Source organism: Primulina tabacum, chromosome 16 (assembly GCF_025594145.1).
Source record: "Primulina tabacum isolate GXHZ01 chromosome 16, ASM2559414v2, whole genome shotgun sequence".
NCBI classification, from domain to species: Eukaryota; Viridiplantae; Streptophyta; class Magnoliopsida; order Lamiales; family Gesneriaceae; genus Primulina; species Primulina tabacum.
Window position 1 is genome coordinate 10,033,045 of NC_134565.1, and position 72,089 is coordinate 10,105,133.

Genomic DNA, 72,089 nt, shown 5'->3' on the forward strand with positions numbered 1-72,089 from the left:
AGTTTTAATTTTATTCTTTCAGTTATTTCAGTGAGGCCGGACTGGAGTTGGAGTTTAGAGATAAAATTTAAGATTTAGAAAACATTTCCGGAATTTATTTTAGCTAGCAAGTAAGTTCATTTAAGTTAAAAAGAAAGTTTGAGGATTTAATTTAATTACTTGAGGTGAGTAGGAAAATAAGCTCATTTGAGTTACTTAATTAAGGGATTAATTCAATAAATTAATTAAGGGATAGATAAGGCTCTTAAGGTATTAATATTTAGTAACTAAACAATTTCTCCCCTTCATTTTATTGTATTTTCGGCCCCTTAATAGATTAAGCATTACCATGCCAACTCATCACCCTTTTGACCCATTCTTTTTTGTGTTAACATGCTAATCCTTCTTTTATGATTAGTCCACCTTAATTAATTAATTATTGAGCATTATCCTAGTCTAGAAAGCTTAAGATTTTGGCCCCCACCTTCTAGAGCCATCCATCAACTCATTTGATACAAACAACAATTCAAAATTCAAAATGAGGGAGACTTGGTCTTTAGTTGCCCCTTATATTTTGCACCCACTTCCCTCACTCCCCTAACCATCTTCCCCTCTCCCTAAGCTCGAAATTCAGAGTCATTTTAGAGGCAAAAAACGTGAGGTGCTAAGGGAAAACAAGAGAGAAAAATTCAGAATCAAGCTAAGTAGCAAAGCGCTCCACCTCCTCCGCGCCGGATCGTCTCTTCTTTTCGTTTTTCTTTCAAACGAAACCAGGCATGCATATATTCTTCCTTGACTCTTCAATCAAGTCCTATTATCATTATTTTTACATTTCATGATCATCACTTTCATGCTAAAACCGAAATATACCAACAATTTTCAGAAAAATTAAACATGCAGATTTTCGGTCCCTCTTGTGCCTTCACGGTTTTGCTTGTTTTTGTATATTCAGGTGGTTGGCTCGACTCCAGGCTCCCAAGGCGACATCTAGACATGTATTAGGAGGCATTAGGACCACGTTGGTCCATTCAAACAAACCCCATGCATGATGAAATCCGAAAATGACAGCAGCTTTCCATCGGTGCCATTTTGTGCTTCAAAAATTCGGTTTTGCTGTCAAGGGGAAAGGATCTGATCTTGGCTGCCCTAAGGGCCTATAGCCATGGTCAGATCACTTCCCTAGCATGTATAAGACGTGACTAAGTCTCCCTTTTGGTGGCTTGGTCCATGGTTAATCGGTTTTTAAATCAAACGCAAGAACAGCCCCTCCCCTTCTCGGCCCCTTTGATTTTGACAGCATGTGTTGGTTCGAGTATGGTGGAATGGTGTGGATCTTGGTTGGCCTAAAGCCCTTAGCCACGGTTCACACCATGCCCCAAGATGTATAGGTCGTGCCATGGTCAATCAAATGACCACTGGAACGAGACGAGACAGCAAGCGAAGCACAACACCACACACGCACGCATGAGTGTCCTCGGTAGGAGTTTTTGGTTGGTTGCTGGAATGGTGAGGATTGTGGCTGGCCTAGGGCCCCTAGCCATGGTTAAAATCATTCCTTGGGACGTTGGTAAGAGGTGTTGGTCGGAGGTTCAAGCCCCAATGGCCATTAGCCTCACAAACGACGCAAGCAAACCAAGCACAGCTGCTGTATTTTCGGACAGCAACTTGCTGTGACGGTTCAGTGGCTCGTTCGAGTTCTCGGTCGGCTTTTAGCCTATGGCCTTGGACTGGACAGTTCCTCATTGAGTTAGGAAGGTCATGTTTTTGACCGTTTGAAATTCGGTTCATTTTTGAGGTCATACGAGAATTTACGATGCGATGTGCCAAATTGACTCTCGAAAGAGCGTTTATTGTTTTGGCCTCCATTCACCTAGATTTCGGCCCTCACCATTTTAGGAGCATTATTTTATCATTTTAGGCGTATTTTAATCATGACTACATGACGGTTCAGTGTTGGTTCGGGTTGGTTCGGAGTCATGATTAAATACGAAGTCGGTAGGCGTAATTGTCACATTTTAGAATGTTATAGCATAGTTTGGTCCCATAAATCTATTGCATATTTTTCATGACATATTTAGGTTGCACCGAGCCTGGGAGCGATCCAATCCAAGCAGTAAATTATTACAGGATATTTAATTGTGCCATTTAATTATATTACGTGCATAAATATATAAAATGTTCATTTTTGAAATTATGCGATATTGCTTGTGGCCATTTCACTATCATGGGATTATTGCTAAATCCGGTTGCCAGTTACCGATCAGTGAGTTTGTTTCACCCAGTATACTGTGGTTACAGTCTGATCAGACGTTTACTATTTTATCCGGTCGCCAGTTACCGGTCATGGGAGCATTTTATTATCCGGTCGCCAGTTACCGATCAGTTTCACTGCAGGGGCCACTTGCGTATACCATAATCTCACCAGGAAAATTATTACAGGCTATTTCAGTACAGGGCTCCAAGAAGCAAACATTTTTACCATGATATTTTCAGTTCAGTTATGCACGTATTATAATTAATCATGACACGACCCTTTTACGATATGCCTCATGACACGACATTTTTATTCCATGAAATTTTACTATAATACTTACTCGTTATTTACGATATATGCATGTTGAGTCTTTAGACTCACTAGACTTGATTGTTGTAGGTTCTGATGATACCGGGGCCGAGAGCGGGGACCAGTGAGCAGGCTCGAGTTGGCAGTAGTAGGACCCGAGGACCTCAGTTCAGCATTTATTTTTAATTGATGGCTCAAACGTTTTAATTATTGTTGGAAAAAATTTTTACTGTTATTTCAAAAATGTTAATTCTTCCGCTGCCACATTGAACATCAAACTTTATTTATAAGTTCATTTATGAAGATGACAATTTTAATTATTTAAAAAGAAAAATTTTAAATTTTCCGCAAATTACCAAGTAAGGAGTTTAGGCCTTTACACGACCCTAGCCCAACCGAAGCCTCCTACACCAGCAGCAAGCCGCGGCCGAGAACACCCTTTGTACTAGGACTCTTCAAAACCTACTAGGACTCTAACCACCGAGCCAAACCTTGACCCAGCCCCTCGTGCACCCTCTCAGGACTCTAGGGACCTAGCATAGCGCAGCCCTCACCACCCTGGCTGAGCCTACAAGTCCCTGCGCACGCTGCAACACCAACACGAGTACCCTCGGGTAGAGTCCTAGCCTGCTAGGACTCCTTCCCATCCAATGATCTCGAGTCCTAGCGTGGCTAGGACTCCTCTCCTGACCCAACCATGATCCAGCCCAGCCTTGGTCGCACCCAGCCGAGCCATGCATGGTTCCCCTTAAAACCGATCACCTTGCACATAAAACACAATAGTTCGGTTCATGCTTGTTCTAGCTTCGTGTGCAGCCTCTCTTGTGCATCTTAGGACCCTTAGACTTGTGTAAAAACAACCCATATACATTCCCTCATCATGGCAGCCCCTTCATGTAAACATATCTCAAGTTTTGGTGCAAAAATCAACCCTTAAACTCATGTATATGCATAAAATGAAATAAATAATAAAGGGTACTTTTTTTTCATGCAAATCATGATCAAATACATATTAGGGTGTGATAGATGAGAAAAGGAAGAATTATGGCGTGCCTTTGCTTAATTTACGCACGAAATCCGTTGACAATGCGAAGAACGGCGACGAGAAAGCTTTGGCCGAAATCCCTTGAAAATACCGAAGACTTGCTTTGAATTTGTGTGTGCCGTGAGCTATTTTGAGGGGAAAATGAGTCTTGTGAAAATTGGGGTGAGAGAGGCGTGTAGTTTATGAAATATGGTATCGGGTTTGGGCTTAAATAATATGTGTGCAAGCTTTGCCCATTAGTATGAGTTAATAGGTCCAACAAGCTCAATTGTGCATTTAAAATTTATTTCATTTAAGAAATTTTATGAAATTATTAGTCGAGTTGTCAAAATGTTAGTATTTTTGTTGAAACTCGAATACCGATATAAAATACGTCTCGGCGTATAAAATCACCTCAAAACTCCTTATTTTAAATAACTAAAAACAATTATTTAATAAAAACATTTTCCATTTTCAGCCATCGGTTTCCGTTCCTCGATCGTATCTCGAATAACTTTTAAAAATACAGTTTAATGCATTCAAATAGAAAACTAATTAAAAATCATATAAACATATCAATATAATAAATTTAGCAATTAAAATAAAGTATTAGCTATTTTTCATTTTCCCTAGATTTGCATGCAGTTGGATTACGTCGTCTTATTTTTAGACCTTACAAACAAAACTCATCATACTACCTGGTTTCAAAATCTTTGAATCCAACATTTATTCTCATTAATCAAGACTGACTCAAATTGATCCGAAAGACAATGGAAAAGGCATTCTCGTGGAACCAGCTAAGCCACTATCAGTAGTTCAAACTTGCATCAACCTGACAATGCAAGATGTAGAAAACCGGGTTCAAATTCAAATGAAAAGATTTGACAAGTGGGTGAAGAATAGAACTTTTTGTGCGTTACTCAAAGATAAAACACTCGAGAAGTTAGAGCAAATGGCCAAGTAAGAGAATCAAATTCTCGATTGGACCGAAACTAATGTGATTCCAGAATCAATGAAAAGGAAAAAAATTGGCAATGATGCTGAGAGAAAGCGGTATGAGACTGCTATTAACCAAGAAGAGGAAGAACTACAATCCACAAGATCCAACAACTTATGATGATTCTGCAGTAATAAGCTAATTGGATATGGATTCATATGGGTTGTCCATGAGAGTGAAACTCATGATAATAGAAATTAAGTTGCCCCTTCATGTAGAAGAATCTCAAGAAGAAATCCCATCAGAGAAGATGGATTTGGAGGATCGTATCAAATAATTAGAACAATTAGAAGAAGAAACTCATTTTTTCAAGAACCGGTGACTGGTCTTGTTCCACCTCAAGTTTCAAAGTCCAATAGCAATCTGGTGAACAACTCAAAGAAGTTCAAGAACAACCACACTTCTCGGAAAGTCACCCATAAGTTTCTCTAACAACAACAGTAGATATGCTGCAATCTATGGACAACACAGAAGCTACAGAACTGTCTCAAGTTTATGCTCTGAATCAATTAATGTCACTGCTATTCCTCTTCAACAAGTTGTGATAGTAGAGTCTGCATGAGATCCTTCCTCACCAGTCATACCGTAGCACGAAGCAATAGAACAACAAACTGTCGGGGAAAACCCATAAACCGTAGAATCCATCACGCTAAATCATTAAGAATTTGACTGAAATCTTAAGCGGAAGCGTCCATGAAGCCATAATCCTGAATTCTTTATAACGTGTCTTGATTCCAGTTCTATGCGCTCTTTCCTTGAGAGAATCTTTAGTTTCTCTTAAGAACTATTTTTTTAATGGGGGGAGAATAGTGAAAGTGATAACGCGAGATCTGGGGACCATGACCTATATTTATAGATAATGTTTACCAATATCTTTTGATATTTCTGTTTTAGCCCATCATAAAAACAGAAATTACAATTATGTCTCTACACATTAAAGGCCCACAACCCATTAGATACATTAAAGCCCAATAACCCGAAACATTCATTCATCACTTTATTTTGGACTTAACTTAATAGACAACCCACAACACATAATTATTTACATATAAGCCAATATAAATAAATTGATCCAACACAAACTATTCCTTCTCCTCCTCAAATTCAATCCTTTGATTATATCGTTTACAATTTGTTACAAGCTCCACCGCTTCCAACTCCACAAAAATTGCCAGTTGGAGAAGAAGAACAATTCAAACAGAAACATTAAGAACAACCAGAATTGCAAATTGAACAAGTCCGTCAGTTTAAAGAATTTCATGTTGATCAAGGTGATTGTCTTTGAGCTCCAGACAACATATGATACAATTTGAACATCCTACTTTTTCACCAATTCAATTGCCTCCCAAATTTCAAGAATTAGAAAAGTGACAAGAAAAGGGTTATTCAAATATGAACGACTTCAACATAATTCATCAGTCCCTATCAATCAGTAGAATGAAATTTCTGGTCTTAGAGCATTACAGATGGCTTAATCCCTAGAATTAGTGTTGTTCGAGACGAATTTTAATGCGCAAAAATTTCTGAAGTCCTCCGGGTGGTAAGCATGAATTCAAGCCAAATCTTAGCTCAATAATTCTAATATGAAATCAAACGCTGATGTTATTTGCATAATTGAAAAGCAAGAAATTATGCTAACAAGACATATTGAGACACTTGGCAAACTGATTTATGAAGTTTTTGACTACTTCAGGGTGGGAATGGTGATGTCAAAAAAAGGAAAAAGCCCAAAGAATCCGAAAAATCAAAGCCCCTGCTAAACCCTCCATTTCCTCTTTGTCTCAACAATAACACAAGAAACCAACGAGTGGTGGTGTTGGCCATGGAAGCTCTGGCGGTGGTTAGTAGTAGCTCACGAAGATATAGACCAAGCCATTATTCTCATAATCTTTCAACAGGATGGAGAACACCACAAAGAACTTTATTTAATTTCATGAATTTCATGTATTAATTCTATCATTTTCGCACAATGTCGGTTTAATATATGAAAAGTTCATATTTTTTTAAATTTTTAGTTTTTATTATTCTTTCATGACAACTTAGTGGGTGTATTCAATTCAGAGTTTTGATGAATTTTAATAACTTTTTCAAATGATAGACTTTTATGGATTTGATAGATTTTTATTGACTTTTACAGAATCTCACAGATTTATAAACAGATTTATGTATATTTATGTAGATTTTTTTGCAAGATTTTTATAGACTTTTGTGGACTTTTTTTTTATAGAATTTTATAAATTTTGTACTTAATTATAACATATTATTTTTTTATTAATTTCTTTGAACAAATAATTAATTGACATTTATAAGGTGTAAACACCTTAGCTCTTCAAGGATTGATGTTATGGCTCCAACTAAGGTGTAAACACCTTAGCTCTTCAAGGATGACAATCTACAAGCCTCCCTTTGAACACTCCTTGTTCAAAAATTAGGCCCACCACCAACTAGCTAATTCCCCTCTTATTTTGCACTAGAAAAATAAAAGGATTTTTCAAAGAGAAGTGTATGGTTTCCTCTACAATTGAAGAAAGAAAAATTAGGAGAATGTTGCCCCAAAATTTCGGGCAACTCTAGTTGAGAGGAGAGAGGAGTTCCTTTTTTGGTGTCTGAAAAAGTAAAAATAGTATTTGCATGCCATGCAATTTTTTAATGAAAAGTATTCCCCAACTCTTCACCTCTCAAGCATGCTTTTGACTTGGGCTTGTAACAATTACAAGGCCCATGAACTTTTATTTAAATGTCCCAAACATATTTGAGTCCATTTAAAGTTTACTTGATTTTACTCAAGCCCACTAGTTTAATAATTATTTCTAATTGGGCTATACAAGGCCCAATGTTATTTAATTAATTCAACACTTGAATTAATTTAATTATTTGAACTCTACTAGGTCTACTAGTATTAAATTAATTCAACACTTGAATTAATTTAATTTAATCCATAATAATGTTTATGAAAATCACAATTTTCAAATACATTACTCGTTTGGCCAACTTTTAATTTAGGAACATTTTCTCAAATTAAAAGTTACATTCTCCTTATAGAAGTCATACTTCTATTTTATTTACGCATATAAACTCCTTTATAAACCGTTCAACACATTGAACTATTTTACTTCTCAACGGGAACACTTGAATTAATTTAATTTAGTCCATAATAATGTTTGTGAAAATCACAATTTTCAAATACATTACTCGTTTGACCAACTTTTAATTTAGGAACATTTGCTCAAATTAAAAATTAAATTCTCCTTATAGAAGTCATAATTCTATTTTATTTACGCTTATAAACTCCTTTATAAACCGTTCAACACATTGAACTATTTTACTTCTCAACGGGATCTAGAAAGCTAGCACTTGTGTGGCCCTCAATGATTCATTGATACAACTAGCCGTGGGTTCATATCTCCATGTGATTCGGACTAAACATGTCCTTATATGAGCATACCCCAATTGCTTCATTCTTACTTATCAACTCCTTGATAACAAGAACGTCAGAACTCAAGTCTGATAGTACCCAACCAATCATGTTAAACGCCTAGCAGAATCGCTTACATGATTCCCTAGGTATCAAATGATAGTGTCTGCAAGAACTATTCAATTATGGTTAGCGTACAGTACGGTCCCTTCAACTCATATATCCCGACCGATTCGACAACCATTGGTATATCGAGAGTTGTCAATGAATCGATACTATGTGTCATGTTGTAGTTGCATCAATGGTGTAATCTATGAAACCCCTTTCATAATTACCACTATACTCTGATTAGAGATTTCATACTACATACACATGATTTCACATAGGATATCCATACCCGAAGGTAAGCGGTGAATCCCCTACTACATTGCATCGACTCCTATATGTTTCGACAAAACACCCAACCTTGCCACCTGATGACACCATGAGAGTCGGTAAACAAGTCAAAGTGTAATGCTAGCACATAGAGTCTCAATGTTGTCCCGGGTCATAAGGACTAATGGTGTACAACCATAAACTAGGACATTTCCACTCGATAAGTGAGAACCACTTGGAAAGTCCTTTATGGAAGGTTGTTCAGTACACTCTACAAGGAGCACCTTTCTGAATGTTCGAACATCACAATGTCCCCTACCAATGAAACATGGTACTCACATCGCAGATACTAGTCTCGAACTCGAGCGGCCTATATCCTTCTTAGCGGCGGCTGAATCGACTAGGAACTGTTTAGAATATACAGTATTCCAAATATAAGTTTCATGATATTCATCATATGAGCATCTCATATTCTTTCTACTATTTGTATATTCAAGGACTTTATCTATGCAACTAGCATGTGTATACAGATAAAGAAGTGCCAAAACAATAATTTCAAATATTATTAAAATAAAAACTGTTTATACATAGAGTTTCATTGTAAACACTCGGCCAACACTTGGCTCGACGTGCACCTACTCTAAAAATCTCTCACTTGCATTAGAGCCAACTACCCATATGCTTCAAACCCATCGATTCGCGATGCTTCTCGAATAATGGTCCAGGTAAAGGCTTAGTTAGTGGATCAACAACATTATCTGCGGAGCCGACTTTGTCAATCGAGACTTCTCCTCTTTCCACAATCTCTCGGAGGATGTGGTACTTTCTCAATACATGTTTGGACTTTCGATGAGACCTTGGCTCCTTTGCTTGAGCAATGGCTCCCGTGTTGTCACAAAACACCCGGACAGGAGCAACTCCATTAGGAATGACGCCCAACTCTTGGACGAAATTCCTTATCCAAACAGCCTCATTTGCTGCAGCTGATGCAGCAATGTATTCTGCCTCAGTGGTGGAATCCGCTGTACTGTCTTGCTTGGAACTCTTCCAAGAGACAGCAGCACCATTGAGCATGAATATGAATCCAGAGGTTGACTTCGAGTCATCGATATCGCTTTGGAAGCTAGAGTCGGTATAGCCTTCCAATTTCAGTTCTCCACCCCCATAGACCAAGAACAATTTATTGGTCCTTCTCAAATACTTGAGGATGTCTTTCACAGCTTTCCAATGTGGAAGACCAGGGATGGATTGATATCTACTCACTACACTTAGTGCGAAAGCCACGTCAGGACGTGTAGATATCATCCCATACATGATGCTACCAATTGCAGATGCATACGGAATGCGTGTCATCGCCTCTATCTCTGCATCAGTCTTGGGAGACATAGACTTGGATAGGGACATGCCATGACACATTGGTAGATGTCCTCTCTTGGACTCATCCATCGAGAACCTCTTCACGATGGTATCAATGTATGTACACTGGGTGAGACCAAGCAATTTTCTAGATCTATCTCTATTGATCTGTATTCCCAATACAAAAAATGCTTCACCCAAGTCCTGCATCGAGAACTTACTCACTAACCATATCTTAGTTGATTGCAACATTCCTACATCATTCCCAATGAGTAGAATGTTATCAACATAAAGCACCAGGAATGTCACAGCACTCCCACTGACCTTTTTATACACACAGGGTTCCTCAGGATTCTTAGTAAAATCAAACTCTTTGATTGTACTATCGAATCTAAGGTTCCAACTCCTAGATGCCTGCTTTAGACCATAAATAGATCTCTGAAGTTTGCATACCATATGCTCACTTCCGACAGATGTAAACCCTTCATGTTGAGACATGTAAATCTCTTCCTTAATATCCCCATTAAGAAAAGCTGTCTTGACATCCATCTGCCATATCTCATAGTTATACCATCCAGCTATGGCTAGCAATATCCTAATGGACTTGAACATTGCAACTGGAGAAAAGGTTTCCTCAAAGTAAACTCCATGTCTTTGAGTATACCCTTTTGCTACCAATCGCGCCTTGAAGGTCAATACCTTCCCATCCGCCCCAAGTTTCCTTTTGTAAATCCATTTACACCCTATGGGAACAATTCCCTCAGGTGGATCCACGAGATTCCACACTTGGTTCGAATGCATGGAATTCATCTCAGATTCCATTGCTTCAAGCCACTTGGATGGATCGGCATCAGATAACGCTTCCTTGAAGGTCCTTGGATCACATCCATGGTTAGGCTCATCATGGCCCTCTTCAAGAAGCATACCATACCTCATAGGTGGTCTCGAGACTCTCTCGGATCTTCTAGGAGCTTGTATCTCCTCTCTTGGCTCTTCGGATGTGGGTTCTATAATTGTGGGTGTCTCTCGAACCTCTTCGAGTTCTATCATCTCCCCTTTTCTATCCAATAGAAATTTTTTTTCCAAAAAGGTTGCATTCCTAGAAACAAACGCATTTTTTTCTTGGGGATGATAGAAATAATATCCAACAGAGTTCCTTGGATATCCCACAAAGTAACATAAAATGGATCGACTATCCAATTTATCTCCCACTACCTACTTCACATAAGCAAGGCACCCCCATATACTAAGATAAGAATACTTGGGAGGCTTACCCATCCATATCTCATATGGTGTTTTATCAACTGCCTTTGAATGCACATTGTTCAAAAACAGTGCCGCTGTCTCAAGCGCATATCCACAAAAGAATGGCGGCAACTCCGTGAACCCAATCATAGACCAAACCATGTCCATCAAATTCCGGTTACGACGCTCCGAAACACCATTCAACTGTGATGTAGCAAGCGAAGTCCACTGCGAGAGAATCCCATTCTCCCTAGGATACTCTTGGAAGTCGGCACTCAAGTACTTGCCAGCTCGATCCGATCAAAGTGTCTTGATGCTTTGTCCCAACTGTTTCTCTACTTCACTTCTGAATTCTTTGAACCTTTCAAAGGTTTCAGACTTGTATTTCATCAAATACACATACCCATACCTCGAAAAGTCATCGGTAAAGGTGATGAAGTAGGCATGTCCATGCTTAGTGGTGATGCTAAGCGGACCGCACACATCGGTATGGATCAAATCCAATAACCCTTTGGCTCGCTCCACGTGGCCCTTAAAGGGAATTTTGATCATCTTTCCTTTTAGACAGGATTCACAAGTCTTGAGAGCATTAATATCAGACATATCAAACATGCCCACTCCCACTAGCTTGTTCATCCTTCTTAGGGAAATATGTCCTAATCGAGCATGCCACAATTGTGCCGAATTAAGAATATCTTGTTTTCGCTTGTTTGTTGTTGTTATTGCTTGGACATTGTTTAGTGGAATATCTTTCAATTTTAAGGTGTAGAGATCGTTTTCAATTTCTCCAGTACAAATTAAACATTCATTCTTGTAAATGTTGCAAACACCTTTGCTAAACAAACAAGAAAATCCATCTTTATCAAGCATAGAAATGGAAATAATGTTTTTCACCAAATCTGGTACAAACAGAACATCTCTTAAAATCAACTTAAAGTCATTGTTCAAAAGTAAATAAACATCTCCTATGGCCTTGGCAGCAACTCTTGCTCCATTGCCCATCCTCAAGAAGGTCTCACCTTCTCTAAGCCTCCTACTTCTTCCCATCACCTGCAAATCATTACAGAGATGTGATCCACATCCGGTATCCAATACCCGAGAAGTAGAGTTAATTGAAATGTTTACTTCAATATAGAACACACAATTTCCAGAACTGTTCTGGGTAAGATATTCCCTAAAATTTCGCCTCCAATGTCCAGGCTTCTTGCAGTGATGACTAATATCAACAGTCTTGTCAGCCTTGACTGGTGTGGCTGCCACAGCGGGAATCGGATTTTGCCTCTTCAAGGGCACGTTCTTCTTGGGACGTTGGAAAGAACGCTTCTTTCCCTTCCCACGTGGATTGGTCTTCGTACTAGATGAAGAACTCACATAAAAAACCGGCTTCTCTTTCTTGATGGTGGACTCAAATGTCACAAGCATGTTCACCAACTCCTCAAAGGTCGGCTCCATCTTGTTCATATTGAAATTCACCACAAAAAGATCAAATGAGCTAGGCAGTGACAAAAGCAACACGTCGGTGGTCAACTCCGAAGGCAACACCAGATCCATGCCAACGAGCTTGTCCACGAGCCCAATCATCTTCAGGCCATGCTCATGGACCGAGGCCCCATCTCGCATGCGTAAAGTGATCAGCTCCTTGACACTAGCATGCCTAAGAGGTCGAGTCTGCTCACCAAAGAGCTACTTGAGATGCAAATGAATGTCAGCAGCATTCTTTGCATCCTCAAAATGCCTCTGCAGCTCATCATTCAAAGAAGCCTGCATATAACACCTGGCTTTCAAGTCATGGTCACACCATTCCTTGTAAGTCTGCAATTCCTCAGGAGTGCAGTCAGTCGGAGCCTCAACAGGGGGCGACTCAGTCAGTTTATATGCTATCCTTTCCGAATTCAAGACAATCTTTAGGTTTCTTATCCAAGTAAGGTAATTAGGTCCGGTTAAAACGTGTTTTTCGAGTATAGCAGATAACGGATTGCGAATCGAAGACATTGTCAAAAATTGTACTGAAAAGTAAAATAGATAAATGTTAATGACTATTTTAAAATATTTAGTAAGATATAAAGTATGGACTTTTACTTTATAAATTTTCGCTCCCAATGTTTTGACATATTTCACTACCCTCTAGTGAAAACGGGAAACTCCTTTCCTCAGTAGGTACGCAAGGTTCAATTAGCGAATTATGATCCCGAATAATATCAGCCAGTCACAATTCCTAAAAGGTAGCTTCCAATTGCATCATTATGCAACCCTCTACGTAAACTTTTGTCTCACGTTTGATTAGGACCCAATAATATGACGTCGTTCATCTTTACGTGTCATGCCATACCCATCGATGTTGAACCTTAATGGACGGTCGCCATGAGTTCCCTCAATAATATGAGCCGAAATCATGGGAGTTCCACGTAGTTCACATCACAATGTCAATGGATGTCACAGCTTTCCGGCACCCGGGGCCCCCCAAATAATATGAGCCGAGCCCCGAGCACGGGTAGCGTTCATCATGCACCCATTGTCGATGGAAGACATGAAAATTATAAACAACTTTATAATTCCCCTTTTCGGGCTTGATATTGATTTTGAATCTTATTCAAAATGAGGGTTTTTAATTTTAAAAGGTCTCATCATTAATTTTATTTAAAAAACTCGCCATATTTGATCGTATGCTTGCCGGATTCATGCAACTTTGTTATTATCATAATAATAACGCACATACTCATTATTTATAACATATCATGCATATATTATAAACAGTAAACAAAATAAGGATGATCAATCGCCCCAAAACTAATGGCCCGTGTGAGCTAAGCACGGGCCTAGGTCCAATCCTAGGGAAATGCATGGGATGCAAATGCAACTATTACATAAGCTTCCAATATTTACATGTCTTCGATCTTCATAATCATCAAGGCCACCATCTTCCAATCTTGATCTTCCACTATTCTAATATTTACAAATAAATATCCATGGAAAATAGGGATACATCTCATGGGATGGGAACGTGCCATAAACCAAGCCCACTTTATAAATTGATAATTATTACAATCATTCAACACAAAATATCCTAGCATACACCTAGCAAATTGGGCTTGGGCTTTTGATCATCCTTCATGCATAATATCACATATCATACACCATCAATTAATTATCACAATAATTAATTGATCCAATATTATATATCTTGATCAAATCACTAACCGCCACGATTATAAACTAAATTAACAAAGTATACAAACTCCTTTGTCTACTTTCTAATTAATTTATTTATAACCGAATTTCTTCTAAATCACAATTTACTGTAAATAATTAAAGTCCAACTTCAATTATTTATTTCATGAGATAATATGTACAACTTTTGTGGATTTAAACTAAGGGCCCAAAAAATCATTTTTCACCAAAAAACATTTTGGCGCATTTAAATTCACAAATTGTATTAGCCATCTAATGGCCCAACAACTTCAAGGCCCATGACACTTTGATATTCCAAAACACTTTTGGAAACTCTAGTCGTCATCGCCGTCGTCGGAGCTCCGTCGCCGAATTCCGGCCAACTTTAAAAAAAATTTTTTTATTAAAACTTAAGGGGCTGTTCGGGGCTGCCCTTGCTGCCTGAAACGGGCAGCCCCACGGGCAGCCCGAGCTGCCCGAAATGGGCAGCAACATGCTGCCCAAAAATCGGCCCTCGATTTGTTGTTTTGGTTGTCTCATGCGGTTAGAAAATGACCTCAACATAATATTATGTAAATGCTACACAAAATAGTATCCTTAGCTCATGATACCACTTGAAAGAGGATCGATTAAGGTGCCCGAAAGCGCAACGGAAGTTTCAAAAATTGTTTTTCAACAAGAAAACCGAGCACCCTAAGCCTATAGTGTGTAGCAAATACAAAAACACGAAATGTCATACATAGGGTGTTTAAAAATTTACCTATCAATCACAAGGATTGATGTTATGGCTCCAACTAAGGTGTAAACACCTTAGCTCTTCAAGGATGACAATCTACAAGCCTCCATTTGAACACTCCTTGTTCAAAAATTAGGCCCACCACCAACTAGCTAGTTCCCATCTTATTTTGCACTAGAAAAATAAAAGGATTTTTCAAAGAGAAGTGTATGGTTTACTCAACAAATGAAGAAAGAAAAATTAGGAGAATGTTGCCCCAAAATTTCGGCCAACTCTAGTTGAGAGGAGAGAGAAGTTCCTTTTTTGGTGTGTGAAAAAGTAAAAGTAGTATTTGAATGCCATGCAATTTTTTAATGAAAAGTATTCCCCAACTCTTCACCTCCCAAGCATGCTTTTGACTTGGTCTTGTAACAATTACAAGGCCCATGGACTTTTATTTAAATGTTCCAAACATATTTGAGTCCATTTAAAGTTTACTTGATTTTACTCAAACCCACTAGTTTAATAATTATTTCTAATTGGGCTCTAAAAGGCCCAATGTTATTTAATTAATCCAACACTTGAATTAATTTAATTATTTGGACTCTACTAGGTCCACTAGTGTTTAATTAATTCAACACTTGAATTAATTTAATTTAGTCCATAATAAAGTTTATCAAAATCACAATTTTCAAATACATTACTCGTTTGGCCAACTTTTAATTTAGGAACATTTTCTCAAATTAAAAGTTACATTCACCTTATAGAAGTCATACTTCTATTTTATTTACGCTTATAAACTCCTTTATAAGCCGTTCAACACATTGAACTATTTTACTTCTCAACGGGATCTAGAAAGCTAGCACTTGTGTAATGCCTGAGATTTGCGGTGTTGTTAATCTGAAATGATTCATTGATTAATTGATGTGATTATAGATGGAATGGATTAGACCGGGATAGGCGAAAATAAGATCGAATTATGTGCGAGGACAGAACACCTCGCGCATAAGCGCGATCGGATAGGACACATATGCGCGAGGCAGGCAGAGCACCTCGCGCATATGCGCGACGTGTATTCGCGCATGTACGCGAGGGTACCCGAGAGTTGTGAAGGACCTCGCGCATATGCGCCGAACGAGGGCGCGCATATGCGCGAGCTGCCGTGATGTTACGCGCCGAGACAGAATGTCTTGCGCATATGCGCCAAGAAGGGTCGCGCATATGCGCGAGACGTGCAACTTGAAGAAGTGTGCCACATGGATTAGACATGCAATATATATATATATATTTTTTCATTCATTCCTTCAGTGATCAGCAAAGGAATGACCGAGGAAGCTCTGGAGAAGTTTCAAGTACTTAATTCCAGAAATTGAGTTACGAGAAATCCGTCCGTTAGATTTTGAATCCGACTTCAGTACTGTGTTCCTATCGACGCAGGCTACAACTGGACGTAAGTTTTACTAAGTTTTGATATGTCTTGAAATTATGATATTGCCAGAATCGGATATGATTCATATATGATGTTCTTGACATGTTAGACGTCGTATAATCGAAACCGGATTGAAGAACGGATACCGCATGAAATTGTTATGAATTTAAGATTGGATATGATTGAGATTTGATATCAGATTGGTGTTGTTATCGATTGTGAGTTGCAAGAATTGATATGTATTGATTTTTATTGCTGGGTATATTCAGATTGTTCCGTTATGCCGTTGATTTTGAATTAGATTCAGATTGATCAGATTCGGTATTGATTTGAGCAGTATATTGATATTGTACTTCTTGATATTGTGATTGCCAGATTGAATATTGACGGACTTTGAATTCCAGACTTGAACGTTGTCAGAACTACAACTAAAGAAAGGTATAAGTCAATGTCGAACCGGGAGAATGACTCGAGTGTGAAATACTTGAGTTTACTTAAATCACATACTTATTGTTATTGTATGCATTGATTTGGATTGATATGCTTGTTCTATTGATTTATAGAAAGAATGTATTAGACGATTGGTCTTGAGACAGAAGGGCCAGATGGAGATGGAATCGTCACTGGCCCATTGCACATTGTCACAGAATAGTGATTGGCGGAGGTGCCAGAGTCTTTGACGGATAGGTTAAGACACTAGATGTTTGGTTTATATCGATGTTTGATTAGAAGTGGATTTACTTCTATTACTTAGATTCGATATAGTATGCCAACGTCTGGAAATTGGGATCCCTAGACTAGGAATGAGTCTAGTCTGAGATATAGAGTCATGAGTTATTAACAGATTTATATTGAATTATGTTTCCAGATTTTGATATATATATTACTGATATCTGTTTCATGCTTTATATTGATTATATGATTGCATGTATCGTTGATTTATACTGAGATGTATTTCTCACCGGAGTTATCCGGCTATTGTCGTGTTTGTATGTGTGCATGGAAATAGGTGGGACAAGATCAGGGTCGAGGAGATGAAGAGAGATCGTTATTAGAGTGGAGACTACGGACTTGGATTTTAGATAGGGTTTGAACACTTGATATGTAGTCGTTAAACCTTAGTTTAAATGACTGTATATAGTACAAGACTTGTACTTTGTTTCGATGTATATATATTCGAATGAATTCCATTACGTTCAGCATTTGACACTTGTATTTAAAAAAAAATTTAGACCATGTTTATTATAATTGATTTAATTAATCCCACAGACGATTAAGAAATGAATTAGCGTCCGGGTCCCCACATCAGGTGGTATCAGAGCGATAGATCCTTTAGACTGAGATAGAAGCTAGTGAGCGGGGTGGATTGAGTTTTCTTTCCTTGCTTTTGATTGCTAGCATGATTTACTGCTTTAATACATGTTTACCTGATTATCTGACTTTGATATGGTAATGTGTATTATTGAGATTGAATCAGAACCAATTCTTGATCAGAGGTAAGATGATCAGAAGGGAACTGATATATATTTGTCAGATTTGATTGCTAACCTTTTTGATAATCAGATATGCCTCCTCGAAGAATACCAGAACAGGGTAGTACTTCGAATCCTCCATTGGATGTGATAGCAACACCGATGAAAACATTTTTGAAGAGATTTCAGTCGTTTCATCCACCGACTCTGAAGGGTACTGAGACTTCAGTGGATTGCGAGAGTTGGCTAAATGACGTTGAGATGCTGTTTGAGTCCTTGGATTAAACCGATGAGCGGAGAGTGAAACTGATCGGGCACCAATTGCATGACGTCGGGAAGAATTGGTGGCTCACCACAAAGAGGGCGTTGGAGCATCGAGGCACAGTAATTACTTGGAACATATTTAGAACCGAATTTTATCAAAGGTTCTTTCCTGTATCGTACAGGAAGGACAAAGGTACAGAATTTGCAAACTTGAGACATGGACAATTGAATATTGAGGAGTATGTTGCCAAGTTCTCTACATTACTGCGCTTTGCTCCACATGTGGCCCAAAATGACGAAGCTGTTGCTGATCAGTTCATTAATGGCCTGAATCATGAAATATTTACACTGGTGAATACGGGGTGACCAAACAATTTTACTGATGCCTTGAACAGAGCCAAGGGAGCTGATGCTGGTCTGATGAGACAAAAGGGAGCTTCGTTTGTGCCTCCAGCACCGAGACCACAGCAACCACCTCCCCGATTTGAGAGTGTCAGCAACAGTGGTGGGAAGAAAGACTTCCTGAAAGCTAGAGGAAAACAGTTCAAGAGATCTGGAAGCAGTTCATCTAGTTCTGGTGGCTCGAGACAGACCGGTCAGGGCCAGAGTTATACAGAAGCTTATTGCAACACTTGTGGAAGAAGACATGCCACAGAGCAGTGTCGAGGAGTGTTTGGCAGTTGCCGTATTTGTAGACAGCAGGGACATTTTACTAGAGTTTGTCCCAAGAGAGATTCTAAAAGATCACAGTGTGCCGAATCATCTGGATCAGTAGCTCAGGCTGGTAGACGACCATCTGCAGTTCACTCTTTCCAGCCAGCACCAGCCCAGTCAAAACCGAGGCCAGGAGGAAGCCAGACAGTTAACCAGCCTCCTAGACAGCAGGCCAGAGTGTTCGCTTTGACAGAAGAACAGGCTCAGGATGCACCAGACGATGTTGTTGCAGGTAACTGTTTTATTTTTGGTTATCCTGCGTATGTATTAATAGATACTGGTGCATCGCATACATTTATATCTGAGCGATTTGCATTGATACATTCATTGCTTGTTGAGTCATTATCTGCTGTAGTCTCTGTCTCTTCTTCTTTGGGGACATGATTGATATGAGTGAAATCTGTTAAACATTGTATGCTACAGTATGATGGGCATGAGATTGAGTTAGACTGTATTGTGCTTGGGTTGTCTGATTTTGACTGTATTATCGATATCGATATGCTGACCAAGTACAGGGCTACCGTTTATTGTTTCCACAAGATTGTAAGATTCAGACCTGAAATGGCTGATGAATGAAAATTCTACGGTAAGGGTTCTCGAGTCAGAATTCCCTTGATATCTGCTATAAATATGACTCGGTTGTTACAGAAAGGAGCGGAGGGATTCCTTGTATATTCAGTTGATTTACTGTAATCGAGTCCATCATTGGCTGATTTGCCAGTGGTGTGTGAGTTTGCTGATGTCTTCCCAGATGAGATTCCTGGTTTACCTCCAATTCGAGAAATAGACTTTAGCATTGAGTTGATGCCAGGTACAGTTCCAATTTCTAGAGCTCCGTACAAAATGACACCAATTGAGTTGAAAGAGTTAAAAGAACAGTTAGAGGATTTACTGGCCAAGGGGTATATTAGACCGAGCGTGTCTCCTTGGGGTGCTCCATTATTGTTTGTCAGAAAGAAAGACGGTTCAATGAGACTTTGCATTGACTACCGGCAACTGAACAAAGCAACGGTAAAGAATAAATATCCCTTGCCTCGCATTGATGATTTGTGTGATCAGTTGCAGGGTTCTTCTGTTTATTCTAAGATTGATCTGAGATCTGGATATCATCAGCTTAGAGTCAGAGATTATGATATATCGAAGACAGCTTTCAGAACCAGGTATGGCCATTATGAGTTTATAGTCATGCTGTTTGGTTTAACGAATGCTCCAGCTGTATTTATGGGATTGATGAACCGTGTATTTCAGAAGTATCTCGATGATTTCGTGATTATATTTATTGATGATATTCTGATTTACTCCAAGAATAAAATTTATCATGCTGAGCATCTGAGAACTGTGTTGAGAATTCTGAGGGCAGAGAAATTGTATGCCAAACTATCTAAATGCGAATTCTGGCTGAAACAAGTTGTATTTTTGGGTCACATTATATCTGGAGATTGGACTTCTATTGATCCTAGCAAGGTTGAGGCTGTGATTAACTGGCCTAGACCGACATCTGTGCCAGAGATACGCAATTTTATGGGTTTAGCAGGATACTATCGTCGATTCATTCAAGATTTTTCCAGTATTGCTAAACCGATTACTCAGTTGACTCAGAAGAATGCACCATTTGTTTGGTCTAAAAGATGTGAGACCAGATTTCTTGAATTGAAGAAAAGACTAATCAATACACCGATATTGAAAATTCCATCAGGTACTGGTAATTTTGTGGTTTATTGTGATGCATCTCACCGAGGATTGGGTTGTGTTCTGATGCAGCGAGGACATGTTATTGCTTATGCCTCGAGACAGCTGAAGCCACATGAGACTCGTTACCCAATTCATGATCTTGAATTGGCTGCCATTTTATTTGCTTTGAAGATATGGCGACACTATCTTTACGGTGAGAAGTTTGAAATTTATTCTGATCACAAGAGTCTGAAGTATCTGTTTTCACAGTCCGAGTTGAATATGAGGCAGCGAAAATGGCTTGATTTATTAAAGGATTTCGATTGTGAAATCTAGTACTATCCGGGGAAATCCAATGCAGCAGCTGATGCACTGAGTCGAAAGGTATGTTCTTTATCCTTATCGACGATTGGTGTTTCGAATTTGATAGAAGATTGTTGTTTGTCTTGATTAGCCTTTGAAACAGATTGTCAGCCTCTGAGATTATGTGTTATTCGGGTCGAACCAGAACTGATATTGAGAATCAAAGAAGCACAAAAAGTTGATCAGAATGTACAGAATTTGATTGCTATGGTCAGGGCTGGAAATCAATCGGAATATCAGGTTCATGACAGTGTTTTGTATATGAATAACCGTATTGTTGTTCCGAATGTTTCAGATTTGAGACAGCGGATACTGACAGAAGCGCACAGCAGTCGTTTTAGCATTCATCCTGGTGGCAGGAAAATTTACAATGATTTGAAGACACAATACTGGTAGAAACAGATGAAAGCTGATATTGCTACATTTGTATCCAAATGTCTGAATTTCCAACAGGTGAAAGCCGAGAGAAAGAAACCAGGAGGTTTACTGCACAGTTTATCTATTCCTGAATGGAAATGGGATCACATTTCCATGGATTTTGTGACGCAGTTACCGCGTTCCTCCAGAGGTTGTGATGCGATTTGTGTTGTGATTGGCAGATTGACCAAATCTGCGTGTTTTATTCCATACAAGATGACGTACAGACATGACCAGATGGCCGATATTTATGTCAGAGAAGTGGTCAGACTGCATGGAGTGCCGAAGTCGATTGTATCGGACCGTGATCCTAGGTTTACTTCGCACTTCTGGCAGAGTTTGCAGCAAGCTCTAGGTATAAAGTTACATCTGAGTACCGCATATCATCCACAGACCGATGGACAGTCAGAGCGGACTATCCAGACACTGGAAGATATGCTGAGAGCTATAGTGCTTGATTTTAGCACTAACTGGCAAGATGCATTGCCGCTTTGTGAATTTTCCTACAACAACAGCTATCAGACGAGTATTGAGATGGCTCCTTTTGAGGCGTTGTATGGAAAGAAGTGCAGATCCCCTCTGTATTGGGATGATATCTCTGAGGTACCTAAGATTGGACCTGATATGATCAGAGATATGACTGAGAAAATGAAACTGATTCAAAAGAAAATGAAGGCAGCTCAAGATAGGCAAGCCAAATATGCCAACATCATACGACGACCGTTGGTATTTGAGGCAGGAGACCGAGTATTTCTGAAGATTTCACCTTTCAAAGGAGTTGTCAGATTTGGCAAGAAAGGGAAGCTGTCTCCACGATATATTGGGCCGTATGAGATTCTCGAGAAGATAGGAGATCGTGCCTATCGACTCGCCTTACCGCCTTCTTTATCTGGGATACATGATGTCTTTCATGTATTGTTATTGAGGAAATATCTGTCGGATGCTTCACATATTATTCAGCCAGACGAGGCCGAACTGGACGAGACATTGAGTTACTTCGAGAAACCGATTCAGATTCTCGATCGAAAAGAAAAGCAACTCAGAACGAAGACTATTCCGCTTGTGAAGATTTAGTGGAGTCGTCATGGCGTCGAAGAAGCCACCTGGGAGACTGAATCAGACATAAGACAGAGATTCCCAGAGTTATTTCATTGATGTGAGTTTTCTATTCAGTATTCTGTTATATACTTCTTATTGATATGATTGATTGCCTGTGATTTTGGGGACGATATCGTATCTTGGGGTGAGAAATGTAATGCCCGAGATTTGCGGTGTTGTTAATCTTAAATGATTCATTGATTAATTGATGTGATTATAGATGGAACGGATTAGACCGGGATAGGCGAAAATAAGATCGAATTATGTGCGAGGACAGAACACCTCGCGCATATGCGCGACCGGATAGGGCACATATGCGCGAGGCAGGCAGAGCACCTCCCGCATATGCGCGAAATGTATCCACGCATGTGCGCGAGGGTACCCGAGAGTTGTGAATGACCTCGCGCATATGCGCCGAACGAGGGCGCGCATATGCGCGAGCTGTCGTGATGTCATGCGCCGAGACAGAATGTCTCGTGCGTATGCGCCAAGAATGGTCGCGCATATGCGCGAGACAGGTACCTTGAAGAAGTGTGCCACATGGATTAGACATGCAATATATATATATATATTCTCATTCATTCCTTCAGTGATCAGCAAAGGAACGATCGAGGAAGCTCTGGAGAAGTTTCAAGTTCTTAATTCCAGAAATTGAGTTACGAGAAATCCGCCCGTTAGATTTTGAATCCGACTTCAGTACTGTGTTCCTATCGACGCAGGCTACAACTGGACGTAATTTTTACTAAGTTTTGATATGTCTTGAAATTATTATATTGCCAGAATCGGATATGATTCATATATGATGTTCTTGACATGTTAGACGTCGTATAATCGAAATCGGATTGAAGAACGGATACCGTATGAAATTGTTATGAATTTCTAATTGGATATGATTGAGATTTTATATCAGATTGGTGTTGTTATCGATTGTGAGTTGCAAGAATTGATATGTATTGATTTTTATTGCTGGGTATATTCAGATTGCTCCGTTATGCCGTTGATTTTGAATTACATTCAGATTGATCAGATTCGGTATTGATTTGAGCAGTATATTGATATTGTACTTCTTGATATTGTCATTGCCAGATTGAGTATTGACAAAATTCGAATTCCAGACTTGAACGTTGTCAGAACTACAAATAAAGAAAGGTATAAGTCAATGTCGAACCGGGAGAATGACTCGAGTGTGAAATACTTGAGTTTTCATAAACCACATACTTATTGTTATTGTATGTATTGATTTGGATTGATATGCTTGTTCTATTGATTTATAGAAAGAATGTATTAGACGATTGGTCTTGAGACAGAAGGGCCAGATGGTGATGGAATCGTCAGTCGCCCATTGCACATTGTCACAGAATAGTGATTGGCGGAGGTGCCAGAGTCTTTGACGGATAGGTTAAGACACTAGATGTTTGGTTTATATCGATGTTTGATTAGAAGTGGATATACTTCTATTACTGAGATTCGATATAGTATGCCAACATCTAGAAATTGGGATCCCTAAACTAGGAATGAGTCTAGTCTGAGATATAGAGTCATGAGTTATTAACAGATTTATATTGAATTATGTTTCCAGATTTTGATATATATATTACTGATATTTGTTTCATGCTCTATATTGATTATATGATTGAATGTATCGTTGATTTATACTGAGATGTATTTCTCACCGGAGTTATCCGGCTATTGTCGTGTTTGTATGTGTGCATGGAAATAGGTGGGAGATGATCAGGGTCGAGGAGATGAAGATAGATCGTTATTAGAGTAGAGAGTACGGACTTGGATTTTAGGTAGGGTTTGAACACTTGATATGTAGTCGTTAAACCTTAGTTTAAATGACTGTATATAGTACAAGACTTGTACTTTGTTTCGAAGTATATATATTCGAATGAATTCCATTACGTTCCGCATTTGACACTTGTATTTTTTTAAAAAAATAAAAATAAAATTTAAACCATGTTTATTATAATTGCTTTAATTAATCCCACAGACGATTAAGAAATGAATTAGCGTCCGGGTCCCCACAACTTGTGTAGCCCTCAATGGTTCATTGATACAACTAGCCATGGGTTCACATCTACATGTGATTCAGGCTAAACATGTCCTTATACGAGCATACCCCAATTGCTCCATTCTTTCTTATCAACTCCTTGATAACAAGAACGTCAGAACTCAAGTCTAATAGTACCCAACCAACATGTTAAACGCCTAGCAGCATCGCTTACATGATTCCCTAGGTATCAAATGATAGTACCTGCAAGAACCATTCAATTATGGTTAGCGTACAGTACGGTCCCTTCGACTCATATATCCCGACCGATTCGACAACCATTGGTATATCGAGAGTTGTCAATGAATCGATACTATGTGTCATGTCGTAGTTGCATCGATGGTGTAATCTATGAAACCCCTTTCATAATTACCATCATACTCTGATCAGAGATTTCATACTACATACACATGATTTCACATAGGATATCCATAACCGAAGGGAAGCGGTGAATCCCCGACTACAATGCATCGACTCCTATATGTTTTGACAAAACACCCAACCTTGCCACCTGATGACCCCATGAGAGTGGGTAAACAAGTCAAAGTGTAATGCTAGCACATAGAGTCTCAATGTTGTCCCAGGTCATAAGGATTAATGGTGTACAACCATAAACTAGGACGTTTCCACTCGATAAGTAAGGACCACTTGGAAAGTCCTTTATGGAAGGTTGTTCAGTGCACTCTACAAGGAGCACCTATCTGCATGTTCGGACATCACAATGTCCCCTACCAATGAAACATGGTACTCACATCGCAGATACTAGTCTCGAACTCGAGCGGCCTATATCCTTCTTAGCGACGGCTGAATCGACTAGGAACTGTTTAGAATATACAGTATGCCAAGTATAAGTTTCATGATACTCATCATATGAGCATCTCATATTCTTTCTACTATTTGTATATTCAAGGACTTTATCTATGCAACTAGCATGGGTATATAGATAAACAAGTGCCAAAACAATGATTTCACATATTATTAAAATAAAGACTGTTTATACATAGAGTTTCATTGTAAACACTCGGACAACACTTGGCTCGACGTGCACCTACTCTAACAATAGCAATAATATATTCAAGTTAAATCAATTAAACCAAGACCATTTCGAAAATAAGAAAACTTATTCTCAGGCAGAGGCTTTGTAAAGATGTCTGCTGCTTGTTGATCTGTAGAAACGTATTCCAGACGAATGTCCTTCTTCTGCACATGATCTCTAATGAAATGGTGTCTAATATCTATGTTCTTTGTTATGGAATGAAGTACTGGATTTTGCGTGATTGCTATAGCACTGGTATTGTCACAGAATATGGGTGATTCAGAAGCATGAACTCCATAGTCTTTAAGCTGTTGTTGCATCCACAATATTTGAGAACAGCAGCTTCCAGCAGCGAGTTATTCTGCTTCTGCAGTAGACGTAGCTATGGAAGTCTGCTTTTTACTAAACCAGGAGATCAGCCTATCACCAAGAAATTGACAAAAACCACTTGTGCTTTTTCTGTCTAGTTTACAACCTGCATAATCAGCATCTGAATATCCAATGAGATTAAAAGATGAATCATTAGGATACCATAAACCGACATTTTGAGTGCCCTTCAAATATTTCAGTATGCGTTTAGCAGCAATGTAATGTGACTGCTTAGGGTTAGATTGAAATCTTGCACAAATACAGACAACAAACATAATATCAGGTCTACTGGCAGTAAGATATAACATAGAACCAATAAGACCACGATACTGAGTTACCTCTACTGGAATTCCACTATCGTCCTTATCAAGTTTAGTGTATGAACTCATTGGAGAGTAAGCAGCAGAGCATGCTTCCATGCCAAACTTTTTCAATAGCTCCTTGGTATACTTAGCTTGATTTATGAAAATTCCAGAATCAAGTTGCTTGATCTGCAGTCCTAAGAAGAATGTTAATTCTCCCATCATGCTCATTTCAAACTGATCCTGCATTAACTTAGCAAACTTTGCACATAATTTGGGGTTAGTTGACCCAAAAATAATGTCATCAACATAAATCTGTACTAAATGTGCTTATTCTTAACTAGGTTAAATAGAGTCTTATCTAATGTGCCGATTGTAAAATCATGGTTGACAAGAAATTGTGATAGATTGTCATACCATGCTCTAGGTACCTGTTTTAAACCATACAGGGAGTTGTGTAATTTAAATACATGATGAGGTAATAAATGGTCGATAAAACCTGGAGGTTTTTCAACGTAGACCTCTTCTTACAGTAGACCATTTAAGAATGTGCTTTTCACTTCCATTTGATAAACTTTGATATTTTTGAAAGCAGCAAATGCTAAAAGTATTCTGATCGCTTCAAGCCTTGATACTGGTGCATAGGTTTTATCATAGTCTATTCCTTTTTCTTGTCTGAAACCTTGAGCTACCAGTCTTGCTTTATTTCTGACCACAATGCCTTCTTCATTTAGCTTGTTTCTAAATACCCACCGAGTTCCAATAACGGCTTGATGAGATGGTCTGTGTAGAGGCCCGAAATTTGTACTTGAAAATTTGCGGAAAAATTTAAATAAATAAATTCCCTTTAAATAAATAAAATGCCTCATTCATAAAATAACTAAATAAAAGTTTTGATGTTTAATGTAACAGCAGAATAAAAGTTTTAAATATCGAAATAGCAGCGGAAGTAAATATATGTTTCAAAACAACAACTTAAAATAATTCATCATGATAAAAATGAGTTTGCATAAAATAATAAATACACTGGTAAATGAGGTCCTCGGGTTCCTACTACTGCCAACCCAAGATGGCTCACTGGTCCCCGTCCTCGTAGATAACAAGTAAATATATCATAAAAAATTCATGTCGTGTAAAGATATCATGTCGTAAAGCATAACGTGAAAATATCTTGTCATGAGTAATTATAAATAAGTGCATAACTGAACTGAAAGTCGTAAGTGAAATGTTTGCTCGATAGAGCCCTGTCATGAAATAGCATATAATAATTTTCTGTTGAGAATATGTTCTACGCAAGTGGCCCATAACGTGAAATGAATCGTCTGATCAGACTAAACCACAGTATATTGGGCGGTAGAGATCATCACAGCCCTTGGACTGGATATCTGTACCCATACATGAATATGAACTGAACCGGTCAGTGACCACCGGATGAAGTAATAATCCCATGATAAGCTGCAATCCCATGAACGTGAGGTGGCCACAAGTAATATCGCATATATCTCAAAAATGAACATTTTATATTTTTATGCACGTAATATAATTAAATATCCTGTTTTATTTTACCGAATTGGTTGGATCGTTCCCAGGCTCGCTGCGACCTAATTCTTACATGAAAAATATGCAAATGATTTCTGCTTGAAAATAACTTAGTCATTGAACCCAAAAACGGGGCCAACTAGACCAACAACATGATTAAAATACACCTAAAATGATGAAATAAAGCTCCGAAAATTGTACAAGTCGAAATTTGGTGAATGGAGGCAAAAAACAAGAAATGCTCTTTCGAGAGTCATTTTGGCCTATTGCACCGTAATTTCTCGTACGACCTCTAAACTTAACTGAATCACGAACGGCCAAAAACATGACCTTCCTAACTTGATAAGGTACTGTCCAGTCCAAGGCCATAGGCTAAAAGCCAACCAAGGACTCAAACAAACCTCTGAACCGAAGCACCAAGTTGTTGTCCAAAAATTACAGCAGCAGCTGTTGCGCTTCTTTGCGTCGTTTGCAAGACTAATGGCCATTGGGGCTTGAACCACTGACCAGAGCCTCTTCCCAACATCCTAAGGCATGGCTTGGACCATGGCTAATGGCTACAAGACAACCACAAACCAAGCAATTCCCTAGGACAACCGAAACTGAAGCCGAGACACCAAGAACAAATTTTGTACCATGCGATTGTTTGGATCGCTTGCTATCATGTGTCGTTCCAGCGGCCATATGATCAACCATGGCTCAATCTAGACATCATGGGGTATTGTGTGAACCATGGCTAAGGGCTAAAAATCCAACCAAGATCCACACCATACCTAAAATCGAAAGCTACACATGCAGGAAAAATAAGGGGATCGAAGGGCACTTGTCTTGTTTTATTTAAAAACCGAGGGAACCATGGACCAAGGCTTGAAAGGCTGACTTGGTCACGTCTTAGACATACCAAGGAGAGGTTCTAACCATGGCTACAGCCCCTAGGGGAGCCAAGATCAGAATTTTCACCTTAGAGAATAAACATGCAAATCGAGACACAAATTGACATGCTGGGGAGTTGCTGTCCAAAACCTGATGCAAGGGGGAAAGGGGCTGAAACCAATGGAAAAATCCCTTCCTAACACACCTTATATCATGTCTAAAAGCAGCCTTGAGCCCCTGGAAATCGAGCCAACCTGTAAATCAACAAAAACTGCAAAAACCGTGAGGCATAGGGTGAAGCCGAAAAATTCTGCACTACCTTTTCGAAAATGGTTTGACAATATTTCGGTTTTTTTCCTTTTCAATCATGCACATGAAATGTTTTAAAATATTAATATGACTTGATTGAAGAGTAAAAGAATGATAGAAACATGCTTGAAAATTTGCTTTGAAAAGAAAACAAATCGAACGACGACACGGCGCGGCGGAGACGGAGTGTTCTTCTTTCGTTTCTACTTTTCTTTCTTGTTTTTACCCTAGCCTCTCACGATTTTCTCTCTAGTATTTGCTCTGAATTTCGAAATAATGGATAGGGAGAGAAGGTTAGAAGAAATGAAGGGAAGTCTACAAGATAAATGAAAATTTTAATGGTAAAAATGAATATTGCTATCCTAGTTGTTTGAGAGATAAGGGAAAAGATTTGATTTGATTTCTTTAATGAGGTGACCGAAAATTTCATTCAAAAAAAAGGGGTAGGAAAATTGCTTAATTATTAATTATTGGAGATTAAGTGTGATGGAATTATCTCCCAAGAAAATGGATAAGGAAAGGAATCAAGGAAATGGGTTGTCAAACTTTTTAAATCTTCCAAAGGTGATGGCCGATTTTCATCTTTTAAAATGGGGTGGAATATTGCTTAATTATTGAATTTTAACTCATTAAAGTTTTAAACATTAATTATGTATTTTAGTTAATTAATAAATTAGTTTAGGATAGGCATTATCTTGCATGCATGGGTAAATCTTTAAATTAAATTACCAACATGTTAAATTACAATTTCTTAAATAAAATAAGCCTAGATTAACTTATCTCAATTGGTCATATATTTTAATTTAGGCTTTTAATTAAATTATTGGACGTAAATGAACTTATTTACTACTTATCTCAAGTTAATTAAATAAATCCTTAAACATTCTTTTATTTTAAAATGACTTATTACTTATGTTAAATAAATTCTAGGAATGTTTTCTTAATATTAAATTTTATCTCAATACTCCAACTTCAGTCCGGCCTCGCTTATTTAACTGAAAACATAAAACTAAACTTATGCGATTTAAAATAATTAATCATGAATAACAACTTAAAAAATGCTTTAAATAATAAAGAAATAATTTTTAATTTAAATACTAAAAATTATGCATGGCTTATACGTAGTCTGATTTATCGGGTTCTACAACTCTCCCCCCCTTAAAAGATATTTCGTCCCCAAAATTCGCTTATCTTTGATAAACAAAAAGTTTAGACTCTTAATTCTAGAATCCTAATAATCCACGCTTCCGATGCGCTACTCTGATAAGATAAATATTAAGCTGTCCTTACGTCTCCTCAATCGTAAATAAATTTGTCTACCAAAATCCTCGTTTGTAAATCGCAACTTAAAACAACTTATGGTGACTTAGTTCTATTCAACTATAACCCCCAATTTTGAATTATCCTGCAATTCCTCATACTAGAGATGGATGTCCAAATTTAACGCACCTTACTTTCCTTATAATATACCCAAGATGTTCATTGACCTATTATATTCCAATATTGAAATCTTAACAGCATCCCTTCTTAACTTTATTGACCTAAAGATATGTTAAAGCTTCAAGTCCAAGTATTGGCATTCATGCAGTTCGACTTAGGAGATCTTAGTAAAGCACTTAAAAGTTAAACCTTATCTCAACCCCATAATAATATTAGACTAAGATCCTTGAATCGAATCTTTACCTTACCGCACCAAACTTACATAACCTGACTATTTAGAAGTACATCCCAATATAATGTTGTTGCAAATCTTAAGTTCGAGTAGTCTAAATCCATAAAACCCAAAATATACGATACCGATCTTCCACCTAAATAATAAATTATTCTAGCACCAATTACATGCTTAAACTATTTCCTTTTCAATTAGAATAAAGTTGAGACCTAAGACCCTTGGACTTTCCTTATTGAAGCGAATGTCGCATTCTTACATATCCTTAATGCTTAATTAATACTAACGTATAAAACTTAATAAGTTCTCCTATGATAATGATGGGCTAACTCTAATCAATCAACTTCACTTATAACCCATAAATTCTAGAATCCTCATATCAAGATTTCAGATTTCTTACTCGATAAAAATCTTAATATTCGTTCATTGATAACCTATGATGAACACAACTTGTTTCTTTTGGTTTTTATTTCACCCCAAAATTTTCGTACGAACACCTATTTCATAAACTTAAAATTCAAGCTTACGCGACCCAAATAGTATTAGATAACATAATCTCAACACACATATTCATTTATTCTCAAGTTTCTCAATGACTTTCAAAAATTTCTTAAAACCAGGTGTCTACCTCAAATCTTATATGCGTCTATCAAGTAATCTAACCATCGATCGTACCCAATTTTTTTTTTAAAAAAAAAATTAAATTCCAACAAAGGTATAATTTTAACTATTAAGATCATGATTAAAAATTATGATTCATCAAACTTAAATTCCCAAATATATATATATATATATATATATATATATATATATATATTTTAGCTCCATATCTATTCTTATAACTTAACTAACTGATCAACTTTATCTTAAATTGTTATCACTCTAAATCTTAATTTGTCACAGTATTAATTCACTAGAGCTTAAACTTTCAAGCCAGATGTTGATTCATCCTACAATGCCCTTGGTTACCATTCCTTATAACCTTATAACCCAATTGTTTCAAGGTTCTAGATATCCCTTCAAACCTAAATCATCAAATTTCATATCCTTTAAACCATTCGCTTCTCACTTACTGCTAACCAAGTCCCCAAGTTTCTTAAAAATTGCAAAATTAGTTCTTACTTTCCTCGAATATTATCCGATTCGTCCTTAATCTCGAGAATCCAACAATTACCCATAAGTTGTCGGCTTTCCTAATTTCATTCTATAGGTTTCCCGTAACATAAAGTTCAATGATCTTAAGCTTATTAAACCAAAAATCAAATCTCATAACCTCGAAAATTACTGATTTAACACAATTGTTCCTCCAAAGTTTGAATTTAATTTTCAAAAATTTTAGAATTTGCAATTTGGCCCTTAAAGTTCTCGAAATTTATCATTTTGGCCCTACAACCCTACGAAATTTGCATTTCTGGTCCCCATAAAATTTTCAATTTTAGCCTCATTAAACCTTAAAATTCTCAAAACTCAGAAATAAATCCTTAAAGTTCTCGAAATTTATCATTTTATTTTTGCACTTAGGTCCTCAATTATTAGTTATTACAATTAGGTCCTTAAAATTCTCAATTCATGCAATTCAATCCTTAAATCCAACTGGGTAGAGCATGCATCCGAAATAAATTCTACGTTTTTATACTTCCAAATATAGTTGTAGTACCGAATCATTAATCCTTACATGGAATTCTCAAAAACTAACTAAACTAGCAACCGCGAACCATCAGTAGTTTCTTAGAAAATCTACAAGTCTTAAGAGCATTTATAATCTTCAAGATTAACTTATGATCCAAAAAGTAGAACATCAGTACTACTAGCCACAAAAATCAATATAAACAATCCATTATTTCTTTAAATTTAAGTAAGTACTGCATAATTAAAGTCTTGACACAAAACATTTCATGAAAACATGCTGTTAAAATATTTCATGCTTTAAACGAAATGCGTGAACGTAAAACTTATAGACCGAAGACGTGACTTCGTGAGCTTCTCGAGATCAGTAGTAGTACAACCCTTTACAAGAACATAGGCTCTGATACCAACTGTAGAGGCCCGAAATTCGTACTTGAAAATTTGCGGAAAAATTTTAAATTTTTCCGCAAATTTTCAAGTACAAATTTCGGGCCTCTACAGTCTGGGTACAAGAAACCAAACTTTATTTCTCTTAAATTGATTCAACTCTTCTTGCATAGCTTCGATCCAACTGGGATCCAGAAGAGCTTTTTCAATTTTCTTTGGTTCATCCTGGGAGATAAAGGCAGCTTGCATATATTCATTAATCATTTGCCTTCTGGTTCTTAATGGAGCTGCAGGCTTACCAATAACTAAAGATGAAGGATGGGATTTCCTCCAAACAAAAGGGTTTAAAGAGATTTCTTCGTGGTTTGATGTATTCGAAATAGGCTCAGCTGAAGCAGTAGCAGGTTCTGGAATGTTCACTTCTGGTTCTGGTAAATCTTGTGTCTGAACAATTGGTTCTACTAGAGGAATGTCTGGTTCTAGATTTTGAGCATCTTTAACACTAGGTTTTGCATCATCTTCACTATTCAGTTCTATATGAATCCTGTCTAACATGTTACTTAGATTTGACACGTTAGAAGTTTCAGGGGCACTGCTATCTTCATCAAAGACAACATGAATAGATTATTTAACATTAAGAGTTCTATTGTTGAAAATTCTAAAAGCTTTGCTTACTGCTGAATAACCAAGAAATAGTCCAGCATCTGATTTTGAATCTAATGCAGATAAATAATTTTTACCGTTATTATGAACAAAGCATCTGCAACCAAATACATGAAAATAAGATACGTTAGGCTTACTCCCTTTCCATATCTCACATGGATTCTGATTGCGCCTTTTTTTATCATGGTTCTGTTTTGTGTGTAGCATGCTGTGTTGATTGCTTCTGCCCAGAAGCGCTGAGAGATGTCTGCATCTGCTAGCATTGTTCTAGCAGCTTCTTTAAGAGTTCTGTTTCTCCTCTCAGCCACTCCATTCTGTTGAGGCGTTCTAGCAGCTGAATATTCATGATGAATGCCCTGTTCATCCAAGTATAACTCAAGAATCTTGTTAGTAAACTCAGTTCTCCGATCACTTCTGATTTTAATGACAAAAACTGATTTTTCATTTTGAATCTTTTTTAGAAGCTTGATCAGGAGACTACTAGTTTGATCTTTTCCAGCAAGAAATATTACCTAAGTAAATCTGAAAAAGTCATCAACAACAACAAGTGTATATTTCATTCTCCCTAAGCTCATGATAGGGATTGGACCAAATAGGTCCATATGCAATAATTCCAAACACTTTGAAGTTGATTTACTACCTTTGTTCTTGAAGCTAGATCTCACTTGCTTGCCAAGTTGACATGCAGAACAAACATGATTCTTAATGAAGTTAATATCACGCAAACCATCAACTAAGTTCTGCTTCTTGAGATTATTGATTGACTTGAAATTCAGATGATTCAATCTCTTGGGCCATAGCCTATGTTTATCAATAAGAGAAGCAACTAAACACGTAGGAACATTAATAGGATCTGTGTTCCAAGAAACTTTGTATGTGTTGTCTTCTCTTTTTTCAGTTAATACAGTAGACTCATCAGCATTTTTAACTGTGCATGTGTGCTTTTGAAAAGCAACAGAATAACCATTATCACATAGTTGACTAATGCTAATCAAGTTGTAGCAAAGATTTTCAACTTATAGTACATCATTGATAGTAATGTTACCATGGATAATCTTACCCTTACCCATGGTTTTACCTTTTGAGTTATCCCCAAATGTTATCTTTGGTCCAGTACAACTCATTACTTCTGATAGTAGATTTTTATGTCCAGTCATGTGTCTGGAACATCCACTATCCAGATACCATGTGGAGCTGCTGATTTTGGCTTTCCTCTTCTGTTCCTGCAAACACAAATTTTAGTATCTAGTACCCAATCTATTTGGGTCCAATCCTTATCAGTCCTTTAGGAACCCACATTTGTACAATTCTAGGTGACCTTGTACTTCGGGTATCCAAAGCGGTGTGTGCAACAGAAGTTCTGCTATTTCTAACAGAATGCATCTTAGAATGTTGTTCTTCCCTTCTGTTTTTGTTGTCTGGTATGTATCTCTTCTGAACAGGTCTAGAATTATAGTACTGGTAGTTTTTAACCTTCATAGGGGGTTGTCCTCCTGAGTTAAATCCTCTGCTAGATCCAAAACTCTGGTGAATTCTTCCCTTAGGTTTAATATAACCCAGACCATAATGCTTCCTTCTGTTCGTCTGATCTACAGTCCTTTCAACTCTAACAGTTGGTACTTCAGGTTCATATACCACACTGGATTTAACAAAGTGAATGAATTTCCCTTTGCCTTTATCCAGGTCTGGCTTAGTACTAGTTTCAGAAGTGCTTTCATTATTGCTGAATCCGAGACCACGTCTGTCACCAGATTGCTTCTGCAATTCTTGCATCTTCTCTACGGAAACAGAAGACTTGTTCCATGCATTTATCAAAACAGATAGCTTCTGGTTTTCAGACCTCATTGTTTGGTAATCTGCATTCACTCTTTCATTCTCAGTTTTTAGCTTACTCATCTCAACTTTTAAATCATTGCAGTTGTTCTCTTGCAAACAAGTGAACTTACTGACTTGATTTTTTAAGTCTTGATTTTCAATCTTAACTTCCTCGAATGATTGAGAAAGTCTTGAGTACTCTTCCACCATGTCATACAGTGCTTTAAATAAATCAGTTCGTGTAAATTCATCAGAGTCAAAGTCAAGTACCTCTTCAGATGTCGAGGTTGGTTCAATATCTGCCATGAGACATTTGATCTCTTCTGCATCACTTTCGCTGGAATGACTTTCTGAGTCAGAAGACTCAGAGCTAGAGTCCGCCCATTTAGATTTGCTTTCCTCAGCAATCATTGCTTTGCGGTCTCTTCTGAATTTCTTGTCATTCCTCTTGTATTCCTTTTTCTTCTGGTCATTTTTCTTGGGCTTTGGACAATCAGCAATAAAATGACCGATCTTTCCACAGTTAAAGCATGTCATGTCACCAGGTGGTGAATCCTTCTTGAAGTTCCTGTTAGGGCTTTGGTAGGCTCGGTAATTCTTTTTCATGAATCTGGAGAATTTCTTTACAAAGAGAGACATAGCATCATTGCTGATCTTTTCAGCAGTCTTTTCAGAAGTGTTCTCAATAGTGATAGCAGGTAATGCCTGCGAAACAACTACAACAGCAGTAGCAGTAGAAGTAGTAGCAGCAGTAGCAGCCAAAAGCCTTGATTGGTAGATTTGTTGAGGGCTCTTCTCCGCTTCTCACTTTCAGTTCGAACTCATAGGCTTTTAAGTCAGCGAACAACTCATGTAGCTCCAACTTGTTTAGATCTTTAGAGACTCTCATAGCCATTGTTTTAACGTCTCATTCTCTAGGTAAATCTGTCATCACCTTGAGTGATATTTCTCTATTGCCATACTCTTTCCCAAGACCTGCTAGTTCATTAACTAGGCTGCTGAACCGTTCATCAAACTCATTCAGAGTTTCTACAGCTTTAATTTTGAGATTCTCAAATTTCTGCATTGCTACAGACAGTTTATTCTCCTTCGTTTGCTCATTTCCTTCATAGATTTGGATGAGCTTCTCCCAAATCTCTTTAGCAGTAGAACACATTTTGATTTTGCTGAAAGTATTTTTGTCGAGGGTTTTGTAAAGAATGTCCTTCGCAACATTATCAAGATTGGCTTTCTTCTTATATTCGCCAGTCCATTCAATTCTGTGCTTTTCAACCATTTGAGGCGCTCCCTCAGTAATAGCAACAACGGTGTTAGATTTTAAGATCTTCAAAGGACCATCTGTGATGACATACCACATGTCATCATCTTGGGCTGCAAGATGAGCTTGCATCCGGATCTTCCAATCATCAAAGTCTTTTTTTGAGAACATAGGAGCCTCGCTGAAGTGTGCCATATCTGTTGTAAATAGAGAACAAGAAAAATCTGCTCTGATACCACTTGTTGGGGATCTATATGGAGTTTAGAGGGGGTGAATAAACTCTATTTCTTTGACGGTCGTTTTTGCAAAGGGGTGCTAGAATCCTGTTAGAGATTATAGCAAATCTTGTTCAAGTGTAAAACCAGCAGACCACAATATAGTGCGAAAACGATCTGATGGTTTAAGGGTGTATAATGATAAAACAGTAAGCAGTGGACAATGGTTGTTTATGGAAGTTCGAAGATGAAATCTTCTACGTCTCCCCTTCTTCTGTTTCCAGAAAGTATCACTAAAAGACTTTGGTTTTTAAAGTACAACACTTGTACACACCCACTTCAGTAGGACTTATCCTTTGCCTACTAAACTCTTAGTTTCTCAACACAATAAAAACGATACAACAAGGTTCTGGAAAAGACCCTTTTCCAGTTTACAAAATCTTCTCAAATATGTAATAACGCTATAATGATTGTAGAGAGAGTAAGAAACAGTCAGCACAATATGATCTCAAAAGATCAGATAACTTAAGTGAAGCGTGTGCTGTTTTTCTGTATGTTGAGCTTTAAAGATTATAAGAAAGTCTGAGTGCTCAAATGAACGTTCGTATGTTAGAAAATAAGCTCGTAGTTTTTGGTAACTTGTAAACGTCGTTGATCTCGTGTATTTATAGGAGTCTTGAATCCAACGTCTATAAATAAAAACGGCTTCTTTGACTTCTGATAAAATCAGTTTATTGCCTAAAAGAGTTCCTGCATAAGGCTTCAAAACAATCAGTCTTGTTTTATACCAAAATAGGTAAGACGTATTAAATGAATTTGTTCAGCATTAATGAAGCATTTAATACTCGTACTTGGTAGAGTAACGGTAACATTTAATGTGAGGCCCGGGGCCGAAGAGGGCGGGGGGTGATCGCCGGTGCCATCAGTTGCACGGACAATGAGCGGCTCCTGGCAGGCTTCTAGGTGGAGGGAACATGAATGAACCGACACACACGGGAATGAGAGGGATTCCGAGACTGTTCAATGTAATGGACTGTACAGTTGAAGAGGGCTTAAATGAGGTGCATCTTCTTTTCGGTAGCTCATCACATAAGAACTCCAAAGTTAAGCGTGCTTGACTTGGGTCAATTTTGGGATGGGTGACCTCCTGGGAAGTTTCCTAGGGTGCGTGTGAGTGAGGACATAAGCACGCTGGAAAGATTCGTCTTGGTACAGTTAGGACAGTCGTCAATTTTGGGGCGTTACAGTTGGTATCAGAGCCGACCTCTCTTAGTACGGTGTGGTTCGGGGACGAACCAAGCAGAAGCTGGTGGGCATGTGAAGCCCGGGGCCGAAGAGGGCGGCGGGTGATCGCCGGTGCCATCAGTTGCACGGACAATGAGCGGCTCCTGGCAGGCTTCTAGGTGGAGGGAACATGAATGAACCGACCCACACGAGAATGAGAGGGATTTCGAGACTGTTCAATGTAATGGACTGTATAGTTGAAGAGGGCTTAAAAGATTTGATTTGTACTACTCATATCACGAAGGTGCATCTTCTTTTCGGTAGCTCATCACATAAGAACTTCAAAGTTAAGCGTGCTTGACTTGGGGCAATTTTGGGATGGGTGACCTCCTGGGAAGTTTCCTAGGGTGCGTGTGAGTGAGAACATAAGCACGCTGGAAAGACTCGTCTTGGTACAGTGAGGACAGTCGTCAAATCTGGGGCGTTACATTTAATATAAGATCTATTGGTTCTGATTCAGTAAAAGTCAAGTTCTGCTTTTGTTTCTTTAAGCGGATAAGTACTCAAAGAGTACTGCTTTTGTAAAAGCGATAGGGGAACTACTGGCTTTATAGTAAGTACTGCTTTAAACTATCTTCAGGTTTTTATTCACGCGATCTACTGGTTTTGACTATCATCACCACAATTAAATTAAGTCTATCATGTTTAATCGGTTTCTACGAATGATTATTTCGAGTGTCTTCCGCTTGGTCGATTTAATTCATCGGTATTCAAAATTTCAAGAACCGAGCTATTGTAGCTCAACACTGATCCCCCTAATCGATTCTTTCAAGCTGTTCGGTCATTTTCGAGGGTCTTAAATGGTCTGAAATAAGTGGTTTAAGGGTTGGTCATGTAGGTTCAAGTCATGGTTTAAGTAGGGAAAAGTTTGGTTGAGTTTCAGGTTAATTCGGATTAAAACCGGGACTCCGATCCAAGTTTTAAAACGAATTATAGAAGTTCTTGCATGGGCTCGAGTTTATGCCTAGGAATTGATTATAAATTTTTTTTGTGGTGTTTTAATAAGTTTGGTTGGCTTCGGGTGAGGTCCAGAGGTAAAATGGTCAATTAGGGTTTCCAGGGGCAAAATGGTCATTTTGTACTCGGGTCGAGTTAGCAGTCCTGGCAGCGCCCTGACAACTGAAATTTCATGTTTAAAAATGTACATGTGAATATGAATATGAATTTTTATAAAAATACGTTGTATGGTTGGTTTTAAAAAAATGTACGTATATGCATGATTTTATAAGTGATGAATACAATGACATGTTTTTAAAGAGGGGAGTTGGTTGTGACTAACAAGAACACGAACATGTAAGGCCAAGGCTCAATGGATGGGTAAAACTGCCGCTGATGTCCCCGTCGCCGGGTGTCGCAGTTATACGTTGATGGATCCATCGACTAGAGCTGATAGAAAAGTCACAACTAATGATCTGAATTCAATAAAAACAGATGAACACGTATATGTTGATATGATGAGATATGTTATGAATACGTTTATGCTTTGTCATGTTAAGTTTGAGTTCATGCTTTTCCAGATCATGAAATGTATTTTAATTACAGTACTTTTCACTATTGCATTATATGTATATGTAATTGTTATAACGATTCAGGTGTGTTGAGTTTTTAGATTCAATAGGTGTGATTGATGCAGGTGAGGATGATGAGGTAGAGACTGGGGGCACCGAAGATTGAGTAGGCGGAGCTGGGAGTGCGTACGATAACCCGAGGCCCTTGAATTTTTTCGCACTTTATGTTTATGAGTCAGGAGTGATACATTATGTTTCATACGTTTCGCATCTTTTTATATGTTGATGATTTGACAGGATTTTGAATGTTACATTTGAGCTCTTTTAAAACGGTAGTCTAGGGATTTGAGGATTTTTTAGATTTATTTAACTGCAGTTATTTTTTTTAATGAGCGATGGAATAACTTTCTTATCATGCATGGTTGTTAATTTTTGTTTGCATGCATGGGTATGATTATTTTGGAAAATTAGCTTGCAAAAAAAAAAAATAGTAGTATTTTAGAAATAGAGTTTACATTTTTCTTTTTCTTTTTGTTTGAATGTTGTTTCATCTTGTCCAATGACGGGAGAAATTTTGACACTTGGTTGGTGCATGAAATGATAATAGAAGAAGCATATGTTTGATCTGGTGTGGAAGGCGATGAAGCCTTCCAGTACTGTAGTTTGGTAAAATATCATCCTGTGAATGTAATTTGTTTGGTGTAATTTCTTTCCTGGAGAACCATGATTATCATGTATAATACAAATAGAATAAGATATATAGGAATATTCTTACCTATTTCATCAACCGATACATAGTTTAATTATAAAAAATTGTGTGAATGGTTGGGTAGACAGCATTAAGCTAAACAAAGAAAGGAACACTAGTGTAAAAGGACACTTTTGATCTTGGCAACTTTTTTGTGCACGTAAAAAGTGGAAAACCATCCTAAAAATCTTACAACCTTATTGCCCTTGAGATGCTCACTCTTCAAAAGATCCTCTTGTTATTTCTATAGTTGGAAATTCGAGTGAATGAGGATCTGAACGATGAAAATTTGGACGAAATGTCCTGCAAGCTGATTAAAGATAACTATTTCGATTTCTTAGCAGTAAATTTTTAAAGTTTAGTTCAATGGAATTTCTTAAATCAGCACCGGGAATTCTAGGAGGTGATATTGAGTTATTGCATGACAGCCAAAAAAAAAGGGATTACAACTAGAGACTGGAAAAAGTGGGGATAGATGGAAAAGAGTATGAATCTGTGAATGCATGACAGCCAAAAAAAAAAAAAAAAAAAGATTACAAAAAATGTAATTTGTTAACTTTGGCCACACATGTACTTAGTTTTCATAGACTTGTCCACTTTTAATATTGGTGACGTTTTGTCCATAAATTTGTGAAATTAATTCACGAGGAAGCAATTGAAAAGTGAGAGGTGGAAAGGTGGAATTATTAGTGGGCTATCATTAAAATGAAATATACTTTGAGTGAGTGTGAAAGTGACTTGAAAAGCAGATTTGAACATCAAGACTTGGCTCTGTTTTTTTTTTTTTTTTAATGTGCATCACGAAAGACACATGGGAAGAAATCAAATAAAGCATAAATATTACTTCAATAGTGTTCTCTTTATTCACATTTCATATTTTGCCACATATATTGATACGAAGTATTTCATTTAAATATTTTATTTTTGAGAATTGTAAATTGGGTCATCATTCAATTACAAAAAATAATACCAGGGAGACTGATCCCAATATTTATTGACTTGCTGGTACAAGATAAGGATTATTTATAATAAGAATTATAGGTTATTGAACTTGGTGAATAATATTAATATTATTATCTGCTCCCCTTATTTTAAGGTTAATAGTAAATTAAATGGTGCAACTATGTATATTAATAAATTCCCATTTCAATTTTTGGAATTAAAAAAATTTATCTCAATTTTATTTTTCAAATTATGATCATGTATGTATATTCATATCACTATACTTAAAACTTTTTTATAATATCCAATTTATTTTGTTCTCAATTAAGAAATTGCATCCATTTTTTAAATCTATCATCTTGCATGAGATAATTTGTTTTGAATTACGATATTAGATTCTAATATTACATTATAATATTGGCATTTTAATTTAATTATTATTGTCATTTATATTTTTCCACATAAATTTTTTTTTTTGTTTTGAAGTAACATAAAAAAATATATGGTTAAAACATAAAATAAAGTGTAAATAATAAGAATTGTTATTTTTATATTGGACATAATTGTAATTATATTAGATTTAAATATTAATTATCAACTACATTAAGCAAACTTCACAAAGTTTAAAGTAACACACAAAGAAAAGCCCACAGACGCTTTAACTTTAATTTTCTTTCTCAAAGTTTCCAGTTTCAATTTCCTTTTTTCTTCGCTTTTTTTGTTGTTTTCCTTTTTGAATTCAAATTCCATCACAAAGATCAAGCGCAAACTTCGTCGGGCAGCGATTCAATCCGATGGAAAACGCAGACCGTAGCAGTAATCATAGTAAAAGAAGCCACCGGAGAGGCAGCAACGGCCACTTATCAATGTCCGACACCGATTCCACGGCGAGCCAGGTTGACTCGTGGCACTCCCCTCTCCGTTCGGAATCTCCCCTACGCTCCGACGACCCTTGTTTCCAACAGGAAAACGATAATTCAACCAACAAGAGTCTTAAATCAGTTGTTTCAGTTGATAAGTACTATTCTCCGGTGCCTTCTCCGGGGGCTTCGAATTTTCCGGTCAGTTCTCCGGGAGCCGGGAGGATGGGGTGGAGGCCATGGCCGCATTCGGAGAAGCCCACCTCCGAGAATCATGGTTTCACGGGAAGTTATCCCGTTACAGGAGTGAAAGGTGGCAGGAGGGAAAAACCTTTGTCGGAGAACCATGAATTTCCGGCGAAAGGGGGGTCTCCGGTTGTGTTGGGATTGAATAGGTTGGTGACGGAGGAGCCGCCACCTGGGGTGAAGAAGATAGGGGCAGTACACGGTGGCGGTGGTCACTTAGAGGAAGGATATATCAGTAGCGGTGGTGGGGAGAATGAAGTTGGGGGGGAGAGGCGTTCAAGGGCGGCTGCATCGATTTTGAGGAGGTCGGAGAGGAGTGCAGCAGCGAGAAAGGTTGAGTTGGTGTTTAGAGTGTTGGAAGTAATCTTATGTTTGGTTTCATTTTCGATCATGGCTGCTGATAAGACTAAGGGGTGGAGTGGTGATTCTTTTGATCGATATAAGGAGTATAGGTATCTTTTTCCTTAAGTTCTTGCATGTTTATTCTCAGTTTCATGCTTGAACGTCTGTAAAGTTGGTTTTTTTTGGTGAATGAATAACTTTGATAGGGGTTGCAGGGACAACTTGGTGTTCAATGAGGAGAAAAGTTATTGGAAAATTACATTATTTCTTCACTCGAGGGCAACTTGGCCCTAGTCGTCTAGCACGATCCCAATATATATAATCTTTTTCCCTGCCAAGAATGCCCAAGCAATCAACCGTTGCTATACGCCTATAAAATCTCAGCTTAACACATGAATTCTCAAAATTATTTCATCACTCATTTTTCCTCATTTTTCTTGCAATCATCATACGCTTTAGTCCCAAATTAGTTTGTATCAGTCACACGAGAATCTTTAGTCTTCATTATGCTCTGTTTGTGATCGAAGTATCTGATGAATATTGAACATTTACCTTGTTTTGATATGCAGGTATTGTCTAGTTGTGAACATTATCGGGTTTGTATATTCTGGTTTCCAAGCATTTGATGTAGCATACAGTTTAGGCACGGAAAATCACGTCTTCTCTCACCATATACGTTACCATTTTAATTTTTCAATGGATCAGGCAAGTCATAGCCTCAACTTGCCATTGGTTTGAGTTGTCGTAACACGTTCTGCGTATTTGAAGCATACTGTCATACTTAGTTGCTAAGCAACACCTTTTTCTTGTGTTTGCAGATTCTGGCTTATCTTTTGATCTCAGCATCTTCATCAGCAGCAACGAGGGCGGACGACTGGATTTCTAACTGGGGGAAAGACCAGTTTACATTGATGGCCAGTGCATCAATCTCTGTGTCATTTCTTGCCTTTGCTGCCTTCGGCTTGAGCTCTCTTATATCAGGTTACAATCTTTGTAACCGGGATACCACTTGATGACAACGTCGGTCTCCAGCCTAATAAATTTCTCATTTTTATCTATTATGTTATATAGTTGAGAATAATTGCCTGAGTATATAAAATGATCATGTCAGGATTTGTACATATAGTATAGTTGCAGGGTAGTTTGAGCTATAATTCTAGAGATAATGTTTTGATAAATAAATTAGTCAGATGAATTTATACAGTGCTGTCTTGAAGCCAGTTTTGTCTCTGCTCTCAAATGTAATATTATGCTCTGAATTTTGAGGTCACTCTCAAATACAATTATCTATCAACCAACCAAGTTTCGTGTTTAATGTACATTCTTTCTCTGGTCGACTCCCAACCATCCGTTTGGAGGAGATGCCAAATGCATCAACTCCGAAACCTTAGCATTACGGTACATGCAGACCGCAGCTTCGAGACTGTACTCAGTTTTATAGTCCATTAGTTTTGCATTTTCCTCCATTCTGATTGATTGTTCCATAAACATGTTTACGTTCGAAAGGTATGTTGAAACACACTGAGTGCCTCGAAAATGTAATGAACATACACTTCAATGGTAGAAGGTTTAGAGTCAAAAGTACCGCTTGATTTGTGCATCGGACGTGCCAAGGATATAGAATGAGTGTGATAACAAAATGTAGATGGCAGTAAATAATATAATTTGATTAATCATATGATAATTGATATGATTTTAAATAATATAACTTTCTTTTATTTTCTTAAACCCGTTTTATTTTTCGAAACGAAGTAGAGTTTTCTTTTGTTTTGCTGGCACAGTGCCAAGGAAAGTTGCTTTTCACCTTCGCCGAAGCAGACTATCATCTGTCCCATTCCATGTATCCTATCGATTTTCTTTACCCCGGTGCAGCCCAGCTCAGACAATTGATATGCACGGACTCCACGTGAAATCATGTGACTCTCACCCTACGGGGTGGGATAGAATTTCCCCTTCAACAAATTTCAAGAACCACAGTCAACTATGCTGATCGTTTTCGCGCGCAAACATGGTCTTTTAGCTAGAAAAAGGTTATCAAGGTCCAGCCTCCAAACAAAGGTTCTGAAATGCCCACACTTCTTACTTGTGATTCCCCCATAGTGTATAGTTCCCAAGCACAGACAATAGAACACAAATACATAACATGCGTAAATTGATGACTGAGGAGGGATATATAGCTTCAAATACAGTACAGTTCAAGTAAACCATCATAGAGAACATAAATTTAACTCGGTAATACAACTTAAAACGTATTTCTCTTTTGATCCGGTCCTGAGGAGTTATGTGCTTGGGATTGACCAAAAACGGATCTGCAGTTCCAAAAAATTTGCAGGAGAAATAAAGTTAGGATGTATTGTATATGAAAAATAGAGCAGATAAGACAATTTCATCTTTCGTTGAAACCACACATCCTCCATTTTATACACAAGCATTCCTGTTTCTACCATACGTTTTGATTGTCAATTCTTCATCTGAAAAATGTTAGTTACAAAATCCACACGAAGAGAACTTTTTTTAAACTGTTTTATCGCTAAATTATATTGTTCCAATCGATATGGTAATAGAAAGGAACAAAAGATGGCTAATGCTTATCATAAAAACGGCCAGATGCACCAGAACGAAAATATTCCAACTTTTGAGGCCTAATGGAATCAGGTTATTTATTATTGTTGCACTTTGGAAACCAACAGTTCAATTAGATCCACTTCATAAAATTTATAATCAGACATAATCATTGGTTCATATAATTTGTTCTGAATGATGGGGGGAAAAGAGTGTCTTAGTCTGCAAATAAGTATGCTGTGTTATGTGTAGGCATCAGGTGTTTGTGCACGCTATCCAATAGAGTAGAGTAGATGACAGCTTAATAACCACAGCAGCAAATTGTAGTGATTAGTAGCTCCATCAGAAAATTTATAAATGTAGTGTTTGCAAATGCTAAAAAAATTATTTATGGACTTTTCTTTTACAAAGATGTTTAATTTTACAAAAGAAAAGTTCATAATCACTTTTTTTAAAACATCTGCAAAAACTACCTAAGAATATAACATCAGCAAAAGTCGCAAGCAATACAAGGGAGCTCACCCGCAGGTTGAGCATTTCTTCTGGTGCTCGCAGAATATAGACAGACAAACAGAACATATGAAGCCCATATCGATTGTGTTTTTGTGGCAGAAACACCTGTCCGTTTGTGGCATAGATAAGATCAGAGTGAGAAATAACAGAATAATAAAAAATCAGTCATCTTGGCTGTTTAGCATAGCAAACCACAACTAAGTAAATGCTTGATTGCTCTCCTTCTGAGGGACATCAACGGTGATATGAAGATACATGGCAATAGTGCACCCAGAGTCGATCCACGCACAATAATACAAATCACATGATGGACTAATAATCAAATTAAGTAAGTAATTCCAGTTAAATACAGATTACTTGGTAGAGCCAAATTGGAAATGAGTTTGCACACAAGCTTGGCCAAGGAGGATGTGATGAGAAACAGAGAATTCATAACCTTGCCAAGAAAGCAATGAAATGAAGTTCAACCATTATGATTACACCCGTAAATCTTTTGCTTATATCAGATAATAAGAAAAAACATGAGGGAACTCAGAGCTATGGCCGAGACGGAAATTAAGCCATTCTTAGACAATATTTAAACAGAAGATGCAGGAAATATGCTTGTTAGGATGAAAAGTAGCAAGATGACAGGAAAGATATTGTAGGAGGATATGAGCGGAACTGTGATTTTCTAAAACAAAATTGAAATAAAGATGCAGCAATTAACTAATTTCGATAAGGAGTCCTTCACTGGATTTAAGTATACAAATCAAGTTGTGGCCCACAAAAAATTACTTGTGTGGTCATTGAAGTTGCCAACCTGGAGAACATTAATAACCAAATACATGCAATTTCTATAAGGCAAATTCAGATGAAATGTGGAGGAAAAAATCCTGAGTATAAAAATAAGATAGAGAAGAGGCTAATATCATTTAGATTCTAAGAAACACGAATAACACATTCAATACACTGACAAGAATAATTTTGGCCGAATTCAATAAAATTAGTGCACTAATTATCAATGAACTTACGACGCACGAAAGTCCACTCCCACAGGCTTAGGAAGTTGTAAAATGGCACGGGAATTGAGATCGGTGGCAAAAACTGTCTGCATATCAGGATAAACCCATATTATTACCAGACTGCAAACACATGAACCCTGAAAAATTCATACTCATTTCAAGTAGAAATTTAAGTTGAACTTAATGCACAAAATAATAATGAATGTTTGCCTCCACAAATCTATACTTCTGGCACTAAACCGATATCATTACTCTCCAACTGTGTATTAACTAGTTTTGTCCATATTTGTATACAAAAGTACCTACCGCTAGATACTGAAACAGTCCATCCAGTAGCTGTGGTTTCAGATATACCCCACCAGTTATATAAGAGGCCTGTTGCAAGACATGGATCCTTGATAGTCAAAAGACCAATGAAAAACACCTTGTTAAAGATGGAAAAAATAACCCATGAAACAAAATCAGGAAACAGCACACATGTGCTACCTGTTGCAGAAAAGCTGAGTGTTGACCTCCAATTACACATGAATCGATAGGAACCTGAAAGAGGAACAAAAAATACATACAGATAGGTGCTTATGACCTATAAGATTATCATGATATTTCCCAATGGTATTGTTAATCACATCAAGAATATCAAAGTTTAAAAAGTTTTGGGATCCTCAAGATCAGACATCAACGCAGTAATGCACCCTGGTAACTTCGGAAAAAATGAGCAATATTCCTGGAGCACCAGAGGAAATTGACTTTTTAATCAAACAATTAGTATCCTACCAACACTCTGAAAAACTAAAGAACAAAATAGAAAGCCACTTTCGTGAATGATTGAACATTCTTCATGGGGTAGAACTTAACATTATAACTGAAATAACTCGAGGTAATACAATTAGCTACCGAAGCCTTGCACGTACAACAAGAATGCAAAAGATAACACTGGTTTGTTGTCTTAAATGAAGATCACTCTGGATTTGGAGGTAAAGATTGTCATGCTGACATAAAAAAAACGCAGCAAATTACAAATTCAAGAGTAACTCTTAATGAAATTCATAGCTCTACTTCTTCATACTTAGGCAGCGAAAAATCAAATAACTAGACAAATTAACACAATGTATCATAAAAAATGGTCAGCAAAAGCGGATGATCACGAACTGAAATATTACCATTAAGCGCTGAGCAGAGAAAATTGAATTCATGATTGCAACATATCTGCACAATGAAACCAATTCAGCACATGCACTGGTGAAAGTAAGTGAATAAGCTTGGGAAATCTAAAATACACACTGTCCAGGCCCATCTGGAGATCCATGTAAGCATAATATCTGTCATTATCAGACATTGATCAATCAGTGAAACCCAAAAATGATATTGTAAAAACATCAAAGAACAGAAATATGGAAAGAAGTTGACTGATTGTGTAAGTTATTCATGATACCAAAAGGCTTACATAGAAATTAAGAGAAGAATAAAACAGATTAAATAATTTACTACACTTATTTTTTCAATATTTCAGATTTTATTGAGATGTACAGCCATTTAGTAGCATGTCTGTATCTGCTTGAAACACGGGGGACAGAAGGGAATGGATGTCCTCTCTTCGCACGGTAACGAAAAATGGAATTCATTTAGAAAGTAGCTACTAATATTCAATAACTTCAAAACAGGGGACTGCATCAAGCTCAAACTCACCCGAGGCTGTGGATGAAAAGGACCTGACCGAAACACCCTCTGAATGTCTGAAATGTCAACATAAGTCACACAAAACATATATTTTGTAACAACACGACATAATCAAGCTTACAAAAAAAGCAAGTATAAATATTAAAAAAGAATCCATAATTGAAGAAAATGTTTTTACGGTGAGGATACAGCAAAGGGCCATGGAAAGGGATCCAGAGAGAAGTGAGACACTGGGACCATTGACCGAGTTTTCACGACAAAGTGACTCATCCTTGTCCAGAAAGTCCTCCAACTTCTGCAGTAAACTCTCCGCCCTCTGATTCTGACCATGCAAAGCTGCGGAATCAAATATGTAGTCACAAGAATTGTATCCAGTTGCTATCACTACCACTTTGTTGAACTGATTTAATAGGAATATTGAATTCAAGAATGCTAATACCTGCAATGAAAAGCTCTAATCTTCAAAATCCAATTTTTAAGTAAAACATAAACGCGTTAGTTTTCTTTCAAGAAGGGATAAAGGGGGAAAACAATTACATGTGTTAAGAAGTCGGAGAAGAGGTAATTAGATTTCACAGAGTTCCAAAAGAAGGGGTTTGCGTCCATGAGTACCATCAGTAAGCTGACATCATCTGCAAATCAGAAATTTCATTGATAGCGCAAGATGAGCGGCACACACAAATTGTAAACGAATGCAAACACCAGAGAAAATCTTTTTCAAAATATCGTTTAATTTTTAGAATAAAATTGCATGTTTTAGCCCTCTCATACACTAAATTACTCCACAAAGAATGTCATGTATACAAACTGATTTAAACCGCGAGTTAAAATTTTTCGAATACTTGAACTGATTTTTCACCGCAGGAAGACGAAACGAGATTCGTAATGTACGGACCTGAGTAAAGCTTGGATGGAACTGTAGCCATATTCCTTTTCTGTCCGCAAATACTAAGAATTGGAGGAGGCAGAGCTTGAGGAGAAGAGAATCATCACGGCGGTTCGCCGCCGTAACTGAGGCAGACAATCGATGACCGGACGCATGTTGTGAAGACTGAATGATGACTCGTATAATGGGCCACTATTGGGTCAGCTGGGTTTGGGTTTGGACTTCTTAACGTGTATTCTTGAAAGAATACAAATTTGATGCCCAAATTATTTTTAATACCCAAATATCTACATTTAAAAAACTTACTAAATATATATATATTTTTTAAATCGAGACCCAAACTTTAGATTTTGATATCAGGTAAGACTATCGTGTATACGTCACTGACCTTAATTATAAATTTTTTTTAAAGCCCTATTTATAATTTTGGTTCGATTTGATTGATATAATATAATAATAGGGATAGATTTATAATGGTTCACTATTTATTGTTGTATTTTATTTCCTATTCTATAAAATCAAATAATTTATCATTATATAATCACTCATCTTTTTCGGTCAATCTATCAATCGAACTATAGTTCGGTGCCTTTAGGTAATATTTTTTAGTATAATTATTTTTTATGTTTGGGTAAAATATTTTTAAAAAAATGGTAGGGAAATAGAATTAGAAATTCACCATTTTTTTTATTTCAACGTCCAATATTTAAATAAATTCTAAAAGTATAAATTCAACTAAGTATCACGTGTAATTTAAAATATCCTTTTTATAAAATCAATCTACACATCACAACTTGTGAGAAATAAAAATCATTAATTATTTATTACAAATCATTCATTATAATATTTTTCTCAACTTGCACCATCATTCTTGGGTTTCTTATAATTAATTTAATTTTAAAAAGAAAATAAATTTTAAAAATACAGTCAAATGTGAAATAATACAAAAAATACCACAAAACGCCGATGGCAGTAGCGGACACTGCAAACCGTTGTCAAATTTAGACGTTACTTTTTGCAGCAACCGGCGTCCAGCAGGGCCCCTGTTTTTGATAGCGGCTGCTGCTAGCGTCCACACGGACCTGCTTCATGTCCTGACACACTTTGTCGTATTGTGCAGTTATTTATATGTGTGAATTGAATTTAGGGGAAAAAAATTAAAAAATATAGTAAGGCATCAGCACAATTCCTGGGAATCAGCTTTCCGCAATTACAAGATTTAACTTTGCAATGAATCGGCTTTTTTATTCTTGAAATTTTAAAAAAATTATAGTCCTTTGCTATAAAATTTTCAGTTCTTTCACATATTTCATATCAGTTTCGTAGATCTTACATCTCTAATTTTCAATTTCATCTTCTTTTCGCTCAAAAATTTTAAACAATTTATTCTATATTTTCGATTTTTTCAATCAGCTTCGTAGATAAAATTGGTGCTCTCTTATATTTGAATGGTGATATTATTTTTAGAAACAGGCCGATCAAATATAGCATCCCATATGTGAGATCGATTCGAGTATTATAATCTATTAGTTTGTTGGAGCTGATTTAAGTTAATTATACGAGATTAAACATCGATACGATGAAGGATGAAGCTTACATGAAATTTTTAACTAAATATTCATTCGTGGAAAACTATAGTTAACAAATTTAATCCTGCTCTAGATCCATATCTATCAATAATAATAAATAAAGTTAAAAAAATAAACTAAAAAATATATTAAATTGTTGGGTTGCAAAAACGCTGGCAATAGTGATTTTGATAATAGCAAAAGTTGTTGTTATATTTTTAACATATTTACTCAAGTCAAGTTGAGAAATTTGACAAGCTGGAACTTAAATTAAGTCAAACTGAAAATCTAGCGAGGTCAAGTATTTCAATGATATCTCACATACAAGAAATCCAAATTACTAGCTGCCATAATTGTTGTAAAGCCAACTCCGTTATCTAGAAACCGTATATCAGATCGATCGAGTGAATTAGGATGTTATCGAGACAAAATTGCAGTCGCAATATTCGACCAACCAATGCTCGATAGACCAGCTCTTGTTTTTTGCGATACATCTCATCTCATTTATCATAATTGAACGATTATCATGCATTGGAAAGATAAGATAATGATCTACAAATCAGCCTCAAAGTTTGAAGTTTGAATCGAATTTTAAGAAGCTGATAATCCGCGAAGAAATTTCTGGCTCTGCACAGGTTGTAGAAAAAGTTCAAGCGTGTACACAATCTGATATTTCAAACACATCTCTACCATACAAACTCAAAATTGAGTGATTCTTAACTTTATAGAAATCTAAGAAAAAATGCTACAACTTTCATGTTTACGACATCGCCCAGAAATCAATGAATCAAATATGTATTCACCGGACCATACCATATTTCACTGAACTGTTTCACTCAATTGTTTTGCTCATCCAGTCAACCGTTTACTCATTCAACTATTGTGTTCATCCCAGCGGTTCATTCATTCAACCATTTTGCTCATAGATCTAGACCGCACCAGCAACATGCTAAAAATTCAAATATGATCGTTGCAATTTCCTCACACACACAATCACTCACATATATAAGAAAGATGAGCTTCAAAGTTTAGTTGAGTGATAGTCTTCAAACAAAGATATTAAAAATTGTGTTGGTAGTTTTGGCATAAAATATGTTAAATATTATACAGATTGTGAGGTTGCGGCCTACAATCGAGAGTGTGCTAGGAGTTTCGATTAGGCAAAGAATAAGTCCTAAGTCGAAATGGATTTGTACAAATGGTTATTTAAATCAAAGTCTTCTAGTGAATTTTTCCAAATGGAAAAATGGGTGATACAGGAGTTGTTAATCCCCGAACATCCATAAATAAATTCATGCATATTTATGTTGGAGTACCATTTTTCCGTACCCAAAGCACAGTGAAAGCTTTAAAATTTTTGTTTTGGCATTAGAAATACTCATTGGACGTCGTATGTGAAACGTCTACTACTTAACATAATGCTAGAATTTTTTTTAAAGCTAAACCTCGGAATACACATTTATCTCAAAAAGATATTTATATAGGCATGCATGCAATATCTACCTTCCATCACATGATTTAAAAATAACTGAAGGATCGTTTGCAGAGCACCTTGATGTGCTTCAAAAAAAATATTCTCCAAGAGCTGCAATAGCTCGTGTTCTAAGAATGTACACACCAATGAATTAGATCGAGTTTGGAGTTAAAATCAAGCGGAAAACACTCGAAATAATCATTCGTTAAGAAACATTGATATATTTTGTATATCTTGTGTAATTGAAAAACTGAAAAAGGGTAGATTAGTTTTTGCAGTCATCAGTTCAGTTATGGTGACAACTGAACTGACGAATACTCTAACTGATCCAAACAGTTTGAAAACAACAGTTAATCAGAAAAATACACAAGATATGTTTATGGATGTTTCGAGACTTCAACTGCTCCTACGTCACCCCTTCTACCCCCTCATGTAGGATTCAATAGAAGACTTTGATTTATACAACTCTTGTACAAACCTACTCAGCTAGGACTTTTGCTACTGTCTAACTGAACTCCTAGACTAGACTGAAGGCAGCACCTTCCAGCCAACACTTCTTTAACGTCTATGTGAGAAAGACTACACACACAAGTTTATTGTCTTTTTGCAAGACTGTATTTGAGTGGTGGTGTGTGTGTTGTAAGAACTGATCTCTGAAAACTATCCGAAAGTGTTCTAACACACTGAGGAAAATATGCTTCTAACTAAGCTGATACCACAATGAAGTGTTCCCTCTGGGCTGATTGCTTCTTATAAGCTGATATGCAATTTGCGTGCCCTTTCTTTTTATCTTCACACACTCTAGTATGTGCTCTCTCTTCTTGTTTTGCTGACGGTCTTGAGCGTGTATATATAGAGGCATTGAGACCGTACATCAAGACTCATCACATGTGATCGTTGCAGCTTTGAATGCGTTCCTTGGTATATGTGTCTTGACTTTTCTGACATGCCTCCAGGAATCTCCCAGCTTTAATCTTTGCTGCAACGTCCATTATTGTACCTTTGATTGTATGTATTTGTATCTTTGTGCGTAGCTGAAGTCTACTAAGATACTCTTATCTTGATCTGCAACTGAATGGTCCCTAACTGATGTTCCTAACTGGTCATCTGAACTGATCTTCAGTTGGGCTGGTGAAATCAGTTGACTCGTCAGTTGAACTGATTTCACTCTTTCAGTTGAACTGGACAGCTGGGTTCTTCATCAGTTGAGCTCTTCATCAGCTGGCCGGGCTTCTGAAGGTCTTCTGCTAAACTACCTATCAGCTGGACAATTAGTTGGACCGTTCTTTGATATATCAGTTGAGCTGATTCAGTTTAGTCGATCGGTTGATGTTTTTAGTTTGTAACTCGATAGCTTCAGTTTTGACTCGTTTAACTGATCGGTTCGAAGCCTGATCAGCTCCAACTTCCTGCGCACTTAGGTAAATCATTAGAAACAAAATAACAAGTTTTGTTAACATCAAAATCAAGATTGCGAACATGAAATGTTCCAACAATAACATATATTCAACTACTAAGTAAAAGTATTTCAACTTAAAAGAACTCAAATAAACCACATGCAAGTCCTGTCAAACCATAAATATATAAATAATAAAATGTAAGTAAATGTTCATGATCTCTCCTATCTCATAAACATAATGTGCAGAAAAGTATAGTACTCGGGTTAGAATGCGCACCTCCATCCCCGCCTACTCAGTCTTCGGCGCCTCCAGTCTCCTCATCAATATGCTCACCTGCATCATTCACGACTAGTGAGTCTAAAGACTCAACACACTAAAATCGTTATCACAAGTACATATACATAACATGCAACAGTGAAGAGTATTGTACTTAAAATAAACTTCATGATTTTAAAATAGTGAACATAAACATAAATGTGTTCATATCACATCATATCAACATATACATGATCAATTTTCTTTATTTCAATTCCGTTTATTAGTTGTGACTTTCGTATCATCTTATTAGTCGATGGATCCATCTACGTATAACATCTGTACCCGGCGACGGGAACATCAGCGACAGTATTACCCATCCACTGAACCTTGGCTTTAAATGTCATCATATTATCGTATCATCGTAATTAGTCACAATCAACTCCATTCCTTCAAAACATGTCATCATATTCATCACTTATAAAAATCATGCATATACGTAAATTTTTCTTAAAATCGAGCATGCAACGTAATTTTCATATTTTCATAAATGGTCATGTTCATGATAGAATATGCATTAAAAACATGTGATTTTGTGATCAAGGCGCTGCCAGGACTGCTAACTCGACCCGTGTGCAAAATGACCATTTTTCTCTTGGAAACACTAATTAACCATTTTATCCCCGGACCTCAAAATTTTGACTTGAAGTCAATCAAACTCCTAAAAACACCTCAAAACATATTACAATCGATTCCTGGAAGTCTGAATCATAACTTATACGATTCGTATTAAAACTTAGACTGGAGTACCGGTTTTAACCAGAATCATTCCGAAACTTAACCAAACTTTCCCAAGTTTTAACCACCACTTACACACACCCTACCAGCCCCTAAAAAACCTAAATCAGAACATCTAAGGTCCCTCAACACGACCGAACGACTGCTGGACAATTTCTACACAAGGAAAGCCGAAACCCTAACATTACCCTAACCTCAAATTCTCGACCCTAAGCCCAACCAGCTTGGACCAGACCTTCACCAGCCATACCTTGCCCACAACTGGACCCTCCTGGACCGACCTAGCCGCAGCCCTCAGCCCCATGCACGCTGTCAAGCGCGAACACTCGAGAGCCATCGAAACGAGGCCAACCGAGGCACCCCTCAACCTAGCTCTCTCGTCCGGCTCTATGGCCAAGACCAGTGGTGTTCGAGCCATCCTAGGCCATGACTCAGACCCACCAAGGCTTGGAACAGCCTTTTCACCACCGGCTCCCTCATTTCTTCCTATCTTGCCACGACCGAGCCAACCACCAGGAGAAAAGCGATCGGCCCTCACCACAACACGACTACCTCATGACTCCTACACATTGACACCTTAAACCTTGACATAATCAGCCCCCTAGCAACACCAATCGGCAGCCCTTTACACAACAACAAAGAAAGACAAGAGTTACATATCAAACAATGTATATTTCATGTCAAAACTATACAAAAACTAAAACGACCCTAACTTCTAATTCCTTTTATTTTACGCTAGTTTTTTTTTTTTGGTAAAGCTATGCTGTAACGCCCTAGATTCGACGACTGTCCTCACTGTACCAAGACGAGTCTTTCCAGCGTGCTTATGTCCTCACTCACACGCACCCTAAGAAAATTCCCAGGAGGTCACCCATCCTGAAATTGCCCCAAGTCAAGCACACTTAACTTTGGAGTTCTTATGTGATGAGCTACCGAAAAGAAGATGCACCTTCGTGATATGAGTAGTACATATCAAATCTTTTAAGCCCTCTTCAACTGTACAGTCCATTACATTGAACAGTCACGGAATCCCTCTCATTCCGGTGTGGGATCGATTCATTCATGTTCCCTCCACCTAGAAGCCTGCCAGGAGCCGCTCATTGTCCGTGCAAAGTCATGGCACCGGCGATCACCCCCCGCCCTCTTCAGCCCCGGGCCTCACATGCCAACTAGCTTCCGCTTGGTTCGTCCCTGAACCACACCGTACTAAGAGAGGTCGGCTCTGATACCAACTATAACGCCCCAGATTCGACGACTGTCCTCACTGTACCAAGACGAATCTTTCCAGCGTTCTTATGTCCTCACTCATACGTACCCTAAGAAACTTCCCAGGAGGTCACTCATCCCGAAATTGCCCCAAGTCAAGCACACTTAACTTTGGAGTTCTTATGTGATGAGCTATCGAAAAGAAGATGCACCTTCATGATATGAGTAGTATATATCAAATCTTTTAAGCCCTCTTCAACTGTACAGTCCATTACATTGAACAGTCTCGGAATCCCTCTCATTCCGGTGTGGGATCGGTTCATTCATGTTCCCTCCACCTAGAAGCCTGCCAGGAGCCGCTCATTGTCCGTGCAAACTCATGGCACCGACGATCACCCCCGCCCTCTTCAGCCCCGGGCTTCACATGTCTACCAGGTTCTGCTTGGTTCGTTCCCGAACCACAGTACTAAGAGAGGTCGGCTCTGATACCAACTGTAACGCCACAGATTCGACGACTTTCCTCACTGTACCAAGACGAATCTTTCCAGCGTGCTTATGTCCTCACTCACACGCATTTCGATGTGAGATCGGTTCATTCATGTTCCCTCCACCTAGAAGCCTACCAGAAGCCGCTCATTGTCCGTGCAAACTCATGGCACCGGCGATTACCCCCCGCCCTCTTCGGCCCCGGGCCTCACATGCCCACCAGCTTCCGCTTGGTTCGTCCCCGAACCACACCGTACTAAGAGAGGTCGGCTCTAATACCAACTGTAACGCCCCAGATTCGACGACTGTCCTCACTGTACCAAGACGAATCTTTCCAGCGTACTTATGTCCTCACTCACACGTACCCTAAGAAACTTCCCAGGAGGTCACTCATCCCGAAATTGCCCCAAGTCAAGCACACTTAACTTTGGAGTTCTTATGTGATGAGCTATCGAAAAGAAGATGCACCTTCGTGATATGAGTAGTATATATCAAATCTTTTAAGCCCTCTTCAACTGTACAGTCCATTACATTGAACAGTCTCGGAATCCCTCTCATTCCGGTGTGAGATCGCTTCATTCATGTTCCCTCCACCTAGAAGCCTTCCAGGAGCTGCTCATTGTCCGTGCAAACTCATGGCACCGGCGATCACCCCCCGCCCTCTTCGGCCGCGGGCCTCACATATGCTTAATTATTTCATCATTAATAAATTAGCATAAATAGTCAAATAAACAAAAATCTATATCATCTATAATCATTCATGCGGAATAAGTAGAATAAGCATTAAAAATCTAAAATTCAACTCAATAAATTCTAGCATCCTAACAGTCTATAAATAAAAGCGATAATCCATAAAATCATCAAAAGTCTTTCACATATGCGGAATTTCTAGGTCCTTGGGTATGCACTGCGCCTCCAGATAACTCGATAGGCCTCACCTCACGACTCAACATCATCATTACCTCAAACCTCGTATAGCAAGTACGTAAATATACAATCACATGCATAAAAATTACTTTTACTGAAAATAGATTTTTCCATGCAATCATAAAACCTTCAAAATATGCAACTTTTGAAATCATGCGTAGTTATGAACATTTTCCATTTAAAATTATCTTTTTATGTGAACTCCAATCCTCGAAAGTGACAACCTTTATTCGATTGATAAATCTATAAACCATACTACTAGGCCGCGGGGTTCAATGTCCACTTTTTTGACGATCCCACCGACTATCATAAAAATAACTTCACCGTTTTCGTTTTCAATGGATCCATTATCATTGAGATCCTTGCGCCCTGTTTTCGACGGTTCACTCCTTTTTCATTACAAGTTCACCGTTCCCGTTTTCGACGGATCCCTTACTATCTTTTCGTCACGATCAATTCACATTCCTCAAAAATATTTTTCTTAACTTTATCATTTCATAAAACATTCATGACTTTCCATATTCGTTTAAATTTTTCCAAAAAGATGCTTTATATAATTCATATATGCCGAGATTGCTAAAATTAGCATATACGTGCAAAATACGTTAAAACTTATAAAAATAACATATATCATGCATATACTTTAAAACTTCTAAAAACAACATTTAACATGATTTGGAATTGTTTTAGGAAGTTGCAAACCGCCCTCGACTTTACTCTAACCGACCGCACAAGATTCAATGCTATACGTACCCGGACGACCTTAAAATTTGACTCAAGGAGACTACTCGATTTCAAAGATTTAAAAACACCTAAAAATATCCAGTAACTTTCTGGAAATTCAATCTTAGGACCTACGTTTCAAAAAGGACTCAATTCGCTTACCGGATGGCTCGTTTACCAACATTTTCGCGGTTTCGGTTAAACAAATGACCAAACTACCCTTACGACTCGAACCAACTCAAGAACAGACCTTTATTAACATCCTAAGACTCAATATAAGTTGCTGGAAGTCGCCAAGCCCAAGCCATAAACCAAAACATGGAGTTAAAATTTAACCTAGGCTCACTTCTCTCTTATTTTGACACGTTCGGGCAATTTACGACGCCGAACGGACCACGACTCGATACAACCTCGAATCAGGCCCTAGACCCCTTCCTTAGACACTAAATAATACCATGATTAGGCCCTTTTGGACACAGACCAGACACTCAAGGCCCTGAAGCTCACGCTCCAGCAACACGTAAAATGCATCCTCACGCTCACCTTGGCGTCCTCGCTCACAAACTACGGTCCCAGCCTTTGGATCAAAGTTTTGCTCACACTAGACCCTCACCAGGACCCTAAGGCACGTCTCTAGCCCCTGGACCAGCCTTGCATTGCCCCTTTAGCCCTAGGAACCACACGCCCAAAAACAGGCCAACCAACACATGTTTGTGGAGTTCGGTTCCAGCACTCCAAAAACTCATCCAGGACCCTAACCCAAACCTCCAGACCGTGGCTAGGGCCCCATGTAGTCCCCTTAGCTGTAGGGACCCGAAAGCCGCACCCCTACCCTCTCGACCTTCATGGGATTGGCGTGCAGGTGTGCACAACCCCTTGTGGCTCATTGGTTCATCTTTTTTCACTTCAATTCTCTTCCCAAACGTCTATACCAGCCCTTGGAACCCTCGGTTTTCATCCTTCCCTCAAGAATCTAATAAATTTAAAAATCTTTTATAAAAACATAAGATGCACATGCATGAGATTAAAAACAATCACTTTTATAAATTTTTCACTCGCATCAGCATACATGCAATAATATGGATTGAATGGTGCTTGAAAAAAGGTTTGAAAACATGCCTTGATCATTTATTCTTACGACACCCTAGATACGGCGCGACGAGATACGAACGGGACGCGAAATCTCCTTCCTTCCTCTCCTCTATGGTTCGGCCCCTAGAGTCCTAGTGTGTGCACGTGTGTGTGTGTGTGTTGTGCTGCTGAAAAGTGTGGGAGATGTGAGTTTCTTGGGGAGGTAGGGTGGGGTTTTATTTAATTAAATCATTAAGTTGTTAATTGGGCTTAATTATTCATAACGGGCCCTATAATTAATTAATCAACCACCAACAAACTAGGCCCATTAAGGTGTTAATTAAATATATATTTAATCCACTAAAAAATCCCAACAATATTTAAAAATATTCGGTGCCACTCGTTTCTAGTTTTGTACACCTGAAACTTCTTATTTTCTAGCGCACGTTTGCTACCGATTAAGTTTGTTCCTTACTATAAATAAATTTGCCGCTATCCTAATTTAGACTTACTAAATTCCAAGTTTCTAAACATAGAAACCTTATCAAAATCGTGTCCGGTTCTCTCTCCTTTTTCCGTACATCGCGTATTCGACTATCGAAAGTTTACATTCTTAACATTCGATTAAATAATCATTTAACCATGCAAATACTAAAACATGCTTCTAGATCACTCATTTAAATAAATTCATATAAATTTTCATGCATGCATGTGGATAATGTTTTCGGGTTTTCGGGCGTTACAAAAACGATACCACAACATAAATCAAAAGGTTTCCCCTTAGTGATTACCTGAGCATTATTCTGGATATCCATTTGCACTTCCAAAATATTCATCTTTTGCCTCAACTGAAACGTACCGTACTTTGAACAAAATTAAAATTTGCGAAAAAATAAAATTTTCTTAAATACGAAATAAAGTTTCAAATTTGCATTAAAATAACTTGCTCGTCTAAAAACATTTCCAATAAAAACAACTAAAACCAAGTTTGCCAAAAGTAATAATCATTTAAATATCATAAACCACTTCATGAAATCAGAGTATTAAAAATCGTCATGCATAAAATCTTAAAACATGGGCGGTCCTCGGGTTTAACCTCCTGCGCAGTCCAAGCCGGCTCATTGGTCCCCACCCCTCGTCTCCTCAAAGTCATCCTCACCTGCATCGATCAAGTCTAGTGAGTCTAAAGACTCAACATGTATAAACTGGAGATAGCAAGTACTACATAATAAAACCACATGCATCTTTAAAGTAGGGCTTACATACTTGAAACTTTAACAAAATAGCATAAACATACTTGAAACTTTAACGTAGTAGCATAAACGTAGACGTGCCATCATCATAAAACTTTTCTTAAACATACTTGCATCATAAATACTTGAGCATACATAACATCTTTTTGCGTAGAGATATGTTTCAAAGCAAGTGACCCATACATAAATGTGCCTGATCAGACTAAACTACAGTACTGGGCTGGCAGGGAAAATCCACTACCGCATACATGAGATCCCCGGTCATGCTTTACCGGTGGATTGGTCCCTGGTCATGTTTTACCGCTTTCCAATCCTGATCTAAACCCGGTCATGCTTTACCGGGGTGGAAAGGTCCTCGACCACGTTCACCGACTTCCAAACCCGTTAAAAATTTTGTCACAAGACATTTAGCATACCTCAAAAACATAAAAATATTTTCTTTTGCACGTTGAACATACTTACTTGGCGTTGAGGGATTCGTTGGATCTCGCTTGGGGCCACAGCTGCACATACTAACATGAGTTCGAATACCTATCTTGCATGACTTAGACGTATAGTCGTGCTCACAACCAAAAATGACAAATTCCCTTATTACATTTAAATCTCTCGGGACTCTACCTCGTTTAATCATCGTACTAAATCATGACATCAAACCCCAAAACAATTCCTAAAAAAAATTAATTTTTTTAAAGGGGTACACGGACCCCGTGTAAGGGTCCGGGTACATGCTAGAATTTCGCATTTTGAAGGAAAAAGGGCACGGACCCCGTGTAAAGGTCCGGCTTCGGGTCCATGTAGGTGGTGGAATTGCGAACAAACGGAATTCCCTACACTTGTGACTTAATCCTACTCACTCGATCATAAGGACCATGAACCAACATCTCGAGACCCATCCTAGGATGCTATGACACTTATTCAAACTCAAACAAATGCCCCAAAACAACTATGCATCACAAACAATGCAACCCAATCCGTGAACACGACATTTGACACAAAAACGCATCCTACGACTTCTAATGCAAACATGAACCAACATCTCGAGACCCATCCTAGGATGCTATGACACTTATTCAAACTCAAACAAATGCCCCAAAACAACTACGCATCACAAACAATGCAACCCAATCCGTGAACACGACATTTGACACAAAAACGCATCCTACAACTTCTAATGCAAACAAGTACCTATCAATGCGTACCGACAAACCAAAAATCATCCCAACATCATACTCAACATACTTAAATGTAGCAGCAAACACCCGCCGATCCCCATCAAAGCCTGCAACAATAAAACTTCAAGAACACATTTTTCAGAAAAATGCAGTTTGAGCAGTCCTACAAAAATGATCATAACTCACTCATTTCTTATCCAAATATTTCTAATTTACTGTCAAATCGAAGGTATCAAAATTTTTTACGTTTTATATGTTGAAAGTTTTCCAGAAAATCGACCGAAAAATCGCAATATTTAAAATGACAGCAAATTTTGAGTTTTAGATCCAAAAGCGTTTCAAAACCGATCCAACAAGTTTTTGCTCAAACTTTTCACAACATACGTGGATTTTTACTCATTATAAACATAAAAGCAAATACTATGACGAGATCGATGCATAAACGAAAGAATATACATGCCTTTTCATTTTTAACATTATCGAAACGACGACACCGAAGCGAAAAGATTCGAGGGTTGATCCGGACGAACGTGGCACGATTTTCTTGAATAAAACCCAACAAAAATTGCTGAAAAATACAGAGGAGAGGGGCGGCTGCTCTTGGTTCTTAGAACCCTAAAATTTACCTCTAACAATATGAAAATAAAATATGTATGTGTGTGTTGTGTGTTTTCATGTATGTGTGTGTTAAAGTGTGTGTGTTTAGATTTAATTAGGGGTAATAAAATGCTTAATTAAAAATAAAAGTGTTAATTAAAAAGTTAATCCTCCCTATTCTTAGAAAATCACCTACTTAACAAAATAAAACACACAAATGCTAACTTTAAAAGTTTTAAAATTCTAAAATCACTAAATAAATAATTTATGCTTTAAAATGTTTAAAACTTAATAAATCATTTAAAATGCCCCAATCCTAACTTAAAAAAAAATACCACATTTTAAAAATTGCCAAAATCGTCGTCGGTCTCTTTTCCTCGATCTCGCATCGAATAATCACCTGAAACATGAAACTCAAGGAAACATTTTAACGTGCATCACATAAACATAAATAATTTAAAATAATACATTTAAATAAATCATGCATCTCTAAAATTATTTTAAACTTAATTAAATAAATTTACAATTAAATAAATGAATGAGTTTTACGTGTACTGATTTTGTGCTCTACAGTTCCTCCCCCACTTAGATAAATTTCGTCCTCGAAATTAAATCTTACCAAAAAGTTCCGGATAGCGACTTCTCATATCTGCTTCTGTCTCTCAAGTGGCTTCCTCCACTACTTGATTCAGCCACCGGACTTTGACCAGCTTGTCACCTTGTTCCGAAGTCTCCGCTCCTATCTGTCTAGGATTTGGACAGGTCTTTCATCATACGACAGATCTGGAGCAAGCTGCAACGGCTCAAAGCTCAAAACATGTGAAGGATTAGCTGATACTTCCTCAGAATCGAGACGTGGAACACATTGTGTACACCACCCAGATTCGGCGGTAGGGCAACACGATAAGCTAGTTTCCCAACTCTGCCAAGAATTTCGAACGGTCCAATAAATCTCGGACTAAGCTTGCCTCTCATCCCAAATCTCATAACACCCTTCATGGGTGCTATCTTCACGAAAACGTGATCACCTATGGCAAACTCTAGATCCCTTCTCCTCTTGTGAGCATAACTCTTTTGACGACTTTGGGCGGTCTTCATCCTGTGTTGGATCTTGACCACCACATCTGCAGTCTGCTAAACAATCTCTGAACCAAGTTTTAATCTCTCACCGACTTCATCTCAATGAATCGGAGATCTGCACTTCCTCCTATAAAATGTCTCGTAGGGAGCCATACCTATAGATGATTTGAAACTGTTGTTGTAGATTCGATTCCCAATTCCCATGAAAATCAATCACACAGGCTCACAGCAAGTCTTCCAAAATCTGAATCACATGCTCAGACTGGCCATCTATCTGAGGGTGGAAAGTTGAAGTGAATAGCAACTTCGTCCCCATGGCTGCGTGAAAACTCTTCCAGAAGGACGATGTAAACCTCGGGTCCCTGTCGGACACAATAGAAACTGGGATTCCGTGCAATCAAAATATCTCCCTGATATAGAGCTCCGCATACTGCGTCATGGAGAAAGTCTTCTTCACTGGCAAGAAGTGCGCTGACTTAGTGAGCCGATCCACTATTACCCAAATGGAATTGGATCCTCTGACTGACCTCGGCAAACCAACAACGAAGTCCATGGTGATATTCTCCCACTTCCACTCAGGGATAGGGAGTGGCTTAAGCAATCCTTCTGACCTCTGATGCTCCGCCTCCACTTGTTGACAAGTGAGGCATTCAGATACATATCGGCGGATGTCTCGCTTCATATCTGGCCACCAATACAGAATCTGCAAATCCTTGTACATCTTGGTACCTCCTGGATGGATGGAATACGAAGATGCATGTGCCTCTGACAAGATATCTTCTCTGATCGAATCAACAATAGGCACCCACATTCTCCCTTTGTATCTCACAATACCATCAGACACTGTGCAGAGTACACTGCCCTTGGCTTCATCCTTCAGTCTCCATTTCTGCAACTGCTCATCTGAAGGCTGACCTCTATGGATTTGGTCAAACAATGAAGACTGGACAGTCAGATTAGATAGCTTAGGAGCTCCGCTCTTAGGATAAACCTCAAACCCAAATCTTTGAATCTCTGACTGAAGAGATCTCTGTACTGACAGCTGTGCTACGCCTGCAAATTTTCTGCTCAAATCATCTGCCACAACATTAGCTTTCCTCGGATGGTAGCTAATTTCACAATCTTAGTCTTTCACTAACTCTAACCACCGTCTTTGTGTCATATTTAGCTCTTTCTGCGTGAAGAAATACTTGAGACTCTTGTGATCAGTGAATATCTGACATTTCTCGTGGTACAAGTAATGTTTCCATATCTTCAACGCAAAGACGACAGCGGCTAACTCAAGATCATGAGTCGAATAATTCTTCTCATGCACTTTCAACTGTCTGGAGGCATAAGCTATAACTCGACCATGCTGCATCAAAACTGCGCCTAACCTGAGCTTAGAAGCATCGGTGTACAACACAAAATCGCCTTGCCCTGATAGCATGACTAAAACTGGCGCTGTAATAAGAGCTTGCTTCAAAGTATCAATGCTCTTCTGGCACTCTCCACTCCATATGAATTTAGCATTCTTCTTAGTCAATGAAGTGAGTGGCACTGCAATCGAAGAAAATCCCTGAATGAACTTCCGGTAGTAGCCTGCTAAGCCTAGGAAACTGCGGATCTCTGATGCATTCTTTGGCTCAACCCATTCCTTAACTGCTGCCACTTTTTCTGGGTCCACCTCGACACCACTGCTAGATATTATATGACCCAAAAACGCTACCTTCTCCAACTAGAATTCACACTTACTAAATTTTGCAAACAACTTGCGACTCTACAAAACCTGCAAAAATGTACCCAAGTGCTGACTGTTCTCCTCATGGCTCTTCGAGTAAATGAGAATGTCGTCAATGAACACTATGACGAACTGATCTAGGTAGGGCTGAAATACTCGGTTCATGAGGTCCATAAATATCGCTGGAGCATTCTCAGTCCAAACGGCATCACTAAAAACTCGTAATGCCCATACTTGGGTTCAGAAGGCTGTCTTATGAACATCTGTATCTTTTACCTTCAGCTGATGATACCCTGATCGAAGATCTATCTTAGAGAACATTGTAGCTCCCGATCAAACAAATCCTCGATCCTTGGAAGTGGGTATTTATTTTTGATCGTTACCTTGTTTAGTTCTCGATAGTCGATACACAACCTCATGCTCCCATCCTTCTTCTTTACGAAGAGTATTGGTGCGCCCCATGGTGATAAACTAGGGCGAATGAATTCCTTGTCAAGAAGCTCCTGAATCTGCTGTTTGAGCTCTAACATCTCAGCTGGAGCTAGTCGGTATGGTGTCTTAGAAATTGGCACAGTGCCTGACACAAGATCAATAGCGAACTCCACCTCTCTCTCTGGTGGAAGGCCAGTGACGTCATCTGGAAAAACGTCAAGAAAATCTCTGACCACTGGAACATCAGATATCGACGGAGTGGGTACGTCAAGTGCAGAAATAATACTGGCCAAGAAAGCCTGACACCCCTTGTGAATAAGTCTCCGTGCCTGCATGCAAGAGATCATGCGAGAGAAACTTCTCCATCTATCTGGCTCAAAAAAAAAACTGCTCCATGCCCATCGGACTTACCAACACTGACCTTTTCTGAAAGTCAATAAGAACTATGTTCTTCGTCAGCCAGTCCATTCCCAATATAATATCAAATTCTGACATCGGCAACACGATTAGATCGGCATACACTAGGTGGCCTTGCAGCTCGAGATCGATGTCTCTGACCACGCTAGTATCTGATAATTCTTCCCCTGATGAGACTGTCACTGGATAGCTCACATCGAGTCCAATAGACTTGACGTCAAAATGATTACCGAACGTCTCCGAAATAAAAGAGTGAGTGGCCCCTGAATCTATCAAGGCCTTCGTGGCTACTCTCTTTATGAAAATATTTCCTGAGAGACGTTGGTACAACAAAAAAACTTATCTCCCAAAAATTCTAACCTTAACCTCAAGCACAGTAGAAATATCTCTACCCAAGTCACCAAAAATACTACTAGCACATTAATAATCCAAAATAAAAATCGAAACATGCATAACAAAAATAATTTGGTGCTCAATTAAATAAGTTACCAGTCAACAGGGTCGTATCTGGGTTCGCCTCCTCTGCTTGCATGGCAAACACTCTTCCCTAGGTCGGCTGCCTCCAATGCGGGCAGTCTCTCAGTATATGATCGCTGGCTCTGCACTTGAAGCATTTGCTCGATCCAAATAAACACTGTCCCGGATACTGGCGGTTGTACTTTGGCACACTGGGTACTCATCGGGTCTCTGAGGAGCCTTCTGTTGAGGAATAGGACCCTTGCCTTTCGGTGGTCATTGAAATGGTCTCTTCCCCTGTTGTCCTAGGAAATTCCTCTTAAACTAAGGTTGCTGCTGCTGCTGCTGAGGCGCCTGATAGGGCCTCTTGCCCTATCTATCGTCCTCAATGTCCCTCTGGTCCTGCTCTGCCGCCAAAGCTATCGACACGGCAACTGCATAAGTCGTAGGACAAGCAACTCGAACATCACGGCGCAAGATCGGCCGCAACCCATCCATAAAATGCCTCAGCTTCTCCCGGGCATCATTTGCAATCAGGGGAACAAAGTGACACCCCCTCTCAAACTTCCTGACGAAGTCTGCCACACTGCTGTCTCCCTGTCGCAGCGACATGAACTCCATGGTCAAGCGGGAGCGTACTTCTTCAGTGAAGTACTTGGAGTAGAAAACCTCCTTGAACCCATTCCACGTCAGTGTTTGTAAGTTCACTGAAACTGACGCGCTTTCCCACCAAAGCATGGCATCTCCAGCCAACAAGAAGGTGGCACATCTAACTCTGTCTGCATCCTGCAGCTCCATAAACGCAAAGATTACCTCGATGGACTTAATCCATCCTTCCGCTATCGTCGGGTCAGTAGTCCCCGAGAACTCCTTCGGATCCATCCTCTTAAACCTCTCATAAACTGCCTCCGGTCTGGGCCTCGCCCCTATGTCTACTACAGTCTGGTTCCTTGCAAACTGTGCAAAGAATTGGGTCATCTCTACAAGCATCTGAGCCTGCATATCTAGGAGTGGACGAGGAGGAGTGACCCTCTCCCCATCATGGACTTCCCTATTCTCATCACCTGCCTCACGCACAATCCTACGTCTGGGAGGCATACTGTTCCAACATTTACCCAACACGTAAACCCAATATGCATGAACATAATATCATAACACAAGATGCAAGAAATTTGAATTTAAATATGCACATGCTGAAATTATGACTTGGTGCTTACTACATGAAATAATTTAAAACCTTAAAAATTACAGACTTGACGTGTGGTTTCGTGAGCTTCTCACAACTGGCAGTAGGCATAACCCTTTACAAGAACACCGCTCTGATACCAACTGAAACGTACCGTAATTTGAACAACTTTAAAATTTGCGAAAAAATAAAAATTTTCTTAAATACAAAATAAACTTTCAAATTTGCATTAAAATAACTTGTTCGTCTAAAAACATTTGCAATAAAAACAACAAAAACCAAGTTTGCCAAAAGTAATAATTGTTTAAATATCATAAACCACTTCATGAAATCAGAGTATTAAAAATCTTCATGCATAAAATCTTAAAACATGGGCGGTCCTCGGGTTTAGCCTCCTGCGCAGTCCAAGCCGGCTCAATGGTCTCCACCCCTCGTCCCCTCAAAGTCATCCTCACCTGCATCGATCAAGTCTAGTGAGTATAAAGACTCAACATGTATAAACTAGAGATAGCAAGTACTACATAATAAAACCACATGCATCTTTAAAGTAGTGCTTACATACTTGAAACTTTAACATAATAGCATAAACATACTTGAAACTTGAACGTAGTAGCATAAACGTTGACGTGCCATCATCATAAACTTTTTTTAAACATACTTGCATCATACATACTTGAGCATACATAACATCCTTTTGCATAGAGATACATAAATATGCCTGATCAGAATAAACCACGGTACTGGGCTAGCAGGGAAAATCCACTACCACATACATGAGATCCCTGGTCATGTTTTACTGGGTGGATTGGTCCCTGGTCATGCTTTACCGCTTTCCAATCCTGATCTAAACCCGATCATGCTTTACCGTGGTGGAGAGGTCATCGGCCACGTTCACCGACTTCCAAACTCGTTCGTAATTTGGTCACAAGACATTTAGCATACCTCAAAAACATAAAAATATTTTCTTTTGCACGTCGAACATACTTATTTGGAGTTGAGGGATTCGTTGGATCTCGCTTGGGGCCACAGCTGCACATACTAACATGAGTTCGAATACCTATCTTGCATGACTTAGACGTATAGTCGTGCTCACACCCAAAAATGACAAATTTCCTTATTACATTTTAAATCTCTCGGGACTCGACCTCGTTTAATCATTTTACTAAATCATGACATTAAACCCCAAAACAATCCCTAAAAAAATTAGTTAATTTTTTTTTAAAAAAAAGAGGTCCGGGTACATGCTGTAATTTCGCATTTTGAAGTAAAAAGGGCACGACCCCGTGTAAGGGTCCGGCTTTGGGTCCGTGTAGGTGCTGGAATTGCGAACAAACGGAATTCCCTACACTTGTGACTTAATCCTACTCACTCGATCATAAGGACCGTGAACCAACGCCTCGAGACCCATCTTAGGATGCTATGGCACTTATTCAAACTCAAACAAACGCCCCAAAACAAATACGCATCACAAACAACGCAACACAATCCATGAACATGACATTTGACACCAAAACGCATCCTATAACTTCTAATGCAAACAAGTGCCTATCGATGCGAACCGACACACCAAAAATCATCCCAACATCATACACAACATTCTTAAAATGTAGCAGCGAACACCCGTTGATCCCCAACAAAGCCTGCAACAATAAAACTTGAAGAACGCATTTTTCAGAAAAATGCAGTTTGAGCAGTCCCACGAAAATGATCATAACCAACTCATTTCTTATCCAAATATTTCGAATTTACTGTCAAATCGAAGGTATAAATTTTTTTTACGTTTTATATGTTAAAATTTTTCCAGAAAATTGATCGAAAAATCGTAGTATTTAAAACGACAGCAAATTTCGAGTTTTTAGATCCAAAAGCGTTTCAAAACCAATCCAAAAAGTTTTTGCTCAAACTTTTCACAACATACATGGATTTTCACATATAATAAACATAAAAACAAATACTGTGACGAGATCGATGCATAAACGAAAGAATATACATGCATTTTGATTTTTAACGTTATCGAAACGACGACACTGAAGCGGGAAAGAAGCGAGGGTTGATCCGGGACGAACGTGGCACGATTTTTCTTGAATAAAACCCAACAATAATTGCTGGAAAATACAAAGGAGAGGGGCGGCTGCTCTTGGTTCTTAGAACCCTAAAATTTACCTCTAACAATATGAAAATGAAATGTGTATGTGTGTGTTGTGTGTTTTCGTTTAAGTGTGTGTGTTAAGTGTGTGTGTGTGTGTGTTTATATTTAATTAGGGGTAATAAAATGCTTAATTAAAAATAAAATTGTTAATTAAAAATTTAATCCTCCCTATTTTTACCAAATCCCCTACTTAACAAAATAAAACACACAAATACTAACTTTAAAAGTTTTAAAATTCTAAAATCACTAAATAAATAATTTAAGCTTTAAAATGTTTAAAACTTAATAAATCATTTAAAATGCCCCAATCCTAACTTAAAATAAAATACCATATTTTAAAAATTACCAAAATCGTCGTCGGTCTCTTTTCCTTGATCCCGCATAGAATAATCACATGAAACATGAAACTCAAGGAAACATTTTAACGTGCATCACATAAACATAAATAATTTAAAATAATACATTTAAATAAATCATGCATCTCTAAAATAATTTTAAACTTAATTAAATAATTTAATATTTAAATAAATGTATGGGTTTTACGTGTACTGATTTTGGGCTCTACATCAACTCTTTCAACTCCTCAATCACAGTAAGGGACTTAGAACTAGCTCTAGATTCCCTTTCTCTTTGGACCGTTGGGGATTGAGTTACTTCAATGGTTTGTACAAGTCTTTTTATTTCACTAATTATTACTATTCCAGATACATCGTGGTATGGGATCATTTGGACTACAAAATCAAACCAGATTCTAGAGCAAGATTTGATAAGTAATAGCCAACAAATTGGAATTCATTTATGAACATATTTTATTCTTCCATTTGAACTCATGTCAATAATTCTTTTAGTTGCTTTAATAGGTGCAATTGTTATAGCTCGTCAATAATAAATCTTTAAAACGAAGAATTCAAATAGAATCAACGAAAAAGGAATTTTATAATCCCTTTAGTTCCTGTCTAAAATAGAAATCCCTTTTTCTATCAATCTATTACCAATATATTCCCTTGTTTTCTACTTGTTAGAATCGAATCGATTGAAAGGAATCAAGATTGATAAGGAGTTGGTTAATGATGTTGGAACATGTACTTGTTTTGAGTGTCTATTTATTTTCTATTGGTATTTATGGATTGATCACAAGTCGGAATATTGTTAGAGCCCTTAAGTGTGTCTTCGCGGTCTTAACTCTTAAGACCAAAGAGTCGGATCTCAGCACCTTTTGAGTGAGATTTTGAGAAGAGTTGCTCTTGAGAAATGACCCGGTTTGGACCATTCCTCCAAAGAAGTTTTTACGGGATCCTTATCCACCAAAATTTTTACTTCTGGTTTCGGCGAACGAATAATCATTGAGTCTTCCTCTTTCCGGACAACAGATACAAAGAGACCCGTCAACAGTCAAAATGAGTAAATCTTTGAGAGATTTTTCTATAAGTAGTTTGTTTCTCTTTTTTCTATCTCCCATTTATCTCTTTTCTTTAGTTCTTTACTAGAACAATTATGATCTGGAAGTCGATCCGAGGCAAGTGTTCGGATCTATTATGACATAGCTACGAGGCGCTCAACGGACCTTTTTAACTCTCATAAAACCCTTATTAAAGTATAAAGAACCATAATTTAAATTAAATATCTAAGTTAACAACTAAATTATTCTAATTCATTATATATGTAGCGAATTCTATTATATAAAATATATACCGGGATGTTTCTTAAAAATTGCTGCTCGTGTGATTTGGAATAGAGTAATTCATATCATCAGGTTGTACAAAAAGATCGTTTTTGCATCAATCCAAAATATTAGTTATTAGTTTGAATTGAAATTTGTTTTAAAAAAATCTTAATTAAAGGAAAGAAGTCTATTTTGTACTCTAATCCCTTATTTTATCCTTAAAAAAATATTAATCAAGAACGCTTAGAAGGGATATAATAAAATTGCTTTTTCCACAAAGCAAAGGAATGAACTATTTTTTTATTTGACTGATGAGGCTACCAAATAGTTAATATACCAAATATCTATATATATAGATATATAGTAATATAGTATTCTAAACTAAATAGAAATAATAGAATTATTAAACTAAATAAATCGCACCCTCTTTTATTCGAAACGCCTCGTGATCTTCAACCAATTATGTGCTTCAATATAATTACCAGGAGTAAGCGCTATAGCCTGTTTCCAATACTCAGCGGCTTGATCAAACCAAGCCTCCGCAATTTCAGAGTCTCCCTAGCGAATGTCCTGTTCTCCTCGGTCGGAATAGGTGGATTAATTCCTTCCTTTAGAACCATACTTGAGAGTTTCCTACCTCATACGGCTCATCAGTTCTTTTGGTGTCTCGTTACCATATCTAACAGATGAGATTTCACATCAATTTATCCCATTTTTGGTGTTAACCGAAGATGTTCATTACATGAGTTTTAAACGATTCTATTTGGATTACTAATCCGTTTTATTTCGTTTTATCTTTTTTCCCACCTTCAGAAGAAGAAATTCTCCCTATCGTTATAATTTTCTGGAAAAGGAATAAGTCTCATTCCTATTAACATAGGAGCTGGAAGTGGAAGGAAAATTATGATTCATGCAGATTGATAGGTCTGTTCCATAAAAAAAAATTTAATTCGTGTATTCTTGTAATTAATATTTATTGTATTGTTTCCGATTCACCGGATCTTACCTCTTTTCAAAAGAACCAATAAAAAAATTAAGATATATACTAACTTAAATAGAATTTTTTCATTTTTATTTATTTTTACTTATTTTTTTTTTGGAGTTT

The 72,089-nt window shown here is 37.9% G+C and overlaps 2 protein-coding genes across 3 annotated transcripts; one reads left to right on the forward strand and one right to left on the reverse strand.

Annotated features, from left to right (window-relative positions):
* The first annotated feature begins 41,487 nt into the window (after positions 1–41,487).
* Positions 41,488–43,508, forward strand: LOC142528793 (uncharacterized). The gene is made up of 3 exons (XM_075633965.1): positions 41,488–42,419; positions 42,879–43,014; positions 43,128–43,508. Exons 1-3 carry the CDS (start codon positions 41,656–41,658, stop codon positions 43,320–43,322), a joined length of 1,095 nt encoding a protein of 364 aa, XP_075490080.1. The 5' UTR covers positions 41,488–41,655; the 3' UTR covers positions 43,323–43,508.
* Positions 43,509–43,955: 447 nt separating this feature from the next.
* On the reverse strand, positions 43,956–49,188 carry LOC142528794 (general transcription and DNA repair factor IIH subunit TFB4). Of its 2 annotated transcripts, none has more exons than XR_012815749.1 (11): positions 48,961–49,188; positions 48,603–48,697; positions 48,255–48,504; positions 48,075–48,121; positions 47,670–47,707; positions 47,549–47,594; positions 46,875–46,928; positions 46,695–46,782; positions 46,398–46,474; positions 45,394–45,489; positions 43,956–44,618 (listed from the first exon to the last, which is right to left on the reverse strand). XR_012815749.1 is itself a non-coding variant. In XM_075633966.1 (11 exons), the coding sequence occupies exons 1-11, from the start codon at positions 48,989–48,991 to the stop codon at positions 44,552–44,554; spliced, it is 870 nt and encodes a 289-aa protein (XP_075490081.1). In that variant the 5' UTR covers positions 48,992–49,188; the 3' UTR covers positions 43,956–44,551. The 2 variants fall into 2 exon arrangements, 1 of the variants encoding a protein (XP_075490081.1); XM_075633966.1 differs by having other exon boundaries at positions 46,695–46,763.
* Positions 49,189–72,089: the final 22,901 nt, after the last annotated feature.

Coding starts and splice junctions, on each gene's coding strand:
- LOC142528794 (XM_075633966.1), bottom strand. CDS start 48,991: ATGGCTACAGTTCCATCCAAGCTTTACTCAG. Junction 47,708..48,074: donor CTTTTCATCCACAGCCTCGG/GTGAGTTTGAGC, acceptor TGATAATGACAG/ATATTATGCTTACATGGATC. Junction 46,929..47,548: donor TCTCTGCTCAGCGCTTAATG/GTAATATTTCAG, acceptor TTCCTCTTTCAG/GTTCCTATCGATTCATGTGT.
- LOC142528793 (XM_075633965.1), top strand. CDS start 41,656: ATGGAAAACGCAGACCGTAGCAGTAATCATAGTAAAAGAAGCCACCGG. Junction 42,420..42,878: donor GATCGATATAAGGAGTATAG/GTATCTTTTTCC, acceptor TTTGATATGCAG/GTATTGTCTAGTTGTGAACA. Junction 43,015..43,127: donor TTAATTTTTCAATGGATCAG/GCAAGTCATAGC, acceptor TTGTGTTTGCAG/ATTCTGGCTTATCTTTTGAT.